This window comes from Centrocercus urophasianus, unplaced genomic scaffold (genome assembly GCF_019232065.1).
Source record: "Centrocercus urophasianus isolate 14NV4802_14NV808 unplaced genomic scaffold, USGS_Curo_1.0 seq_26, whole genome shotgun sequence".
NCBI lineage: Eukaryota > Metazoa > Chordata > Aves > Galliformes > Phasianidae > Centrocercus > Centrocercus urophasianus.
This window is the reverse complement of record NW_024884822.1, coordinates 6,323,656-6,393,681: the sequence shown is the minus strand read 5'-3', so window position 1 is coordinate 6,393,681 and position 70,026 is coordinate 6,323,656. Positions and strand designations below refer to the sequence as shown.

The 70,026-nt window shown below is 50.1% G+C and overlaps 3 protein-coding genes across 6 annotated transcripts in view; 1 reads left to right on the top strand and 2 right to left on the bottom strand.

Moving 5' to 3' along the window:
• PCYOX1L (prenylcysteine oxidase 1 like) overlaps window positions 1–1,996 on the top strand; it is a 2,784-nt gene extending 788 nt beyond the window's left edge. The window contains exons 3-6 of the mRNA XM_042826413.1: window positions 1–85; window positions 163–374; window positions 462–602; window positions 1,203–1,996. The exon at window positions 1–85 is cut by the window's left edge and continues 90 nt beyond it. Of these exons, the coding sequence (XP_042682347.1) occupies window positions 1–85; window positions 163–374; window positions 462–602; window positions 1,203–1,861 (1,097 nt within the window). The 3' untranslated portion in view covers window positions 1,862–1,996. The remainder of the gene's footprint in view (window positions 86–162; window positions 375–461; window positions 603–1,202) is intronic.
• Window positions 1,997–2,619: 623 nt separating this feature from the next.
• IL17B (interleukin 17B) lies at window positions 2,620–4,262 on the bottom strand. Its single transcript, XM_042826561.1, is given in 4 exon segments — window positions 2,620–2,905; window positions 2,998–3,069; window positions 3,142–3,428; window positions 4,242–4,262. Coding segments are annotated over 4 exon segments (639 nt in total). The 3' UTR covers window positions 2,620–2,646.
• Window positions 4,263–28,056: 23,794 nt separating this feature from the next.
• CSNK1A1 (casein kinase 1 alpha 1) lies at window positions 28,057–60,885 on the bottom strand. 4 transcript variants are annotated; one of them, XM_042826125.1, is made up of 11 exons: window positions 60,589–60,885; window positions 59,790–59,896; window positions 49,612–49,738; window positions 48,178–48,276; window positions 45,721–45,804; window positions 42,289–42,428; window positions 39,465–39,543; window positions 38,387–38,461; window positions 37,144–37,250; window positions 36,150–36,298; window positions 28,057–30,713 (listed from the first exon to the last, which is right to left on the bottom strand). In XM_042826125.1, exons 1-11 carry the CDS (start codon window positions 60,709–60,711, stop codon window positions 30,706–30,708), a joined length of 1,098 nt encoding a protein of 365 aa, XP_042682059.1. In that variant the 5' UTR covers window positions 60,712–60,885; the 3' UTR covers window positions 28,057–30,705. The 4 variants fall into 4 exon arrangements, with proteins under 4 accessions (XP_042682059.1, XP_042682061.1, XP_042682062.1 ...); XM_042826127.1 differs by having other exon boundaries at window positions 36,186–36,298; XM_042826128.1 differs by lacking the exon at window positions 45,721–45,804 and having other exon boundaries at window positions 60,589–60,882.
• Window positions 60,886–70,026: the final 9,141 nt, after the last annotated feature.

The following is a 70,026-nucleotide window of genomic DNA, read 5'->3' as shown; positions in this document are numbered from 1 at the left end:
ACCTCTTCCGGCTCTGGTGGCACTACGGGATCAGCTTCCTGCGCCTGCAGATGTGGGTGGAGGAGGTGATGGAGAAGTTCATGAGGTAGGGCTGTGGCTGGGTGGGGAGGGGGCTTCTCCCCTGCGCCGGGGCCTCACCCCGTGCTGCCATCCCCCCCCCAGGATCTACAAGTACCAGGCGCACGGCTACGCCTTCTCCAGCCTGGAGGAGCTGCTGCGCTCACTGGGGGGTGAGGCCTTCGTCAACATGACGCAGCGCTCGGTGGCCGAGGCTCTGCTGGAGGTGGGCGTCACGCAGCGCTTCGTGGATGACGTCATTGCAGCCGTGCTGCGCTCCAGCTATGGCCAGTCGGTGCTGGTGCCCGCCTTCGCGGGTGAGGATCCGTTGCCCTCTTGTGAGCGTCCTCGCCGGGGTTCCTCCCCGAGCGGGGCCTTGAGCACCTTCCCCTTCCTCTCCCCAGGAGCCATGTCGCTGGCGGGGGCCCAGGGCAGCACGTGGGCGGTGGAAGGAGGCAACAAATTGGTGTGCTCGGGCCTGCTGAAGCTGACCAAAGCCAACGTCATCCACGGCAGGGTGACGGGTGTCTCTCTGCACAGCTCGGGTGAGCCCGACCGCGGGTTTTGCTCTGGCCCTGTGCACCCATGGGTGCTGCTGGCGTTGGGGTTGTGGGTCTGCACCTGGAGAGAGAGGGCTTGCTGGGGATGGGTTGATGGTTGGACCTGATGATCTTAGCTCTTCTCCAACCATAATGGTTTTGTGATTCTGTGAGGCGGGTGGTGGTGGCTGTGGGGATACTGGGGGCTCTGGGAGGCTTTTAGTCTTTCTGAGAGGCTGTTTGTCTGTCTGAGAGGCTTGGCCCTGCCCTGCAGATCTTCGTGTCCCTTAGGTCCCTTCTTTGGGCCAGGTTCCCACTGGCACTATCCGTGCTCCAGCACAGCAGAAGGTCGGACAGCTGTGCTTTGTGAAGAGTAGGTTTGACCCTCTCCTCCTTTTCTCACCAGAATGAACTTCTCTAGAAGCTTTCTCTCACAGGCTCCATAAAATGCTTTCTGTTGCCCTAAAGCATTAGCAACTCATCCAGACCCACCAGATTCTATGGTCCAGCACTGGAAAACCAGGGGCTGGAGGCAGTGCTAAAAAAAAGCGGGGACCATACAGCTTGGGGCCAGTGCTATAGCCACTATCTGCCATCTCTCTTCAGAGGGGAGAGCCCTGTACCAGGTGCACTACACGAGCAGCGAAGGCCAGGGCTCGGCGTTCTACGACATGGTGGTGGTGAGCACTGCCCTACACCCCAGCAGGAGCAACTTCAGCTTCCAGAACTTTGAGCCGCCCATTGACAACTTCCCTGGCACCTTCCAGCCCTCCGTCACCTCCGTGGTGCACGGCTACCTCAACTCCTCCTACTTTGGCTTCCCTGACCCCAAGCTCTTCCCCTTTGCCAGCATCCTCACCACCGACACTCCCACCCTCTTCTTCAATGCCATGGACAACATCTGTCCTGTCAACGTCTCAGCAGCGTTCCGTCGCAAGCAGCCCCAGGAGGCGGCGGTGTGGAGGGTCCTTTCTGAGCAGCCGCTGGACAAGCAGCAGCTGAAGACCCTCTTCAGGTCCTACTACTCGGTGCAGGTGACGGAGTGGCAGTCACACCCCCGCTACGACTCGGCCAAGTCGCTGCCGCCCATTGTGCTCCATGAAAACCTCTTCTACCTCAGCGGCGTGGAGTGGGTGGCCAGCTCCATGGAGATGATTGCCGTGGCGGCCAAAAATGTGGCCCTCCTAGCGTACAACCGCTGGTACCAGGACCTGGAGAAGATAGACCAGAAGGACTTGATGCACAAGGTGAAGACTGAGCTGTGACGCTTTGGGTGGTGGTGGGCCCGGAGCTGCTGTCTGCAGTGGGCAGGGGTGTATTTATTTCCTTGGGATCACCACGGGGCTTGGGGCAGGGGGCGAGGGACAGGCTGTGTGCAGATGACTTAAACATGTTTTTCCTTCAGGAATATAGCCCCTGTTGCTTGTCTGTGCCATGCGCTGGGGATTTCTCCCTTTTCCTCCTTGGGTGGCACTGGGATGCGCTGTGAGGAAGGGTCATCTTGCTTTGGAAGGGACCACGTAGGGCTTCAAAGCCAAGGCCATGTGGGTAGCAGGACCCTGCTCCTGCTGCTCCTCCCTGCTGGGCAGAGCCCCTCCAGCCCAGGCAGCACCACGGGCTGAGGCATGGAGCAGGTCAGACGGGGGCCAGCAATGCACTTTATTATTTAGGGCCTCAAAAGCTGCCTCAGCTTCCCCCGGACATCAACTGCTCCCCACCCCCTGCCTCTACGCCAGGCCCTGGGCTCCAGTTTACACGTGGGGCTGGGGGTGGTGGGTGAGGACCTTCCCCCTCCATTCTCCTTGGCCTTTCACTGGGGGTTCAAAAGCTCTTGGTGAGGCCAGAGGCAGGATGATGTGCTGGGCTGCTTGCAGGGCTGCCCCAGCACTGGGTGTCCTCAGCCCGGGTTGAGCCTGGTGGAATTTGCAGGGGGATTTCAGGGAGCCCTTGGAGGCACTCCTTGCCCCAGTGTTGAGCCTGGCAATGTTTGATAAGCAAGAGCAAGCTGCTTAGATGCCTGTAGATGACTTTGGGCGTTCATTATGCAGCCTCAGAAGATGCAAGTGCAGCCCACAGCGATGGTCTCCATGACCATCTGGTACTTCTTGTGACACTTCTTCCTCCCGGAGGCCTTGTGCCCCACCTCGCCTGGCGCCTGGCAGAGCAGCCTCCGGACAGGCAGCCGACTGTAGATGGGGATGCTGGCCATGGTGCGGTCCTCCTGCATGGTGAAGGGGTTGATGCAGCCAGTGCAGAGGCACCGGGCCTCAGGGATGTCTGCTGGGATCCGCGTGGCATCGTGGTTGATGCTGGAGGATAAGGAAAGCAGTGGGAGGTTAGGGGGATGGTGAGACTGGCAGGTGGGATGGGGACAATGGGCTGGGGATGGGCAGGGCAGTACCACTGCAGGGTGATATGGGGAGCACTGCATCATGGTTGCTTTGAGATGCTGGAGCTGTGGTCACCGCTGCATCTGCTAACTTGGGATGAGTGTGCGCGGCCCTGCCAGAGCTCCCCGGCCCTGAGGACCCTGCCCCGCACTTACCTGTAGGCCCAGGGGGACAGGCTCCTGCGGTTGGACCTCCAGAGACGCAGATTGACCTGGCACTTGGTGTCGCCTGGCTCGGAGCCATTCCTCAGCTGGTGCACCATGTCCTGGATGCTGCGCTCGTAGTCCTCCATTGGAGTGTAAGGGTCGTCCGGGGCCCTGGCCAGGGCGGGAGCGGCCATGGGGAGCCGTGAAGGGCCCCTTCTCCTCCCCTTGGCTGCTCTGCTTTCATCCTTGGCTTCTGGCACCAGAACCATGGCAAAGGTGAAGATGCAGAGGAGAAGCTGAAGAGAAAGGAGTGCAGTGCTAGGCTGCCCTAGGCTGCAGGGCTTGTGCAAAAGGATGCATCCCTGCTTAGGGGATGGACGCTTGGCCCAATTTCCTGGCATTGGGGTGGCACCGTGCATGCTGGGTGGTGAGCACATGGTCGGGGGAAGCCCCAGGATATAACCCGTGGTTGCAGAGCCCCTTGTCCAGGGAGCCGAGCCCAAAGGGCCCTGTGCCTGCCTGAGCATCCCCAGGTGGCCCCATGCCCCAAGCACGCACACACACCAAGCTCAGGGTGTACCTGGGGCTCCTTTCATTTACAAGGAGCCTTAGAGATGAGACATGCAAGAATGAGATCTTTATCCAAATCCTCCTCTCCCTCTGTGCTCTGAGGACAGAGAAAGAAAGGTGCCTTTTCCTCTCCTTCTCCCTCTGGCCTTGCAGGGCCGAGCTCCGTGTGCCGGCTGCCGGCATGCTGCCCAGTGCCGAACAAAGTTGCTTTCTGTAGCGCTGCTCTCCGTGTGGCTGCAGCCGGCCGAGGCAGCCCCACGCCCTGCCCCTGGTCCCGCTGTGACACCGTCCTGATTGCGTGCAGGGTCCAGGCGGAGAGCTGCGCTCCTGGGCTGTGCCGCGCTTCCCTCAGGCTGCTGCAGGTTCGCTCCCCGCTTTGTCCCCTCCGTGCCATGCAGCGGGGTGACGGGCCCAGCAGGGCCGGGATGAGCATCTCCAAAGCAAACGGAGCCAGGTAGCCGCCCGCAAACACGCTTGTACATAATGGCATTAAAGAAGGGAAGCGAACAGGCAGCCCCGCGCCGCGGCACGCTACCTACCAGGTTGGGAGCCCGCTCCATGGCGGCGGAGGGCCGGACGGCTGCCCGCAGTGCAGCTGGCACAGCCGAGCCCCGCAGCTAAATAGGGAAAGCCCCAGCCCTGCGGCGCTTCCCCGGAGGTGTGTCTGCCGCGTCCCCGAGGTGTCAGCAGCTCAGGGCCAGGGCCAGCGTGGTCTGGGACTCGGCCACCGCCTCCTCCCCGGTGCTGGCTGCAGCAACCCTGGCCGTCCTTCCTGGAGCAGGCAACGCAGAGAGGTTCAGGGGCAGAACCTGTCTCAGAGAAAGGTCTGGGGTTCTGCTGGCAGTGACAGCATGGTGACAGCCCCCATGGCTGGGGGGCACTGCTGGAGCAGGCGCTGGCAGGAGGACAATGGGTTGTGTGCAGTGCTGGTGGCACAGTGTGCAGGTAGCCTGGAGCTTCTGTGGAAACAACTGAGGGTCCCCAGTGATGTGTGTGCCACCAGCAGCTCCGCTGTGCCCATGAACTCCCATGACTCACACCATCAGTGAGGCAATGGCAGCACTGCATCCTGCACCCTGGCTATCTGTCACCAGACCCTTCCCTGCTGCTGTCTGCAGCCTGATGGCTGTGACTGGGGCTGTGCCCTGATCTGCAGGCTGTGGGTGTCCTAGGGGTGTGCTGGGGATGCTGCCCCAGTGCTGTGCTGCATCCACAGGCCGAGCCTGGGGGTGCTGCAGTGAAGGAAACTGAGGCACGGGAGGTGCTGACCCCGGGGCTGGGGACTGCGGGCGCCTATAAGGGAGGTGTAGAGAGCAGGGGGAGGGATGCAGTCCCTGTCCCTGAAGCCAGGAGGATGCTGTACCGCACGGTGGTGCTGTCCTCCACCCAACCGCAGTGCAATGCCCTTCCTCCATCCCTTCTCCATCCCTCCCTCTGTCCCCTCCCAAATCCCCCAGCTTCGCTCACTGCAGAGGTGCCTGGTGCTGTTCCCTGCTCCTCGGGGGCACCTTTTAAGCTTTGAAGTCTGCTGCCCCACGTCTGGGACTGCCACTGGAGCAGTGCCCTCTGCTTGCTCCACATCCCCCCATCCACAGGCTGGAAGGCCTTTGTGCTTCATAGGGCAATGGGAAATTTCCACTTTCTTTTCCCAGTCCAGGAATTGGGCCTCAACCCAGAAAACGGGGTGAAAGTCATCCCCTCCTCCTACTGTGTCTCCCCTCCTTTTGGCTACCACAACCCAGAGCTGCCGCAGGAAACACGCTGACATCCCCAGGGGCATTCAGCAGCACAGTGCTTCAGGGCTGTGGCATCTCACAGTCAATGAGCAGTGTCACCTCTGTCACCTGGTGGGGGCCTGGTGGCTCTGCAGCCACCTGCACCCACATTATTGCATTATTGCCTGGGACCCAACGCTGGCTGTGTGCTCCCCAGGGCAGCGCAGGGCAGAACGCAGCCCCTGGCCATGCCCAGAGGGTGCCGGGCTGCGCGGCCGCCTGCGTTGTGTCAGCGCTCGGCAATGCTGTTTACACATGAGAGAGGCTCAGAGGCATCCACAATGGGAGCCAATTACCCAGTTTTGATCTTTTTTGGTGAAAAGGAAACCAGGGCTTTTCAGACATGGCCAAATTTGATAAGCTGGGGGAGGTGGCTTTTCTCTACCAGCCTTACGCCAGGGATGGAGCCGGGGTGCGTGGCTGGGAGTGCACTGCACTGGGGTGGCTGCGAGATGTGCCCAGCCCAGAGCAGGGTGTGCAGGGTCTGCCGTGTGCCCCTGTGATGGAAAGAAGGGCTGGAAACTCTCCAGGGCTCCCCTCTATGTGGACACCATAGGGGAGAGGGCTATGATTTGGGTTCTGCTGTCCATGCTTCTCTCTGTTGCCTCCCTGCTTTGTTCCTGCCTGCCTGCTGCTATGGGCACCGTGATGGAAGTTGGAGCCTGAAGACTGGGAGCCGGTGCCCAGACAAGGTGCATCTGATCTGCCAGCCAAAGGAGACCAGGGCGTGTATTTTGTAACCATCCATCATGAGATCCACTGTCCTGCCCTCAGCTGAGCCAGAGCTCAGCCATCTCCAGCCGTGTGGCTGCTCCCTGCAAAGCAGAGCTGTCACCCTCAGTCTGGGTGGGAGCCTGCCACTGCGCAGTGCCACACAGAGCACCTGTACGTGTGCCCAGATGCGGCCGGAGCCAGCAGTACTGCGACTGCAGCATCTTCCTATCTCTCATGACCAACATTTTCCACTCATCAGATATGAGCGTGCCGCAACGAGCCGGCCTGGCCGGAGCCAGGAGGAGAGCTGGGGTTGGTGGTGCTGGTGTTGGGCCCCCACGTCCCCGTGGCCCTGCAGGTAGCACCCGCCCGCAGCACGGCGCTCACATCCATATTTGCACAAACGCTGTGCTGGTGTGCGAGCGGCTCCGGAGCCACCCAGACCAGAAGGGCTTATTTTAAGCTCGCTGGAAAAAAAACGTTGGTTGGTGGGAATTAAAACTCTCCGTTCTCAAAAAAGGGAAAAACAAAAAGATCTGTGTTCTGCCTGCTCCTTCGGTTGCATAAACACGAAGACACATCTGGAAGGGGCAGCCAGGACATCGCCGCTTCGTGCGGGGTCAGTTGCCCTCTGCAGCCACCCTTCAGTGGGACGGCACCCTGCTGGCAGCCCTGAGCAGGCAGTGCCCACGGCCCTCCCGTGTGCTGCAGAGGACAGCCAGGGCTTGGTGTTGGGACACAGCTCCGCGTGTGCTCGGCCCTGGGGGACCCCGCATCTCCCGACAGCACATCCCGGCCCAGAGGCAGCTGAAAGCAGCGCCAGGCGGGCGGGAGGGAGTGCACATCCTGCACAGCCCCAGCAGCATCCATCAGCGTTTACAGCACGTCGCCCGTTACACGATCCAGACGCACAGGTTCCTCCTGTCCTGCTTCTCTCCCGCCTTTTGTTTTCTTTTACTTTCTGCTCTTGGAGACAGAGCACCTGATGGAAAAAGACTGTGTGTGCTCTGGTTCCTAGAAGCACGCTGCTTCCTTCCGCTCCCCGCTGCCTCTCTGCCGCCCTGGGCTGGGGGGGACAGCGGGGCCACGGCAGGGGAAAACTCTCATCCCAGCAAAGCCCTCTGGGCATTCTGTGTCAGGCAGCAGAGGTCACTGCAGAATGGACAAAGCAGCTCTGAGGGAGAGAGATGGCAAAGCACTGCAGTGCCCACTGTCCCTGCAAGGATGTGGGGAGCACCCAAGGCCATGTTTCCAGGACAGCAACGCCCTTATTTTTAGGGCTTTGGTGGCTTTAGCTTGCAGGCAGACATCCAAGCTCTCGGTTTCCCAGGGCTGAAGTAAATGGAAAGTTGAGCAGTGACACTGACGTCTGCCCCAGCTCTGCAACTCCTCCCCGCAGAGCTGGGGACGGGGCCACGCACGTGCAGGGACCCGCAGCGCCGGGAGCTGTCACCACTGGGAACCCAGCAGGGATGTCCTACCCTGCTGCTGTCCCACACTTCCAGCTGGATGTGCTGAGCTCCAGTTGCTGCTGAAGGTCACCTCCTGAGCTGCTCCAGCCTGGGCTCACCCGCTGCCCATGTCCTGCCCGTGCCACCAGCACCCCCCTGTAGTGTCAGCAAGCAGAGGAGGCCGTAAATTCAGCACTTGGTTCTGAGCAGGGCTGGCGAAGAGGGAATTCTGCCATCATTCCTCTTTCTCTCGGGAGGGCCGGAGCCAGCTCGGCCCCAGGGGCTGCTCTTGTAGGGACCTGCAGCAGGACTGGGACTGCTGGGAGCGTGTAGACCTTCGTGCACAGCTGAAGGCAGGGAGTGCAGAAAAGCGGCTTTGCCAGGGGCACAGAAACAGAACCTGCTGCAGAGAGGACTCACTGGGCAGCATCCTACTGAAGGAGTAACAAAAACAAACCCGCGCCGTGGAATCCTGCTTTGCCGTAAATGTTTTTCTTATGGAGTTGTAATAAGACAAGAGCTGTAAAGATAGTAACCTCCTAAACATTACCTTATTAAGGCTTCTTAGAAACCACAGGGCATGACCCCACTGGGTCATGGAACAAGAGAGCAGCATCCAGAGAACAAACAGAGGCTAACATTACATTTTTCACTTCATTTAGGAAACCTGGTTTCTAATTATAGGCGTTGTTTAATGGCAGCATTTATCCGTGCTTTACTCAAAGCCAGCCCACCGACAGCAGGGGCTGAACAGGAGACAGCAGCAAGATGCTGTGCTCCCAGTGTGTGTGGTGCTCAGCATGGCCCAGCCAGACCAGTACCAGTAGCCACTGCTGACAGTGTGGGGCTGAGTCCAGTACCAGCACAGGGTGTCCTGCACAAGGGCAGGTGCTGAGCATCGCTGGGGTCAGCATGGCTGTATGCTCCCCAGCCCCTCAACACGCGCTGACTCTGCTCTTCTTGCTTAGCCTCCCAGGGACCTTCCCAAGCTCTGCCTTGCAGGGGACAGGAAGACACCAAATGCTGACATGCTGTACAAAGCCTGGCACAAGGGCACAGAGACCTTGTTTCGAGATCTGGGACTGCCTGCAGCCCACAGGTGATGGGGATGGGCGTTCTCTCTGCAGACCCTGGGCCCTCGGAGGCTGGCAATGTGTGCCCTTCCCAGGAACCACCTGGGAATGGATGCTGAGCCAGGGCATCATCGGGGCTGGGGCCACACAGGGCACTGCTGCCAAGAGCAGAAGTGGCTGGGGCTGGTGGTGAGCCCACGGAGTGGCTGTGGGCACCGGGTGCTATCTGCAAAACTCAGGCGCTCATGGCCACGGCCGGCCCTGTGCGTGCGGGCGGCCCCGTGGCTGCCGGAACGCTGTTTTCCCAGGCCAGATGGAGCTCCTCAAAGTGATGGGAACCACAAGCCGGGCCAGGGAGCATCTCCGCTTCCTTCCCCCAGTGGGACAGCCGCCAGTATCAGCGCACTGCAGCCCCGCTCTGCCCCGCTGCCAGCCCCCAGACCCACGGAGCAGCATGGGCAGGGGCTGCGGGGATCCAGCATCTCTAGGCAGCTCTCTCCGAGGCGTCCCCGTCGTTCTCAGGCGCAGGGCTGGCTGCTCCCACCTCCTCCCCCCGCGCCCCGCACCCCTCCTTCCCGCGCTCCGCTCTCCCCCTCTCTCCTGCTCTCCCTCTCGGACTTAATGACTTCCACATGGGCCTCTGGCATCCTGAGCCAAGCCTCCCAGCATTGTCTGAAATCTCCAAATTTAGAAGAAATATGAAAATTGTCAAGCGGCCCTTCCTTAGGGGGTAAAACCAACACTCAGCTGAGCGGCGGCAGGTCAGGGCGCGGGGCCACGTGACGGCACCCCAGCCAATGGGTCCCCGCGGCGCCCCTGACAGATGCGCCCGCCGGAGCCTGGCCTCCTTCTCCAGCTCATATAAGGTAAAAAGAAAAAGGTTTTCCAGCTTCTGAGCCGCATGGAAGGAGTTTTCGCCCAGCACTCCCATGCCAGCTGCTTAAAAAACCCCAGCGGGCAGTGTGGGGCCGCAGTGCCGGTTATAATGGGACAGGAGGAGGTGGCAGTTGTGTGCCCGCGCCCCGCGGTGATGTGGGACAGGGTGGCAGGTAGGTGCCCGTGGGACGCGTGGGGGTGGGCATGGCGTGGGGCAGAGAGCAGCAGCAGGGGATGGCGTGGGGTGCCCTGGTTCAGTGCAGTACTGAGCGGAGGAGCCCCCGATGCGCCCTGGCGATGCTGCAGGGGGTGCGCGTGGGGTGAGCGGCATGTGGGGCAACCGTGTGGAGGCAGAAGTGATCCTGTGAGATGAGGGGAGGGATTGCTGTGCATGCACCTGGGATAGAAATGATGGCAGGGCAGTAAGAAGCCAGGATGGGGCCGGCTCTGCAAAGAACAAGGCCGCTCGCTGGGCACTGCTGCTGGGCAGGCAGCCGCCAGCTGGGGGGAAGCGGGCTGAGGTCACGGCACAGGAGCCATGCCTGGGGCTGCAGTGGGCACGGTGGCAGCAGTTGAGGCACTTCAGCGCCTCTGGGACACCACGGTGCCACAGTCTCAGGCTGTCCCTGTCCCACTGTGAGTCCCTGGGAAGCGGCACTGGGGTCATGGCGGGCAGTGAGGAGCGGCTCCGCTCTGCCTTGGCCCTGTCACTGTGCTCATTTTGCACTGTGTGCACTGGTGAAGGACGGCCCGGTGCACATCGCTCCCCAGGCTGCGTGCATGCAACGCTCGCGTTACTATTGGCTCCATTCGTACCAAAACTTGACATCGAAAGCCCATCAGGTGCTCCGACAGGCCGTGCCGGTGTTTCACTTTTGGACACGTCTCCTCCAGGAACCTGACCCATCACCTTCCCTCCACACAGCTCTTTCCCTGCCACACCGATGGGGAAACAGAGGCACAGAGAAGGCTGGGCTGTGAGGACCCCAGCCCCGTGGCTGCCATCCTGCAGCACCTGGCCTGGGAGCGCAGGGCACTCGGTGCCTTTGTGCTGTCCCCATCAAGGTGTCCATGTCCCCAGATACGGGACTCAATGCTGTTCCTGCCCAGCCGCGGCCCCAGCCCACAGCACTGGGCTGATGGAAGACAAGCTCATTTCCAACACACACACACACACAAGCCTCTGCCATAGATTTCCCAAGCAGTTATCAGCAGGAATTTGGGGAAGGCTGTGTCTAGACAGGCTGCAGCTCTGGGTGGCTCCTGGATGGAGTGGCATTTCCCTCCACGCTTGTCAAGAGGCAGTCTGGAGATGATTAAGGGCTTTTTGTTGTTTTTTTTTTCGTTTTCTTGGTCTCCCTTTCTATTCTAACAGAGGATCGGCCTTGTGCCTGATCAGGATTTTCCGAGGCTCATTCCCAGCAAAGCCTCTGCCCATCCCCATCCCCATGCATGGGTGGGTGGGAGGGTGACTTTGGGCATCACGTTGCCCCTGTGATGCTTAGTGGGAACTGGGGCTGTAATGCTCCATAAGACCCATGGCAGGAGAGGGGCTGCCAGCTGTGGGCATCTGCCTAGGCTGGTCACAGTGCGGTGCTGTGGGGTGCAGCTGCAGAGCTGAAACCGATGCGGGGGAGAAGCAGCACAAGCTGCTCATGTCTGTGGGAGCGCGCCGGAGTCGGATAGCAAACGATGAGGCAAGAGGCTGGAAATCTGAGCTCTGGAGCCGTTTCACCATCCTTTGACCTTGGCCAGCTACACACACACACTCACACGGAGGAGGAAAGAACAGACCCTGTGCGGGGGGAGGCTTTGCTGGGAACCAGAGTACGCTGCAGCCAGTGGTACTGGGCAGTGCTGCTCCCTCGCTCAGAGCCCTTTCTCCTAGCCGGCACCCCTGCACGGCACTGGGGCTGTGCTGGCTGCCTGCTCTGGGGAGTCCCCACAGCTCCCCGAGCACTTTGGCTCAGAGAGCACACAGCACGTGCCAGACTGGCATGACACTGCCATGGAGGCCAAGGGGAGAAGCCGAGGGCTGACCCTGTGCCAGGGATACGGTAGTGAGTTCCCATCTTGCAGCAGAGAGACCCCAGCCCAGACCCTGGGACGGGACAGGGACTTCTCCCAGCAGCAGCAGCCAAATCTCAGCTGCACACTCACCCCTGCATTCAGCAGCACACAGACCTGTATGCCAGCACAGGGCAGGGAAAGCCACAGCGCGGTGCAGAGCTTGCCCTGTGGGGCAGAGTAGTGCAGTGGGACCCAACCTGGTCTCCAGCACTATGGCTGAGGATGCTGAAGAAGGCATCTTCCCACTGCTGGGCACAGGTGAGGGATGGAGCTGCTCAGTGCTGGCTGGAGGAGTTGGGGATTGTCACGCTTTGATGGGGATGGGCACTTCTGGATTGCTGCAAAGCCCTGAATCAGTTCAGTGACCTCTGTGTGCGGGTGTGAGCTGCAAAGGGCATCACCATGAAAGCGGTCTATTGAGACCCTTTCCCTGTGGCTGCAGGACAGTGGGATATCCCAGCAGTTCTTGAGGCTCCCCATGGGACAGCAGGAGCTGTGGGTGCCAGCAATGAGCTGTGTGCCCTGACTCTAGGGAATGAGTGTGCCTGCCCCTACTCTGCAGGGCTGGTCCCCATTGTGGGGTCTGGGAGGTGCAGGGAGGTGAGTGAGCAGCATCCCTCAGGATGAGGGTCTGCAGCCCATGTGAGCCATGTGTGGGGGCTGGGACCCACTGTGCTTCATGCAGGTGCTCTGTGCTGGACACCTGGCCACGGTGGTGCTCTCTGCAGGACCAGCTCACTGCTGGCTGCTACCTGGGGACAAGTCTTCTCTCCAGCCAAGACTCCTCACCGGGGTTCCATCCGCATGCATTTTGCCTTCCTTTCCTTCTCCCTTTCACCCATAGCTGAGCTATGGTGAACTGTTCCGCTCACTGGACCTGCAGGGAAGGTGCTGGCCCTGCTGCTCTGCTGCAGCCAACAGTGTGAGGGCAGCTCATGCCCACATTTGTCTGTCCCACAGCAGTGAGCTGCTGCCAGCATGGCTCTGCCCTCTGCAGCCCCACAGGGGTGTCAACGGGAACACCAAGGAGGGATTCCCAAAATGAAAGGGAGCACCCAGATTGCTGCATCAGTTGCTGCGGACTCAACTGTCCCTTTGAGGCAGGCTCAGTAATGTTTTCACGCTCCTGCTTTACTGTGGTGACGGAACAGCACAGCCTCAGTATCTGGGGCCTGCGCAGGGCTCTGCCTCCTGTGGTGACTGTGGCACGTGTCCCCTAGGGTGCGCATGGGGCAGCCCAGCTCTTGGCAGGAAGATGGCAATCTGAGAGCCAGCGTGAGCTCAGCGCTGTGCTGGATCATCCTCTGTGCTTTGTCTCCTCACAGGGACCTGGCTAATTTGGGGGTATTTTCTTTCAGAGTGTGGTGTCTCATACAAACTGGGCTCAGCGTGATTGGGAGAGCCAAGCTGGGGCCATGTGCACATGCACAGCGCTCCCCCGCTCCTTTGCTGGAGCAGAGATAAGATGATAAAGCCCCGATAAGCAGCAAGGAGTGCTGACAGCCCCATGAGCTCCAGGCCATGCCTTTGTGGACAGAAACCTGGAGCTTGGCTGGTGGTGTTTTACTGTGCCCCAGGACCGGCAGCCTCATGGCCAGGGAGGGCGAGGAGCAGAGCCGGAGGCAGCAGGGAACACCGTGGATGCTGGAGAAGCCCTGCTTCTGCCAGAGCTGTGTGGGAGAAGTCTCACTGGGGAGCTTTGCTCTGCGCTCCTTTCCCCTCAGGGGTCTGGGGGTCGGTGACGTGAAGGCCCCCCCCGCAGGGACTTCACCCCTGCACCACTTCCTCTGGACCGGGAATGTGCCATGTAAACAGCACAGCAGGGCTGGCCTGGACTGCTCCCACGCTCCTGCTGCCCCGGGTGTCAGGGAGGCTCACCGTGCCCCATCCCCAGCTCACTGTCCTGCTGGGATGGGGAGGCTGGGGGAGATGGCGCTGAGTCCTGCCATGCATGGGGAGCGAGATAAGGACGGGGGTTTTGGTGGCTGGCTGGGAGGCAGCAGGAAGAAGTGAGGCCGTGGGAAAGGCGATGGATGGAAGCTGCAGAGGAGGTCAGGCTGCTGTGCAGCTCTGCTGTTCCTTGGCCATGTGTCTGCACAGATCCCATCGCTCATTCAGCCCTGCTGAGCTCCAGTGGTGCTGAGCAGCTTTTCTCCCCCTGCACAGCCAGCAGCACCTGTCCACCTGCACGGACAAAGCAAAGCCAGCCGTGCTGTAGTGGGGACAAGAAGGCATTTTCCCACTGGCAGAAACTGCCATGCCAGGAGCACAGGGACTATCCTGCTGTCCACTGTCACCAACAGGGAGGTGCCATTGGAGTTGACAGCCAGGAAGTGGCACTCTGAGACACTGCTCACCTGTCTGCTCTCTCCATGGTGTCACCACCCCGAGCCCTGCTGGGGATGCACAGACACCAGATGAGGCCATTTGGCTCCAAGAGGGGACTGTGTGCCCTGGAAGGAGCACAAACCAGGCGCATCCTTCCCTCTGCACCCATCCCCTGCTCCAAGACAGAGAAGCAGCCCCCCTAGACCTGCTCCTTTGTTCTTGGCATCATAATTTATCCCAGCAAAACCCACAGAGAAAGAGCAGCATCCCCCTGGGCCCCCTTGGCTCGCCCCCAGCATGGGAGATGTGGGCTGCACAGGCTCCAAATCTGCCTTTTTGACCATAAAAGGGCAGAAATTCTGCAGCCCCGGCAGGAGGATGGGAAAGGAAAGGCAGAGCTATTTATAGCTGAGCATCAGGACCGCAGCCTGAACTCGGGGTTAATCAGCCTGTGACCAGATTAGGATCTCCCTTGGCCCCATCATTTTCTCATAAACCTTTGATTTAATACCACATAGGCAAGGGAAGGAGGGAGGAGGCCATCGGGGCTGAGGGGATGGAGGTGCCAGTTGGGCCAGTGCTCTGCACAGCTCCATGGAAGGAGCTGCCTGGGCCAGCGGGTCTTGCATGCAGAGCCATAGAAGGCAGCATCCATTGGTTGGGACTGCTCTCATAGCTCAGTGGCTTCAGTCCCTGCAGAGATGAGTGAGCAAGAGCTGACCCCTCCACAGTTCTGGCCTCTGCTGTCAGCAACGGCACTGCGCATGGACCGCATGGTGCCCATGGGCAGCGCTCACCTCTCCGGCTGCCACACAGTGGGGGCTCAACCCGCTGGACGTGGCACCAGGGGTCACAGCTGGACCCCCAGGAGGGTGGCTCGGCTGGGGGGCACATGGTGTTGATGCCGCCTGAGCTCCTGTCCTCTCCTAGCACGGGACAGAGTCCTGCTGAGGTTTGAGGCTTCCACCTCAAGGCCCACGCTGAAGCAATACTTGGGACGGGGCCCTCGCCGCTGGAGAAAAAGGCCGGGGAATTTCAAGGAGGAAACAAATCCCAACTGTTATTAAAAAAGGACATTTCCTGCAGGAGCGGCCGCTGCAGAGAGGGGAAAGGGCGCAGTGTTGTAACTGTGGGGAGGGCTCTGACGCAGCCCAGCGCTGCCGGCTCGCCCAGCCAGGGAAGCGGCTCCGCGGAGCAGAGGCGGAGGTGAGCGCGGGTAGGAGCGCGGGGCAGCGCCCGTGGGGCTGGTGGGATGGGGTGGCATAGGGAGCAGCCTGCCTGGCCCTTCAAAGGGCACACGGTGGTGGCTGGCAGCGCCCTTCCCTGCAGCCACACAGCACATCCGCGCCCACGCGAGCGAGGGATGAGCAAACGGGCTGATGGCATTCATAAGTGCGTGGTCGCTGCAACAGGGAGCGGCGTGCGAGCGTGTCCGGGGGCTGTGGGAAGGCTGAGGTGCCGCTCTGAGCGCTCCCACAGCAGGGCTGGGGGCTGCAGCAATGCCTGGGGGCTGACCCCTCCTCATACACTGTGGTCCTGGGAGGGTTGAGCACTTGGCTCCGGCGATGTGTGCTGGAGGGGCAGAGCCCTCTGCCCGGCTGCAGCTGGGTGGCTGCGCTGCCCCCAGGCGCTGCGCTCGGCTGTTCTCGCAGGCAGCAATAGGAGTGTGGGGAGCAGGGGGTGGCAGCCTGCACAGCGGGGTGAGCCCTGCTTCCATGTGAAACTGGGAAACGAGCAGAAACAAGGGGACGGGTCAGGCCTCGCCATGTTGGTTTTTTTGCCCCTCTTGAGGAGGTGGAGACCACAACAGAGATCGGGGCACTTCCTTCTCCAAGACCCCCTCCAGGCAGAGCGAGCTCCCAGCAGATGTTTTCCTTCCCAGCCCGGTGGGATGCACAGCCTGGTGCATTCCTCCGCCTTCTGTGGCATTCCTTCCCCCCACCAACACCTCCCTGGGGACAGCAGCTGAGGTCCCCAGCCCCACACTGCAGGCAGGGAGGAGTCTCCATTCCAGTCTTTCCTACTGAACTGGCCAGGGCCTGTTGGGGTGGTGGCAGTGGGGAGGGGGCTGTTTCCAGGCCCACCATACAGGGCTGGGGCAAGGCACCTCTGATGGCTCTCTGGGGCTCAGGACGGTGCATGGAGCAGGGTGTACTGGGCTCGATCTGAACAGAGGCTCTGTCCCCAAATGTCAGCTGCCTGCTATGCCTCGCTTTGGGAGGGAGTTCACCAGCACTGCTGCAAGGGGGACAGCTGGCTGTGCTGGAGAAGGTCCCCATCTGAGAAAGGAAGTTCTGAATGCCGTGCTCATTGCAAAGCTTTGTGGGTGCACAGAGCTGCTGGTGTGGCTTGGGGTCCCTGTCATGCTGGCAGGGCCCAGTCACGGCTGGGCGATGTCTGGCCCCGGCTTCTGGGGAAGGGAGCACGAGGCCGGGTGGTGATGTGCAGGCAGTGGGAGGAGGGGGTGCTGGGTCAGGCAGGAGATGGGCTGTGCTTTCCCCTACAAGGGATGCATGGCACTCTCCAGGTGTCTGATTGCCCCCTGCTTCACATCAGACCTGAGTCCCCAGTTGTGCTGCAGCAGGAAACTGCCCGCAATGCCTTGGGTGTCGAGGGGCTACCTGCAGAGACCCCAGAGCTCACTGCCCACACAACTCCACACTGACTGCTGCCCTCTGTCTTTTACAGCCTTGACCATGGGAGTACCCAGGGACGCAGCCACCACTGGAGATGCTGGAGGTGCACAGAGACTGTACATTCCCGGACAGCGAGAGAAGGGCAGAGCTGGCATGCCAATGTACTACCCACACCAGATGCCCTTTGGGCACTGGCAGCAGCACACACAAACCCAGCAGCCCCCTGAACAGGGCTGGCTCCCAGGGCAGTGCTCAGCCTGGGACTGCTCCCTGCTAAAAGCAACCCAGCCCCTTCCCAGGGAGCTGCACGTAGGGAGTGCACGGGTCTGGGAGGCCGAGCTCTGACATGGGGCAGCAGGCTGTCAGAAGGGGCCCTGCGAGCAGTGCTGCCCCATGGCACTGAGCCCCGTGGCTGTTCCTACACTTGGCCGGTGCTCAGGGCTGGCCCGACCCAAGCTGGGAGCAGTGACGGCCTGCGCCAGCAAAGGCGGCTCCCAGACATCCCTCCTGGGTGACTCACACTGTGATCTGTGCATGGAGTTTGGGGCGCCGTGAGGCTCTTCCCTTTCTTTCTTCCCATTAAATCGGGGCTGTGGAGCTGGGGGATGGCGGCTGGGGGAGCGGGGGGCGAGCAGAGGCTGTGGGTGCCCGGTTCCCAGCTGGGTGCTCTCAGGGGGGCCGTGCCGGATGCAGGGCGTTGTGCTGGAGCTGCACCATCTGCTTCTCGTCAGGCTGCTGGGAGCACCGCCGCTCCGGGGCCGGCAGTGGGACATGGCTGTGATGGATGGTGTGTTTATCGTGCTCTAGCGTTACTCAGGATGTTAGTGTTCGTCTGCAAGAGATGTTTCTGTGCTTGGCTGCTCCCTCCATCCTCCCCTCCTCCTGCTCCCCCCAGACCCTTTCCCTTGGGCCCACACAGGGGTTGCAGGGGGTGTCCGTCCCACAGCCTCCAGCCCTGCCTGCAGCTGAGCTCCTGGGACCAGCACTGAAGCCTTCCCACAGGTACTGCCCAGCAGCAGGCTTCTCTCTGGAGAGGACAGGGATGGTGGCAGGGATAGGGCTCTGCAGGGCTTTCACATGCTCCTCGTCCTCCAGGGGACACAAAGGAACAGAGTGCAGGGAGAATGCATTGTGTGAGACCTGCATCCCACATCACCCCAGGGGTGTCCTGGCCCTGCTGAGTGACAGACCCATACTCTATAGCCACCCCAGCAGCCACATCCGTGTGGTTTGAGACCACAGGCAGTGACTCCCCACTGCTGGGCCAGGTTCCAGATCCTGCAGCCCTACAGACACACTGGGATGCGGTAGTGGCCAGTGTGTAGCCCTTCTCCAAGCACAGCAGTTTATCTGTGTGATGCCGCAGGCCGTCCCCACCGGCCCCCAGCCTCATCTATCCTGCAGCCGTGATGCCCAGCAGAACAGCCACACGCGGCCATGCGTGGCACAGCACACATCGAGCGCGGCCGGGGGCTCCTCCATGTCTCCCAGCCCAAGGTGCAGTGCTGCATCTCTGGTCAATTGGGAGTCTGAGATGAAGCACTGTAGCTCGGGAAGGGAGGAACTGTGCCCTGGGACCCCGACACCCCTCAGACTGCCGCCTGCTGGGAGCATTGATGTCAACGGAATGTGGGAACTGCGCAGTGAGATGGGAAGCACCGCTCATGACTGGATGTGGGGGTCTGCTCCACCCCCCTCTGCTGCCTCTGGGGCTGGGCCCCCAACCGTGGGAGCAGGGGCTCTCCCAGATGTGTTTTGGACACTGCCTCTGATGGAGAAGCATAGAGAACGGAGCCTGCAGACACACAACGTGTCCTCCAAAGATCCCATAGGGGCTGCCGACCCCCAGTCATGGGGCAGGGCTCAGCCCTCTGCTTTGTATCCCTGTGACTGAAGGGCAGAGGAGCGGAGGTTTGCTTTGAGGCAGAGGAACACCCCTGCACCCGGTCAGGATCCCCAGATCTCCCAGCTCTGTGTAGGGGTGGGCAGGGACAGCGGGGTCACACGGAGCGGCCAGAGGAGCAGCTGTGCAGGGCAGGGGCCGGTGGGAGCCGCGGTCGCCGTGCTCTCAGGGTCCAGTTTTCCCAGGAATCCCTTAGGCGCTACGTTGGGGATTCCTGGAAATACTGTTCTTGGGGCCACGGCTCTGCACCTGGAGACAGCCCGACCCCGAGCGGAGCCGCAGCCCCGCAGGAGCCAGGGACGAGGTACGGGGCCGCGGCTGCGAGCGGGAACCCCGGGCAGCCCCGATGTGGGGCGGTGGAGGGAGCGGCCCAGGAAATGTCCCCTCCCGCAGGGCCGGGGCAGACGGCCGGCGCCTCGGTCACAGCCCCTGCGGGCGGACACCGCCGGTGCCCTCCGCGGGGCTGCATGCGCGTCATCGAGCCGTACCAATAAAGGTCTCTACTGCAAGGAACTGTCGGAGCCATTTCTCTGGGGCGGGGAGCGGCGCGGGACGCTGCGGGCTGATGCCGGAACCGCCCGGCCGTGCAGCAAAGCCCCGCGGTGCCCCGCGCTCCGCTCCGCCCAGGGCAGGCTGCATCGTGCGGGAGGGAGGGGGGCCGGCAGCAGCAGGGACAGCGGGGACAGCAGGGACAGCAGCAGGGACAGCAGGTGGCAGTGCTGCCTTGGAGCAGGCAGTTCGTTTCGATTGCAGCTGGCGGAGGAGGGGTTAAATGCCATGCGGTTTTCTCTCTCTCACACACACACAAATTAAAAAAATACGGCACTTAGTGCAGGAAATGCCAACTCCGTTTTTTCTTTTATTTTTTATTTTTTTATTATTTTTTCTAATTGTTTCCTTTTTTTTTTTTTTTTTTTTTTCTTTTTTTTCCCAGCCAGAATATTTATCAAAGAGGGATTCTGTTTGGACCACATGGGCAATCCTTGGCCAAAAAGGGTCGTTTAAGGCCGAATTCCCGACCTGCCCCCCACATGCCGCACAACTGCTGCCCCAGCAGCTGCGTGGTCTCTGGGGCTCTGCTCTGCACTGCTGCACATCCACCAGCATCACAGCCCGGGGCAGCACGGTGGCTGGGGGTGAACCTCAGGCAGGGACACTCGGTGCTCAGTGATCCCCAAATGCTGTGCATAGGCTGCCTGCAGCTGTGGAGCACCGAGCCGTTTTTCCTGATAGGGAAACTGAGGCACAGACCCCTGCCTCACCCCAGCATCACACTGTAGTGTGGGACAGGGAGGGGACATTTTGGGATGGCGCATTTTAGGAAGGTTTGTCCTTCCCTTTGCGGAGCAGCAGGACTTGCAGAGCAGATGCAGGGCTGGGCCTTGCCCCTCCTGCCAGCATTGCACATCTCAGCCAGCGCACTCCAACGGTGGGTGGCTCTCCCTGGGACTATTCCTGGTTCACAGATATCACCAAAATGAGAATTCCCACCTTCCTCTCCCCAACATCGGTGTTCAGATACACAAAGCTCCCAAGTGGGGACCTGCTGCCCCATGCCAGCACAGTCCTCTCTGAGGCACCAAGAGGCTCCCAAGGCCTCTGTGGGTGGGCAGAATGGTGCTGTGTTGATGGCCATGAGGGCACTCACACCTGCCCTCCGCCAAACACAGCCCTGATGTTAGTCACTGGCGTTACTCCGTGCCTCAGTTTCCCCCTCTGGGCAGTGCTGGCACTGAGTCACACCCAGAGCAGGGACACAAGGGCTGGGCTGGGCTGGGTGCAGTGGCAGCAGGCGGGCACTGTGGCTTCTCCCTGCTCCTAGCAGGACGAACTCGCCTGCAGAGAGCAGCAGTGGCCCCAGGGACCTCCCAGCAGCTCTGGGAGGCAAGGCCAAGCTGCCACGCTCCCTTTTTTGGGCAGCTTTCTTATCCCTGCTCCCCCTCCAAGATTCCTACAAAGTCACTGTCACTGCAGTGCTCTGTAGTGCTAAATCATCCCGTGCTGTGGGGAAAATGCTCTCACTTTCCCCCCTCCCATCTCTCCAGAGCCACGTGTGCTGAACCACAGCTCCAATCCTCATAATACTGCTGGGGGTCACTGCCCACAACAGGGCATAGCCCCACTGCCATCCCTTGGAGAGGCTGAGGCCAGCAAGTCGGCAGCCCAGCTGTGCCCCCAGCCCCCCAGGGCGGCCATGCTCCCTCCACACCGCAAAGCATCCCAGCGTTTCCCCAACAGGCAGCAGCAATCAGCTTAAAGCTAATCCTTGCCCAGCGCTGGCCTCTGGGCACAGGACCCAGGGGGGGCATGGCAGAGCCCAGGCAGCATTCGCTGTGCTTTCATTCGCTGCCAGGCACTAAGGGGAAGCAGGAGGATCCAGTGAAGCTGCCCCAGAGCCAGCGCCGGGTGCCCCTGTGCTCCTTGGCAGCACCGCGTTGTGCCCTGCGGGGCTTTGAGCATCCGCTCACCTCGCCCTTTGCCGGGAAGGTCTCGCAGGATAAAGGCTTTTTGCACAGCAGATTTACAGAGATCAGCGTGGCTCGGGGGAGGAGGGCTGCGTGCAGACGCACACGTGTGCCTACGGGAGCAGGCAGGCCGCTGAGCCCATCTGCACCCTGGAAGCCTCTCCGCACACAGGAGGCACAGGGGGGCGAACCGTTCTGGGGGACGCTGCAGGGCCCCCCCGCCCCACTCCCAGCCCCGGCTCGCCGCCACCCGCCCGGCCCGCTGAGTCAGCGCCCACGCAGCACCGCCGCACCTCCTGGTCTGCCTGCTGCCGCGTGGCTGGGACAGGGAGCTGCTGGCTCAGCAGGACGGGGCCAGGATCACCTCACGGCGGCCGGGAGCCCAGCGGGCACAGCGTGGCCATCCTGACCCAGCCCCATTGGGATGGGGAGAATGGAACTTGCCGGTGCCCGTGGGCACCCGGGCAGCAGAACTGCTGGCACAGGAAGGCTGTGCCCAGCCCTGCCCTGCAGCGGGAGGCACGGCTGGGCACGTTCAATCCGACGCAACGCCCGAAAGCCCCTCGTCAGCAGCTCCCGGCTGTCCCCGCCCCGGCCAACAGGCCCAGCAGCTCCCAACCTGCTCAGCAGGCCCTGCCGAGCTCCCAGCCTGGGAAAGCAGCACACACCCCACCAGGGAAGAGGCAGCCACCAGCAGGCTGCGAGTTCCCACCACCCTGCCTGCACTGCCGGGCCCGGGGCGGCTGGGGCCGGCTTTGATCCTCCCCATGCAGCCCTGCCCCAGCACAACCCGTCATGGCTCCTGCCGGGCTGCAGCACAAGCCTTGAGGGCCTCACAGCTGTTGTGAGGCATCAGTGATCCAAGCACACCTGCGTGGCACAGCACTGCCCCCACTACCTCCCCCTCCCACCCCATTCCCACTCTGGACTTTGGAATCAGCTCAGGCATCGCTGGAGCTGGCAAGGAGGGCTGAATGCAGGGCCTGGCACGTGCGGCAGGCAGAGCTCCAGCCCGGGGCCCCCCCCCCCCCCCTTGTTTGCATGGTGACAAGGGAGAAACTAAACACAAGCATGGCAGGCAGCTGCCGGGACACAGCCGGGCCGCTCAGGCATCCCCTTACTGCTGGGGCACCTCTGGGGGTGCTGCAGTGACAGTGTGCCCCCAGGGAAGGTGACAGTTGTCCCCTGGCCCACACCCACAGCTGGCACAGCACTGCATACACAGGGCCGCCATGAGGCACTTCCTGCAGGCCCTGGCTGGGCAGGAGGGAGGGAGCAGGCAGAATTAGCACAGGAATACACAAAGCACATTTTCCCCTCTGCACTGCAACCCCATGCAAATAGAGGGGTGTTGGCTGAGGGAAGGGCCTGTGCCTGCAGTCTGTGCCTGTTTCTTGCAGTGAGCTGCTCAGCCTTGCACAGCTGGTGAGAGCCAGGCCAGCCCTTCCCAGCTTCACACAGCACAGAGCTGGAGCCACGACCAGCAGTAGGGCTGCACCAGGCCCCCCTCCCACCCCTGGTCCTGCAGCTCCCAGCAGGGCCAGCAGGGCCAGGAGGAACACAGCAGCTCCATACCTGCCCTCAATTAACAAGTGACCTACTTAGAAATCTGGGCTAAGTGGGATGAAGGGAGCTGGCTGCTGGGAGGCATGGCGTAGAGCAGGAGTGTCAGTTTGGTACAGGACAGTGAAACTCATTCCCATTCTGAGTATTTCAAGAAATCCCCTACAAGTTTTTATAACTGGGGAAGAGAAACCCAGTCTGGGAACCTCCTGTGCGTTTCTGCTCTCACAAAGAAGCAGTACAGGAACGAATTTGGTTCACGTCCCACATTAAGACAAGCGCTAGGCTGAGGAGCAGCCCGTGTTCACAGCCAGCCAGCAGAGCTCAGCCCTTTGTTCACGCTGCAGGGATGGGCCCATGGCTTCTCACAGTGCTTGCAGTGCGCTGCTCCTAGCTGGCTTTGGGCCACACTCTGCCTTCCCCATCATGCTCCCACATGGGAGAGGCTCCACTGGAAGAAGCCAGCACCTCCACTGCTCACCCTCCCAGCCCTGCTCTGTTCCCCGGGCCTCAGGGGCCAACCCTCTGCCCCCTTCCCCCCCCCCGGAACGGGAGGGAGCCAGGCAATACATAGGAAGGGGCTGCAGGGCTGGGGGCTCCCAGCTCCTCTTGTGAGAGGCCCAGCTGAAAGCCGGCACCTGCCTGGGGCCACTCATTTCCCTGGGGCAGAGGAGATGGCATGGGCATTCACCTGATGAAATCCTGCCAACAGCAGGAGCAGTGAGTGAGTGTTTCAGCTTGCAGAGTTGGGTGCTGGTCCTCCCCAGCAAGCACTCGTTCAACAGGACACAGGAGTCAGACATGCAAAGCTGCAGCAGGCACTGCCTCCATGCCCTGGGCTCCTTCCTGCACAGAACCAAGCACCACGGCCCTGCCCAGGGACAGTGCAGCCATGGCAGCTCACACCTTTCAGCCACAGCACTGCTCTCACCTTTCTCCCAGCAGCACTTCCAGCTACCAGGCAGCACTGGAGGGAATGCTAGGACTACCCTGCTCCTCCTGATGCAAGCTGAGGCAACGTGCAGCTTACTCTGCTCAGTTCCACCTGAAAGGAAAGCTGTGCTATTTCCTTGCCCCGTGCTGCAGGGACCCTGGAAAGGAGAAGGCTGCTTTGAGTGGGCAGCAGGACCGAGCTGCATTAGGTAGCAGAGAGAAAATGGTCTCTTAAAGACCTCATTCTGATGCTGTGTGTGAAGCACCATACATGTGGTTGTGCAGCCGGCAGAGAGCATGCAGCCCCCAGCTCTGCCCATGTCCTGTGTGATCTGTGGTTGCAGTGAGCTCCTGCAGCGGGGCTGCACCATGCCTGCTTCACCAAACCTGGCAGCTCCCAGCAGCAGGGGAAGGAGGAGCACACAGCCCAACATTCAGAGCTGGCTCCAGAGCAGACATACAGGTCTCCAGATCAGGACAACACCCTGAAGACGCCAACCATAAGCTGCAAGACAGCTGACGTGGCACTGGTTCAGCCTTCGACTCTGAGCAGAGGCTGAGATGCAGACGTCAGCCCTGTTTCCCGATTACTGCAGCAAGAATGAAGGCAGCCATGATCTGTAGGGCAGGCTGCCCTGCCCTCTTAGACAGGGGATTTGGGTGCAAACATTTATTTCCTGGAAAGTGCTCCGTGGGGCTTAGATTCCTTCCTATCCCACAAAACCCCTCTTCCAACACAGTTCTCAAGCACCTCACATTCCCCCAAGGACCACAGCTCATCACCATTAACAAGCACCAGCAGCTGGCAAGCTATTTAGAGGAGCAGGACTGCTCGTAGCCATTAACCACATACACAGTGCCTTCCTCACCTTGCTGCCCTGCCAGCACCAGAGCTCAGCCCCCTGCAGCACAGGGTATGCTCTCTCCTGCTGCGTACTCCACAGAAAGCGGCACCTTGTGCTTGAGAAAAACTAAGCTCATCTGTACTCCACTTGCTCCTTGCATTTCACCTTCCTGCAGGTTTCAGTGGGCAGGGAAGCTGCTGCAGATGGGGCATCAGATAGCACCACAGCCCTAGGGGATGGGTGGGGAGCAGGCAGCTGCCAAGCCCTGAACCAGGAAAGGTTTTCTCTCACCAGGAAAGGCTGAGCACAGCACGGCTTGGATCCTGCGAGCTGTTTGCATGTCGGGAAGCAAAAAACAAGCCACTTCCAATCAACATCATGTTGCCAAGCCTGAGCTCTGCCCTCTGGGAACCAGCTGCCAGGCTCCAACAGAGCTGCCATTTGTGGCACTGACGCAAGCCCCAGCCTGCGGGGAGCCGCCCTGCTACCAGGTACCGGGAAGGTCAAGGGACGCAATAGAGAGAACTGTCACTAAGGAGAAAGGTCGTTTAGCAGAGTGACTTACAGCCATAATCAGTTTAAAGGATTTGTTAACAGCTTCAGGCGAGCCAGTCAGGAACTTGCTACAACCGTGTCAGGCAGCCTTAGCACAACAGCACCTTCCCACGCCTGGGGTGCAACGCAAACAGGGAAGGCCTTACTGACGGCCCTAGGCTGGCCATTGTAGCACGAGCCCACCTAAGAAAAGCAATCAATTAATACATCCTGTGCAACCTGAGAGAAGAATAGTCCCAGCTGGTGTACTCTGCTTTCCTCCTCAGAAGAAAAGGGTCTCAGGGAGGAAGGAGAGTGCTTCCAGGATGTGAGTCAGTGAGAATTCCTGGCCATGCCTACTCTCCTAACAACCCTGCACCAGGAGCTTCCTGACCTTCCATTTGCACAATGCGAGTACCAGCCCTGAGGGCACATGAACATACCCTCATTGTGCAAACACTTGCCAAGCCGTTAGCAGGGCTCACCCCACCAGGTGATCCCAGCTCAGACACACCCGCTGCAAACAGTCCTGGCAGCACCAGCTGCCGCCATAGAGAAAGAACAGCTCAGCACAGGGCAGAGCAGTGCTGATCTATCTGCTGCCTTGAGGGACTTTGTTAGCTCAGAGGACCCACCTGATCTCTATGCTGCCTTCCCACTGCCAGCCCAGTACCTGCATGGAGAGCTTGCTCCTCTGTGCTCAGCCTGGGCAAAGACCAGCTACAGATATGGCAAGTGCCCTGCCTCTACCATTGCAGAAGCCAGCTGGCGTGGTCCAGCTGCAGGCAGGCAATGGCCAACTGCTTCTGAATACAGGAGCCAACTACCTGGCCCCAAGTTGGTCGAGGTCAGAGCACTGCACTTGTGGACATCAGGATCTGTGAAACATCACTCCTTGCAGTTGCATAACGATGAGCTCTGGTGTCTGCACTACTGAAAAGCAGTGACCTGTTGGTGTACAAACAGCACCAGAAGGCCACAGAGCAGCGAGAGCCAGTTAAGCAGCAGAGTAGGCTTTGCAGAAACCAACCTCACACCCTGCAGGGCTCCCAGCTGAGCACACCGGATTGCCCACCTCGTTCTAACAGGTTCCACTGCACTTCCTTTTGGCACCGGTATCGGCCAGAGCCACACACCAGTGACTCATTTATGGCACGAGGAAGGGAAAAGCAAGGGCTGTTCCTTGTGCCCTTGGCCTGGCAGACCACAAGGCCCCGCAACGCACTGCTGAGTCACACAGAACCGCTGCCCCACCTCAGCAGGGACACTGAATTGCATGTAATGAAGCATATGCTCTGTACTTACAGGAGCATAAAACAATAAGGCCCTTATTTATCATAAAACATGGACTTTGGCAGCAAGGGAAGCTCAAAGCCAGCCTACGCCGTGTGATAATCTGCAATCCTTGAAGGTCTTCTGACCTCAAATTGTTTCCATTCAAAAAAATGCCCAAGTCTGCAAAGCTGCTCAAAGCTTGCTATCATTTCATGGCTGGGAGGAGAGCTGGGAGCAGCGAATGAAGCCAGGAGCCGACTCTCTGGACACAGCTCATGGACACTCTAGTTCTGATAGCACTTCTGCAAGCTACTGCTAGTGCTTCTGTGCTGTCCTTCAAACTCAGAAGGAAACGAAGTAAAGCCGGCTGCTCACAAAGTCAAATTATAGCCTTAAAGGGATTTGCACCTTTAGTATCGAGCTCTGCAAAGCAGCTGAGCTCACTGCAGATCCTTTAGGAACAAGTATTCCTTTTGGCCACAGCCTTCCACTAACATACGACCTTTCCTTTGTGGCAGAGGAAAAACAGCCCCAGCCTGTTTTGAAGTTTCATTGGAACATCCCCATACCCTGGCACAACAGTCCGTCATTCTCTATTCTTTGTATGCAGACCTTGCACAACCCCCCCTCCCCACCCCCTTCCTGTTTAGCCCTAGATAATAAGGATTACATTAAAGAGCAATTTCCACATTAGAACACACCATGAATGCAGTTGTTCCACTCAGGCCCAATTAGGAGGGTGGGCACTTCCTCTGCGTCGTCCCTTGCCTCATGCTTCCAGAGACATTAGTGCTCAGAGCAGACAGCTCTTCCTCCCAGCCCCCTTTTCCCTTTTGTCTGGAGCCTGCAGTGATCATAAACTTGCGTTATGACATCAAGTTGATATGAAATCATTATGATTTCACTGTGACTAAGTAAGGAGCAGATGGGCTGACGAAGCTGGCCAAGCAACAAATCTTCTAAATTGAAGAATGCTGTCAGGAGAAATTAAAGCCTCATGTAAAAAACCGGCCCAGGATCACAGAGATTCCCAGTTGGAAGGGACTGCAGGAAGGTCTCTACTCCAACTCCTGCCCAAAGTAGCAGCAGCTGCCTTAGGCACCTTCAGCTCTTCTGCATCCCTTGTAGGAAAAGCACAGCACACAAAGCCACATCCGAGCTGCTGGAAGCAGCACACCTGAACCAGCCCACTGGGAACAGCACAATGCGCTGGCAGAACAAACCAACATGGAAGCTTGAGAAACAAAGACCACAAACTCTGCAAGTGAAATTCAACAGAAACCAGCAAAAGGTTAAAAACCCAGGATCACACACACAGAACAGGTTTAGCAAAGCTAGCAAAAACATCGATAGCTTTTCCAGGCTGACACAGTATCACACATGCCTGTGTGTGAGAAGAGTTTGATTTCGCCACTATCACCAACACCCAACACTGCACAGAACAAGAGGCAATGGGGGACACTGCTCATCCAGATGAGACCTGAAGCACTCTTCTGAGTGCCTTTTACGTGGGAGAAAAGGAATAGGCTCTTAATTGCTTGCAACAAGGAATGGTTTAAATGGGTTAAACAATTATGAATCAGCACACCACGCAAACACTCCATCCTCCCACTTAAGCAAGCCTTTTAAATGTGGCCTTAAAATGCCTCGGTTGCCATAAAGAAGTTAATTGCTTTAAAACGCTGTATGTAGCTTAGGAAGATGGTTGAGAACCTGCTGGTCACAGACTAGTTTTGTTCTCCAAACTCCAGCACCTTCCAGGGAGCACGAGGTTGTAGTTCCTGTACTTTATGGCCATCTTTGTAAATAAGTACTTGTAAAGGGCCCGAGTTTGCTTGCAGATATTTCACTTTGCATCAGGATAGCAGATAAACCTCTCAACACAAAACCTTTGCAAAGCTGCAACCAGAAAGTCAAGATCCACATAGTTTTTAATGCTTTGTTTTAAATCTTCCTTACAAACCAAATAGATCATACAGCAAACGAGTGTTCAATATCATCACAGCATCTCTTTGAGAAGGGTTGCCATCTTGGTCAGCATGTCTGGCGAAGGCTGGCTTTCTGCAACGAAGCACAACAGGGCTGACAGTTTCAGCTCACACCTCTGTGTAGAAGTAAACTCTATTAACATAGCAAGTTTGAAAGACTAACTGGACTCCGCACTCTTCTGTATTGCAAGACTTGCAGTAGCAAGAACTACAAACCAACGCATTCTGACACACCAAGCACTACAGGCTGTTCTTGCTTATTCAAGGACAGTTCTGTTTTTCAACTTTGATAACCCTCTTAGAAGTTTGAGTAAGTTTAATGAACAGAGGAAATTTCTTCTCCCGAAACCAAATTATTTCCTCTTATTTTTGAGCATTGTACATCAAAGCAAGAGAAGAGGTACCAAACAAATCCAAACAGCCACTCTGAAACCAGCTGCCAAGGAGGTGTTTCATTGATGTCTTCCACCCATGCCAATGCATGCTGTCAGATGTATTGCCTAGACATCTGAAATCTTAAAGAATTAGCATAGTCTTCTAGACACCAGTTTTTAGAAAAGATACCAGTCTTCATTTGAGGCATGGCTTTAAAGCATCCATTAGTGGATGGGGCAATGATCAGAACTTTAAAAATACCCTAGCCAAGAGAGAGAGCTACATTTCCTTCACCTCCCAGGTAACAAAGAATGCTCTTAAACAGCAGACAGGTTTCCAAAGCTGCACGGGTATCTCTGAAGCCTGGCAGACTTTCAGCTCCCTGCACTCCAGGTTAATCTATCCAGCATTCATGAGCGCACAGTGCTCTCCAGCTCAAGTTTAACATCTCCTCAGAGCAGATCCTTCTTGTACAGGGAGCATGCATAGCGACCGCGCGAGTGAGCAGCCTTGATCCAGATTACAACTCTAAGATGACAGAGTGCACAGTGTGGTTGTTATGACCTTGAAGAGACAGTTTTCAAAACAAAAGATTTTTCCAAACGGTAGAAATATGAATTGTGACCAGAAACTGTTACATGCATGGAAACTGGCTAAAAAGCTAACATACAAACAACATTTACACAATAGGCATCTGGCAGCATTTTCAGACTTTTTTTTTTTAATTTATTCTGACATGCTATAAAGGAATAAATTACACTGTTAAAGAATTATCAGCAATAAAATTATTTCTGTCTTTCAGCTGGGCTAGAATAAAAGTGAGAAGGAAGACAGCCCGGGGCAGTAACCAATGTGAACTCTGCATGGCGTGAGGCTGCCTGAGAACAAGAGTAAATCCGCTCATACCCACTTCACAGGAACTTAAAAGAAAACGCCTCGGTTTAAAACCATCCAAAAACTCCGTCTGAATTGTCCAAAAAGGAGGCAATCACAAGGCAGTCCAGCCGAGGCATGACGTGGCAACGCTCGTGAGGCTGCCAACGCTGGGCCTGCAAAGATGCCGTTTTGAAAAGAAGCCAATGTCAGCAGAGGGATGGGTCTCAAACAGCAGGTTATCAAAATGCTGGACTGCCCCTTCCCCCTCGAGAAAAAAATACAAAATTCATTTAAAAACAAAACGAGGAAGAGTTACAACGCTAAGTCTAAAATGATTTAGAAAGAAATACGACTTCTTTCGCTTAACAAATGGCCTTGAAGCCTGGTTTAAAAAACAGGGTAATGCAGATTTCTCTTGAACTGGATTAACAAGGCAAATTAAAAAAAAAAATTTCCTTACAGAAACGGTTTTTAGTTTTTAATGAACTTGTAAACAAAAAAGCTCCCGCTTCAAAATAAAAACAAAATCCCAGATCATATAGATGTTTACAGTGATTACATTTATCTAAGCAACTTACATACAGGTTCAGTTGAAAGATGTTAACTAAATTTCGTGACAAATATGCTGTTTTTCCTTTTATACCAAGAACATTATAGAGTTAATGCAGAGTCCTAAAGATTATCTAGTAGTCGCTAAGTTTCTCTTAAGTCTTCACTTTAGATGCTGTTATTTCTAGCACAGGTAAGCAGGCAGAGTCTTTCATACGCTTAAAAACTGGAATCTTTGGTTACTACCATGTCAGCTGGCTTGGTATGTTGCACATAGAAGCCAACAACTTTAAGAATGTTTAAGTGTACAACTTTCAAAACCCAGGGAGGAATAACCAGAAAAGAGTGCACAATTGTGAGCATTTACAATTATCACAACTGTTGCCGAAGACTGTTCATGCCATTCTTCCAAAACAATGAGATCTCATAAGCAGTGTAGTTCAAAGTAAAAAGGTAACAAAAATTGGCATATGCACAATTTTCTCCACTTGTGTGTCAACCATTAGTTAACTTTTCCACTTGAAAAAAATGCAATAGAAAACTGGACACCATGTTTCACTATCTCAGTAATATTCACAATTACAGCTGCTACAACTCAAAGTGCAGCATCATTGACACTGCCCAGAGCCAGTTTATACTGATATTAAGTTCTTTACACCAAGTAAATGGTTGCCCACAGCCACTGGCAAGTGTACGTATGAACTAAATTTCTAGGATTTGGGGAGTGACAAGTCCTGCTCCAATCTGCTCTGCTTTGTCCCATCCTCTCCATGCTCAGAAACCTGCAAGACAAACACAAGGGCAACTTACTGATACAGGATGGAAGTGAGCAATAGCCTTCACGGTAAGAAAATCAAACATCAGTTATGGTCACAGGGGAAAGTGCTGTTCCACCTCCGAATTTTGCAAAGTTCTTGTGCTCTTCAAAGTTTAACCAGTATTTGCCATCATCCTTTAACTCAAACATGTGGCTCTCACTCACACCTACTGCTGCACTGGAGAAAGGGTTCAGGCACCAGCTGGATGCCACATTACTCAAGCAGGAATTCAGACCAACAGTTTGAAGGATGGATTAGTGCCTCTAGGAAGCAGGATGTAATTTCATAGGATTGTTTTCTACTTGTCTGCCATGCCTCACATTCATATCCTTGAAAGTCAAACTGTCATCTGATTGCAGCGGTGCTCTTCAGAGACACAGCACAGCAGTACACACAGACAGAAGGAAAAGAAACAACTTACCTTCCAACAACTGGTGCTCACTACATGCTCAGATGTACGATGCTCTGGGCAACCACAACAGAAGCTTTACATTAGCTAGAAACCCAGAATACCTTCTGTTCTCGGAAGGACGAGTCTAACTGATATGTGACCCAGAGGGGGGCACAGAGAACAACTGTTTAAGAGTTCAAAACTGCAAGTGACAAGTTTAATGTGCTGTGGGAAGGGGAAATAAAAGGAACACACACAGATCTCAAAGAACCAGTTACTGCAAACTAAGCTGGTCTTATCTTCATGAGACTGCTTACGTACTCATTTCTGATGACTCAGGTAGCAGCCTGTGCTGTAAAAGAAATCTCAACTGAAGACTACTGAGCGAGTTTCACTGTGAATGGCCTCCAAACAGCACTGCATTCTCTGAACATGTTAATTCCTTTAAGCAACAGCTCTTTTTTTCCCCCTCAAACAGAATCATCTCCAGAATGAACTCCAAAGCTGACCTCAGCAACAGCCTGTGCTGTCATCCGGAGCAAAGCAAATGTAAACAAGCCTTAAACATCGCCTGACATTCTATCACAAATATATCTGGGTAACAGCCAGAAAATAGCTTTACCTCTTCCAGGATAAGTTACAGGTAATTCAGAAGAGATTCAATGGCTTTGTCTGAATCCAGTCTTAAAATAACAGACTTCCCCTTATGCAACACTAGCAATTGTTGAAAAAAAAAAGTCCTGCAGCAGCATCAAAGCAATCATTCCTACTGCAGTGCAAAATTCTCACAGAAGCCCCAGTGATCCCTTGGTTCCACTGGGATAAAGCTGCTCACAGCCCTTCCTTGATTCACACAGCTGACATTTACACTGTTTTTCCATGTAATGTGTTCATCTGTGAACACAGATTCATCACTTGAACCACTTTCTCCACCTAAGCAGCCAAAACCAACTTAAGAATGGAGTCCGTTCCCCATATGGAAACAAACAGACTGACTCACTGCTCAGGAGCCTGGACATTTCAAAAAAGGGATCTTGAACCTGAGGACAAAGGATATACTAACAAATGATGTGCTGCTGTTTGCTTTGGAGTAATAGTCTTTACTGTACAAAAGTCTGGAAAATTGAGCCACTTTTGAAGGGCAGAATATAGTGCTCCAGATTCCAATCTGACAACTGATACACAAAAAACCATGCAGATAATGCAATACAGCTATCTTTGGCAGGGCTTCTCCATATCAGACAAGCATCTAAGCTCTACATACACAGGTTATAAGTCATTTGGATCATGCTTTTGTTCAACTCAGATCCATTTCAGCTACCTCAAGAAGTCAGATTTGTATGGGCCGAAGTAAGGACACTCAGAACCAGAGCAGGCATGCTGCTCGCCTTTTCACAATAGATCTCTCAGATTCTCAATTGCAAACATTCAGCACCAGTTCCTTCGAGCTGCAGGGATCACCTTTCTTTGAATCAAAAATAAGAAACCAGAAGTTTGTCATCCCCATGTATCAGATTATTAGTTGAATAGCTGTTCTTCATGGTCAACACTTAGAAATAAGCCATTTCAAAATCCAGTCTGACTGAGCAGCACAGCAGTATGCACAGTGCTGTTAAGAGCACTCACCTTTCATCCTGCTGATCATGGCTCCTCTCTCCACTTTCCTAAGCTATTTTATCCAAAGCTTGGAAGGCAATAGTGACACAGTCACTCAAAGGCAAGTTGCTTCTAGCTGGAAAACCTCAAATTTAAGGTACTTGGCAACATAATGCCCAACTTTGCAAATATCAGTAAGGAACTGCATTCAACCCATAAAGGTCCTTGCAGGTCCTATTACCACTGTGTAGATATGTTCACCATATATAGGGCCAGTTCAGATCTCTGTCTATTTCTATCCGGGCGTTACCCCAAACTTTCATGTCCACAACAGTATAAAATGGATGCTCAAACTGTTTCAATATTCCTGTAGCTACAGCATTATTTGGTTCCTGCAGAAACAAGCAGTGAGAATTGCTTAGTTGTCAACTGGCTAAACCTCACAAAATGAGCAGTGTGTTCTGAGAAACACTGCCATGACCAAAGGTATCCAGTGAATGTTAGTGGGACTGCTTGACAGACTATACAGCTCTACATCAAAGTGAATTAATGGAAATTGATGTCAAATGGAATGACAATGTGTTCTGGATAATGACTGTTTCAATCAGTTTTATATCTGAGGGAAGCTGACTGTAAGCATTGTTACAAATCACACCTGAACTACTGCACTGTCAGTCAAGAGATTGAGCTGAACTTCCCAGAATCAGCAGGAAGCACTGTTCAGTTCACCTCTCCCAGGATCAAAACCAGTTCATCTTGCTGTTACAAAAGACATTGCAGAGTTCCAGAAGACAGGGACAGGAGAAAAAATACTAAAGGCCAGTGAAGGGACTACCCTGGAGGCAAGCAGAATATTCAGCCTGAATAACCTGTGAAATGGTTTAACATGAAACACAGTTAAGGACAGCCTAGAAATGAACGTGCTGTCAGAAGAAGTGATGAATGTCATTTAAAGGTTGATTTTTTGCCCCCAAGATGCACACCTCCAATAGCAATGCTATATTGCATAAAAATTGCATTAAAAATGCTAGTTCCAGTACTCCTGTTACACTGGATGTGTTTATAATTTGGTATGGTAAAGATCTTTAAGCCAGTTCAGGACAGCCTTTACTACAGCAACTGTGGGAGAATGTAACTGAACACTAGAGAAAAATAACCATGCATTATTTCATTAACCTTCAATGTGACACCAACCTATGAGAGTCATGCAACCTCCTGCTTGAGTTTAGCTGGCTCCAGATCTTTATTAACAGGCAATGTTCCCCACAGAAATGCATGTATGATTTTTGTAAGCTGACATCTTTGCTTTGATGAAGTGATTAAGCTATCCATTTTAAGAAGCTGGAAAACCTTCAGATGTTTCACACGCATGACTTTGGTGCTTTACCAACATTACAGCTTGATCAATCTGCACATCACGGATCTTCTCTTCACAATGGGAGAGGAAGGAATCATTCCACTGAGAGGCTGCCACGCCAAGAGCCATGGAAATTCTCCCAGGAACACACTCCTTCCAGAGGCTCAGGGCCCAAGGATCGTGCACAAGGGGAAGGTCCACCAAGGGACAGAAATGGTCCTGGGTTCAGCCATACGGCTGCTTGTTATTCGCGCTCATCACCCAGCTGCAGCTTTTATTCTGCCACTAACTCATTATTAGGAAGTGGAAGCAGATAATGATGACAGCCTTTACTGACGGTGGAGCAGCTGACCAGATAACTCCTGAGCCAGCCAATCAGCACATGAAATGTTAGAATACTTCACCATCAAATCAGCATTTCAAATGCATATAAAACTTGATTTTCAAGACTGCATTGGTTTACAGATCGCCACAACCTGCAAAACCTTCACTTTAAAGAACAGTTGCTGGGAAGAATATTTTCACCCGGATTCCTTCTTCCTGCTGTAATAACCAACCTTTCCACACACTGAATAGGACTGGCTCCTGCACTGGGTTCTAAACTTCAACCACAACGTCCTGTTTCAGGAAATAATCTATGCCTGCTTAGTTATCACCAAGTCTGCTGTGCACCACAGTTTCAATCAAGGAAACTGGTTCACAGCTTTCAATGTTGTAACACCTGTCTGCTCCAACAAACCAAGAAATCCTATTGAGTTTTTTTTTCCTTCAGGAAACTTCCAGACTGAGTCTTGGAAAGATCAGCAGGTGTTTTACTTCACTCAGAAAGGTGAAAACATACACCTTTGGATAGTTATTTTGACTCAGGCTACCTGGTAAGGTTTGAATGCTGCCACAATACGTAAAAAACAGTATTTTGAGAAGCTCTCTGCGAACACTTCTGCTTTTATTTGCCACCTAAATCTACCATGTTAGACTGCTAACTACATATGTAAAAATACATAATAGAAGTTAGTCAAGACAAGAATGTACTGGAGAGCAGCAAGCAGTAGCAACATCTCAGTACATAACTTGAACCTGGTCTCTCTATTTGATCAACCCCACAACTTCAATCTTATCCAAACCTCTTCCTGAAGAGTCAATTTCATGCTAAAACTGGCTGTAATAGCTATAGCAGTGCTTCATTCTAGTGGCTTCCTAGACTAACACTGGAGAGGAACTTAAAAAAATTAAAGCCTATAATATGTCAAAAAAATTCTTAAGTGCCTCTTCAGAACTTAATTTTCTAGCTTTTACATAACTGTATGAACATTATGCAACATTTCCCCTTGAAACCATAACCTAGAAACATTAAAAATAGTCAAGAAACCTGAAAACCCACCCAAGCCATCTATGTACTTCAGAAAATTGTGACGTGGCAGTCCACAGCAGTTCAGGGTTACTCAATTTAGGCAAGACATTTTGAGCTCACTAGTGCCTTCCTTTGACTGTGGATCAAATGTCTCTGTGTAAACCCACTGGAGGAAGCCAGACCATCCACAATTTTCTGTTTGCGATGTCTGAGGCATACAGAACAGCAACAAACCCACAGCACTACAACAGCTGGAACAGAGTAGAACCCAAAGTCTCTAGATCCTTGCCTAGTTGATGAGAATTATCCTTTAAGAAGTGTTAGGTCTAGGATTTTGGATTGTATTATATATTTATACATATACAAATATATGTATATATATATATAAATAAAAATAAATAAAAATGTCCCATTCCCAACACCAGGTCAGTTCCTTGTTTTTGGAAAGTGGTTAATGCAGGAGCAAAAGATGCAGTGGTTAAAATGACCCAACATCCCCAGAAGAAATGATATGAAGAACAAGGACATTTTGGTATAAAGTTAGTAGTCAAATTCTCCAAGGACGTCTTTTTGTTTTTGCTTTTTCAATTAACAGCCAAATATATGTTTTTAACCACCTCCTTGATCTAACACTTGAATTGCCAACATCGTCCAAATTAGTGTAATTTTTTTTCCTGTAACGTCACTTGGTTCTTGGCTACTAACCTTTCATGTTACTCTTGGATTTGTCAGTTTGCTTGCCTGTGGGGGTTTGGGCCTGCTGCCCCTGCCCACTGGAAGAGGCGGCCTGCTGTGCTGCTTTCTGCTTTAACATTGTCCAGTCGAATGTGTAGTCATATTGGTGGTTCAAGGTCCTAGAAAAGAGCGAAATACTTTACTACAATATCATAACTACCTCACTGGTAAAGCAGTCTTTGCTGGAAATCCAGAACTAGAGATTAACTCTTTCTGTAAGCTGCTTTGGAGATTATGAATGATACACAAATGCTGAGAACTGCTAACTTGAATGGATTCTTGAAGTAAGCCCAAATATCATCAAGCAGAGTTTTCTTCTTTCTTTATGCAAGAGTCTACATTTGTCTCAGCAGCAACCCAGATTACTGCTTTGTCTTAACCCTGACTCTCAGCCTTTTAAAGTATATGTAGTTCCATAAGGAACTGCAGTATCATAAATTCCAAATTTAGCCAAATACAACTTCTTTGGATTCTAGAAGCTTGGAGACTCTTAAAACATCAGCATAGCTCCTCTTTTTGCAGACACTACTCACTCTGCAAGGTTGGGTTTATGTTCTAGATTCTCTAGCAAACTTAAGGAAACAGCTCTATGCCCCTCCTCTGAAATCAGTCTCCTGGATACTGCTGCTATTCTCATCACTGTCTGCCAAACAGGAGAAGCTTCAGACAGTTCCACGCAGGGGCCAGCTCCTCAATCCATTTGCAACAGATTTTGAAGCATAGGCTCAACTCTCTAGCATTCGTGGTAACATCACAGAACTCTTAAGCAACAGAATCTTTTCCTTCATACATAAATATCATGCAGTATTTTTTCAGGGTCTTTTGGAAGCAACTATAATCACTTTTCCAACTCTGAAAGAAAAAAGACCCGGAGCTCCAACACCAGGCACCGCAGCTTTCTGAAGTGCAAGTTCCAGAGCAGTTACTGGCTGTACAAATTCCTCTACTGCACTTTGAGACTGACCTGAAAAGAATACGGAATAATTGCCTCAGATACATGTAATCTGGTGCCTCTTCAAAACGCAGGCCACGACAGTAGTTCAGATACATGGCAAATTCTGCAGGGAATCCCTGTAAATCAACAGTGTTAATCAAGCCATGATTTGGAACAAAGGGCTTCATACACTCCTAAGGCAAAAAGCTGAGTCTATAACAGAAAAAGAAAGCTGGCTGAAGATTCAAATCCCTAAATTCCACCTTGCCTCTGTTATTCCCTTACCCTGTATTTTAGAAAGCAGATTTGATAGCAAGTTACCAGGTACATGTTTTTTTTCCCTCCTGAATCATTACTTGATGCATTATTTACAATCATAAATACAAAAACCTTCAACATACAACATTTAAGCAATTAACTAATCCTACTTCTTATTAATTAGGCCTCTGAAATACATAATCCTAGTTATTGATCTTAAGAGATTACACTCATTTTCTTGATAACCTGATTGAACATACCAATGGACATTTACCACCAGTAAGCATGAAGACTTAAATCATGAAGACCTCAACCTCTTTCAAAGACTCTGGGCTCTGTGTTATGTACTTCTCAATTTAGAATGTGTTCAAGCACGCACTTGAGTAGGTAACTGTAAATACATAATGCTATACTACAAGAAAGAAAAGAATGAGCAACAGCTCAATAGTTTGCAAGACTGTTGGTGCCATTTTGATGTGCAAAACTATGCGTTCTCAAGGACCTTTGTTAACCAGCACGTGGCTGTACAGCCCAGGAGAACTCTGAAGAGAGAAATAAAAGTCACTGCTCTGTGACATACCTCTGAAGATCACTGACATCCAATTCTACTACAGGACGCACTTGAGATACAGAGGACATCTAAACAGGTAAAGGCGGCCTATATACATCTGCCTTGGTTTTATTTATGCAAGAGGGTAAATGTCAAATATTTGCTGTAGAAGTTTAAAAAAATGGATAACCCTCTGCAGAGAGAGAGAAAGCTTGCACAGCCCACAGTCTCCAACAACTGGAATTGTGGTGGCATGAGCTATCCCAAGAAACAGCAGTGAATGCCTGCCCTGTTCTACCACTCCACGCTCTTGCTGGGTGGCCGAACACAAGGCATTTATTGACTGCCAGAGAAGTATAACTGAGCAGCAAATGCTATGTGAGATTAATACAGTGGCTCTAATTTTAAAAACAAGAAAGAAAAGAACTTCCAACTCACGGCATGACATCATTTGGAAACTCTTACCTTACACAAAACCTCAACAGGAGTGGACATTTTCTTTTCACTAATCTTTTCATACTTTTGCTTCTTTGTTGCAGCCTGTGGAACATGTAGGTCACAATATAAGAGATATTGCGCAACACTGGATTAAACAAGAACAGTAGCAAAAAAAATGACAAAAAACCCTTTGGTCAGCTTTAAGTATTTTATGTGAAATCTCCAAGTCCCACACACTCACTGCAAAGAGAATGAAGGTCAATCTGGTATTAAGATTTGGACACAGTTTAATACCATTTGTTGCAGTCTAATGCTTCCCTCACATGGCATAGCTCGTGTAGTTCTAGCTACTGCTTTTGTGCACTGAACAGACCAGACCAGCATATCTATTTGGTAAAGTTACATCAATTCCCACTCAGTGCCCCATTCAAGTTCTGCCTGCTTCAGTACACAGTCATTACACTCATTAGCAGCTGAAGCATTCCTGTGTTTCATTTCTAAAGCTTGCCTTTAGAAAGCTAACATCTGCAGCTGCAACACTACTTGAGTTACACAACTCTCACATAGAGAAAAAAACGATTAAAACATGGATACAAGTCACTGAAGTGTATATAACAGAAACAAGACATATCTGCCACGCTTGCACTTGGCTACTACCACATGTAATAATATTTGAAACAAGTACATTTCAGCTGGCAATCGTGCCATAAACTAAACTGAAGATAGCAAAGCTTAACCTGGTAGGCAAGAGATTATTTCCATGCTCTCTACGGCAATTCAGAAAGCCACTAAAAATGTTATTTTCTACTTCCCAAACAGGGCCTCAGCCTCGGACAGGACAATAATAATTTGCAAAGCTGACGTAAGCTATTGTTTAGCATAATTTTTAGGAGTCAAACAATACACGTTGCCTGCTGCACAAGGAGGAGGCAGAACCTTTTTCTTCTGTATTCTATAAATACCATGCCTCAGGAAAAGCTATTTTGCTGAACTGGAACTGAACATTATATACAGCAACCTGTCCAGACCAGGAGGCAAAACCATGGATCCCAAATAGGCAAAAGAAAAGTGCAGAAGGCTCGAGAGGGAAAGCAACATTACCTACCTTTAACCCTTGCCAAGGCAGACTGGTTCTGTTAAAGTACATCAATACGTAGCCTAGAGACTCCATGTCATCTCGGCGACTGTAGAAAGGGAAAGAACACCCTGAATCACACATTTCAGCATTTCAACTTTGTTCCAAGCAGTGAAATCATTGCAAAATTAAAAAAAAAAAGAAGTCAAGGAACCAGCAGTTGCACCAGTCTGGGACCAATAATGAACACCTGTGCACAGAGCAATGTATTTACAAAGGGCACAACTCCTGCCTTTTCTTTGCATTCTCCCTCCTTCAGTACAGTTAAAGAACTCTCAAGTTAACCATCCATAGACTTCACTGACAATTAGCATGCAAACTTTCATGTAAAAGGCCTCAAATGTTCTCTGTACTGCATATACTCCAGATCTTCAGCCACATGAACACCATCATAGTTTGCTACACAGCTTTCATGATTACTAAGCCTAAGTACAGCTCAGCGAAGTGGAAAAAACACTCCATGATTTTTTCCTCTTGGCAAAAGTGGATCTGACTGCTACAGTCTCTTCCCAGCTGTAGCAGTCAGATTTTTCCTGTGACTGCATCTCTGCAGCTGACATCTACCTGAAGAGAAGAAACAAACAAAAAAGAACCCTAACAAAACCCTTATTTTTTTCCTAGTTCCCTTCTAAACAGAAGCTGATGGGTATAGCTGCTGCAAGAAAAGCATTTAAATGGTAACAGGGAAGACTACACACCTCCTGTCCTCACAATGGAGTAAAAGGCTTAGAGAGTGGGAGTGCTAACAAGATTATACATATGGATGAGGTAGCAGAGCTTCCTTAAAGTGAGAAAAATCTGCAAGAACCTTGACAGTTCTACCTCCAGCTCTTGGTATCAGAGGAAAGAAGCTATAGGTAAAGCTTCATGTTAAGGCCAAGCTGATATAACCACCAGTTATACCCAGAGCAGCCTACCACGCCATGCTTGTTCCACCTCTTTGACCCCTTGGGGAATTACTGCAGGAAGTTACTGCAGAAGAGAATCAGTTTGTGTCTTCCTAATCCACTGCACTACAAAGGGCACTAGCTGTGGGAGGGCTGAAGGCTGGAAGACTGGTTCCCTCCTCTTGACAGGAGCTAGCTCTCAAGTCATCTCAGCTGTAACAGGAAACCAAAGCCAAGGTCAGAGGGATGAGAACTGATACAAAGACCACAATCCCCACCTGTGAGGCTTCAGTTCTACTGGATTTGTCTTTTAATCATCAGCAGAACCCAGTGAAACTGGTGTAAGGCCATGACACAAGACTAAATTCTCTGAGGAGCAGTGGCAGATTCATGACCTGTCAAGAGATTAATGGCTTCTTTCTCTCACCTAGTTCATTCTTCAATGCTCAATTTCATGATTTTGTAGTAGGAAACATTTATGAGATCTTCAGTGGAAATATTACATTTGGATGTACTGTAATAAAAATTATTTTCAGGATTTGGAAAACAAGATGATACTCTCCATTACTGTAACAAGAAACAGAACACTACAAACAGCTCCTTAGGAACAGTTGTCACTACATATAGGAAAACATGCTCTGTAACTACAGCACTAACAGTTGGAGCATTCTGCCATATGTTTCAGACCTGGTCCCTCCTGATTACAGTAATGTGTTATCTGTCTGCTTCACTGCTAGCTTGAGAGAGGCAATTTCACAAACTGGCATGGACCAAACCACGTTTCTAATTATACTAGAATTTCCAATACCAGCAGAGAATGGTACAAGACCTCTAAACAAATTCAACAGCAGTAATCCTCTGCAGTTCTCTCCCTTCACTGTGAAGGCTAGCATGGCTTCTCTCACAAGAATAGCTAAAGTTCTGCAAAATTGATTTAATTCTGAAATAACACCTGTCATTTACACTGCCAGACCCACAGGTCAGGTAAGCTTAAACAGTGATACTGACAGACAATAAAATATTCTTAAGAAATACTAGTGAAAGCAAAGATGAAATTTTTTTTTGGACTTTTTTTTAAAGGAAACAAATATTTTTAAGTTGCATTTTCTACCAGTGCTACCACTAGAAACTGTCATTGCCATCTTGATTAAACTCAAAATCATAGGCACCGACACCCATGAAATTTCTGAGTAGGAGTCCTCAGCATCACGTGGTAAAGCCGTGGTATTACACTGCTGTGTGACACCTAGGCACACAAGAACAGAGCTGAGTTGTTCTTTCATACCTAACAAGAGCCTTCCAAAGAACCTGAAGTGCGACCTGCACCAGCACACTGCCAGAACTCTGTAGCAATACTTTCTCATCCAGACACTAAAAATGCAGTGCTAAAGTAAAGATAAAATGTGTCTGTACACACATACACACAGTGCTGCAACTACTGCTACACAGGGCAGAACGCAGCAGAAACTGAAACGCAGCACGTGTGGAGTAGCAGCGCGATCATAAAGTCTTGCTTGCAGGCAAAAGAACAAACAGTAGCTTGATAATTAATAGGAAGTCAGAGAACATCAGCTTCAGACAAGTCCTTCTGGTAACAGAAGTGCCCATCTCAAGGCAGTCACCAGTGGCACTGACAGATCCGCAATCACAAAAATGCAGTTCTATCTGTGAAGAGACAACAGTATAGATTGCCCTAAAAACAAAAAGCACACAGACCACCCACCTCATGCTAGCAAGAGAGCATCTCTCCAACAAGCAAATTAGGTGCTTTGGTTTCCTATCCTTGCACAAGGAGCAAAGGGATACATACATTGCCTCACAGAAAATCGGTTTAGGCATTTCAGAAGCTTACAAATAAGATCATGTTACTGCTGTGCTCTTCAGGGCTGCCACCTCTTTGAACTCACCTCTGCTCAATGCCAAGATGTGCGTTGATGCTGGCGTATCGAGCTGTGCCAGTGAGGTTTTTGTCTTCTCTGTACGGTATGTGTTGCCTTGTCCTGTTGTCCCGGTACTTTTTGGCCAAACCAAAGTCAATAAGGAATAACTTAGAAAAGAAAAATGAAAACACATTATACTTATACACACGGAATCCCCAGCCAATTTCATTAGGCATTAGCTACACTTTAGGACATCCACACAACATAACAGCCTACAGTTACAAGGAAGCAAAGTAACAGTGCAGTCACAACTAGCTTTAACTAACAAGTTCAAAAACTTAACAGTGAATTAGTTCAAGCCTTTTTTCAATCCAGTGGAATAGATTAGACTGCGCTACTCAGCATCTCTAGTTTAGCTCTACATTTATTTTGTTACTATTATAGTTTGTATCAAATTAGCTCAATAACTACAGTGCACAATGTAGAAGAACTGTGTCAGTGTACACCAGGAAAACCCACTCTCACAGAGCATTTTACACGTACAGATAGTTAATGGCAGCTCAGCAGCTTAATGCAAATGATGCACATCCTGTTCTCTTTTCTATGTATTGTGAAGAGCACTGGCCATTTTGCAGAGCAGAAGGCCAAAGCCTCCAGCAGCAAACAAGATATCTTGCCTTCGACAACATGCCCTTTGCAAGGCTACTAGAAGACATGAAACAGCAGCATGAAACTCTTGTTGATGAAATTAATACAGCCAGGAAGCTAGAGCCTAATGCATAGAATCCAATTTAGATTTCTAATGATCAAGCTTGCTCAATGACTTGGTATTTAGCAACAACTGAGTGCGTGCTAATTAGTGTGCTAACAGCCAGTCTATCCACATGTTCATACAGACAGTAACTCCCTGCGACAAGATTTCAGGACTAGGCAAATAAACTGAGGCAGAAATACACAAGGAACATTTCAAACTCTAGCAGTTGGTCTTCAAGCTATTCATCATCTGGCTGAGCAGATTTCAATGCTGGATTAACGACAGGGGATCAGGGACTACAACCCCTGCAAATTAGTGAATGCTGCAGAAGCAAGCAGGGGGAGGAAGATGATGGGAGAAGAGACACGGATTGAGAAGTTCTCAGTAAAAACCTGTTCAGCATCACCTTAAAGATAAAGAAGATACTGCTTTTCATGCAAACAAGTACAGGGATTCACATGCAGTTGTATCTGCATTCAAGAATGAAACAGGTCACTGTAGTACACTGGCACTGGAATGTGCTATAAAAAGAAACACTCAGCATGGAAGATTGCAAGGCAATGAAAAGAGTTTCTGAATGGCACAGCAGACACCTTTCAAAATACTGGCTGAAGATTTTTCTATCTGTAGTAGTCTAGACAAGACAAAAAAAAGCTAAAAGCCTCTTTAAATGGCTGATGTTAGAGCAGAAATTCTTGAGCTGAAGTTGCAACATGATTTATGCACAACGTTCCTGTTCATCTGCTTTTTACAAACAGTTCTATGGAAAAGTCACCCTGAAGGCCCCGAACACTGCCAGCAAGAGGAGTTAAAATAGACTTTAAAAATGAATCCCATCAGTCGGACAACAGCTTGGGAAAGGTGAGGGCCTTTTCTTTGTTGCACCCACTATGCTAAGCAGGCATGAAGATGGTCCCTAGCTACAGGAGAACGAGAAATGTGCATACTAAACTTCCAAGCATGGAGCACAAAGCTCATATGTGATTACTCTGGTGCAAATGCAACTTTCTCAGAAGCAAAGCTTGATCTCAGAGGCTATCGCGCATTTTCTGATGAAAGGTCTGTGATTTCATGACAGTGTCTGATGTACAGTTTGCAACAGCTACTTTGCAAGGCCTTTGCCAATTAGCTTAAGTAAAGCACTATGCCTAGAAAAGGAAGGAAACTGAAGACTTCACCCACAGAATCTTTTCAGTACAAATTTAATTACAAACAAAGCGATTCAAAGCCTTTACATTCTTTCTGGAATCCTGGGGTTCTTGACATTAATTAACGCCAGGAAGGGACAAAGTCACAGCTTGTGAATGAATATAGGGAACATTGAAAGCACACCTCTAACATGCAAAGATTTGGTGTCTCGTTCTTTGTTTAACAGACTACTTAAGATTACTTCCCTCAAGGGGCAGAGAAGTAAACTAAGTGATGTTGTCTCTTGCACAGCTGCTACAAGCTCTGAATATTAGCCCTGAACAAGGCAATTATACATTCTCTTAAGCAGTATGGGGAGCCCTCTTTAAAGACGTACACATATAAAATAGAATCAGTTTTGTAATACAGTTCTGCTTTACACATTAGTCAGGTTATTAGATATTATTTGACAACACTGGCCTCTCTGTGCAAGATTTTTCTATTCCCTAGCTCAGGCTCATGCTGTATGCTCTATTCTAGATGGATAGAAGTCAAGGGTGTTAAGTTAATCTCAAAAGGAGGGACACTGGAAGATACAGCCTTATTTGGATGAATATAGAACACATCGATGCCAGTCAGCAAAGAAGTTTTTCCATAGATAACCTCATGCCACCTTAGCTCTGCTTACTGCATGATCAGTAGGAAACTAGAAAAGTAGGGCAAGATTTCTGCCAAGAGCAACGACAAAAGCAGATCAGAGTCTCTGCTTCAACCGATAAGTGAGTTTCAGAAGCAGACAACAGAAGTCTAAGCCTGCATACAGCAGCTAGCTGGCTGGGATTTAGTGCTTGAAGACTTATTGGGGAAACTATGGGCTGCTGTTCAGCCAAACTCCTCAGCTATGATACATATTCAGCAATTTCCAGCTGTTCTGCTAGAAAGAGGCATATGTCTTGATGTGCTTCCAATTCATCTTTCTTTAAGAGTCAAGAGTACTACATTTAGCACTAGACACTTCTCCAAGACACTGGAGTAATTTTATAAGCACAAAAGATAAAAATATGAGAGCCCTTATCACACATTTGAGAAGATTTTGAAGAAAAATGGTATGGGAAAAAGTCTGGTTGACACGACAGCAGAACTTGTTCATGTGTGTGAAGATGCTGCAGGAACCCTATGGGAAGGCAAGCAGCCACCTGTGCAGGTGTCCGTGTAGAAGCCCTGCTACTTCACTTGGGTGGCAGGTCTGTTCTTTAACATATCCAAGACCTCGCCTTTCAGTTATAAAGGACAGAAATAAAATCTGCTTCTGCATCTGAAATCAAGCACATACATTTAGCCCTTTTTAAAACCAAGTTTAGAAATAATCTCACAATTTAAACAAGCGCCACAGGGAAACATCTTAGTAATGTTACATGTTTGCCAAGTATGTCTGAATAATGCCAACATAAGAGGTGCTTTTGCAAGATCTACATTCTCCAGATTAAAAAAAAAAAAAACAAAAACAAAACGAAAACAAAACAAAAAATAAAGCACATGAATTTGGGGTTGAGGTTGGAATAGGAGACAGTTCAGACCTGGTTTAATCCTGAGAAAGATGGGTCCTGAGAAGTACTAACAGTCATGCTTCTTTTCCTCTTCCCCACTGGAGATTCTAAACACTGAACAAACAATAGAGGGTGGCAGTGCATCAAACAGTATTGCTTACATTGCAACAATGGCCGGCGCAGACAGGCAACACCGAGGCGTTTGAGAAAGAACAGGGTAGCCAAATGCCATCCTTCTTCCACCAAGCTCTGTAGCTTTCCAATAGCTATGTTGGTTTGGTTTTTTAATTTGTTTTTGTAAGGAGAAAATTTAAAAGATATGGCAGGGTAAATTTCAACTGCGAGCCGCTCCAAAATGGCACTGCCTTGGCCAGGGATAACAGTGGTGACATTTGGCTCTATTAAAAAAGGAAATTGAAGTTTTGCTTACAAAAGCATCCTTCGGTTCCATAAACTGCCCTTCCCCCGAAAGACATTTAGAAAAAGTAAATCTTCAGTAAGGAAGAGGTAGAAGGCATTTAGTCACCTTAAAGTTTACTTTCATAAGCATGCAGGGCTTATTTCTAGCAGAGCTGAAAATTCACCTTTTAAGGGGGAGCACAATTTCTCCCAAACACCAAATTAAAATTTGAATACGTTCATGTTTTTAATAGAACTGACAGGAAGCTACTGGAACAAGATTACCATGCTGTTCTAGCATTTGTGGCTGACTTTGATTCAGGTAGTGTACAGTTGTCTTTCCAAAAACCCTCAACTATCCTTTACTACAAAAAGGAGCAAACGCTGTGTGGTGGCAACTGTCCCTAGACAGAACACCTAAGTGCTAAACTTACCCAACCCCTTTCTCATTTTGCTCATGTAAACCTGCCAATTTGCACTTCTCTCAAGAAGTGCCTCTCTGATCTCCAAAACCCTGCATCAGTAGCGAAGCCCATACCCACAGCTCACAGGAAGTATTTAGCACCATAAGGCTGCATGGCTCTCTAACTAGGATACTAATGGGAAAAGAAGAAAAATAATGGTTTACTGGCATTTTTTTTCCCCAGTTGATGCAAATCTAATGTGTCTTTCCACTAAAATAAGCACAGCAGTATCTTCTAGGCCATTAATCCAATGAAGATGAAACAAAGCACAGCAATGCTAAGCTAGCATAACTGCAAAAGCACGGATAAATGGCCCAAAAAGAACAACTGGAAATCAGAAACTAAAACTAGAAAAAAAGCTGTTTTTACTCCAAGTTTGGTTAGAAAATTAAGGAGCCTAACTGCTTGACACAGCAGAGAAAAATAGAGCTCTACAGAGTGAAAGTATGAAACTTGGGAATGAGCAAAGTTTAATAGCAAAAGAATTACATAAAGACTGCCTTTCAATTAGGCTTACAAGCTTTTCCAACAACGGTTGCATCTAAACATTCAGTGCACTGCACCTCTTCAGACAAGAGCTGTTACCTGATGTTAATACATTCCCCCTTCTAGTGTTCGTGGCTCTGAAGTTGGCATTCATACAGGCAAACAAAGGTAAACATTTTAAACACTGGTAGTGCCTAAAGAGATTAGACATTCTCTAATGGCATATATAGAAAATAAGTGGGAATCTTGCTTCCAATAAACAGCTTGATCGGGTACATTTGTCCTGAAGTTAATTTCTATTAAGTAGCATGCTTAATGCATTGCCAATGCTGCCTGTCTGCCCGAGCTCAACATACAAATTGCAGGATTAAGCATATTTTACTTAAGACTAAAAATAAAATAAAACCTCATGTAGAAGAAAACTCCCCCCCCTCCCCCCCCCATCTGGAAACATGCACTTCTGAGTCTTTTTAACCATCCAAACAGTGCACTGCAGCCCGCTTCCCACCCCACCCCTCTTTTCTTCACAAACTAAAAGAAGTTTTTTGTTGTACAATATATTCAGGTTCTCTATAAAGTTTTTCATTCACATTTTAGCATAAAGTCATTTATTCATAGAGACAATTGATCTACACGTTGACTAGCAGTCATATCCACAGTTCTGATGGCTGAAGAGTCCTCTTTACCAGTCTGTCACTGCAAGTCTTACTGCCCTGATGACTGGTAGGCCAGGAGCTCCCACGATGGCACAAATACTTTTCGTCCCAGGAAGTCAGCCCAAAAGTCAAAGATTTGACTTCATTATTAAGAAAAAATGCCATTACAACAGTCATCTCAACAGTGAAACTCCATCACCGATGAAAATCACAAAGTATTCTCTATGGTTCGTTTAGAACCTTGTTGCAAGACTTGAACTCATCTTGCAATCAAGTCCATCTCAGCGTGGGTCTGAGACACACACACGTGCCACTGCATTTAGCAGTGGATACTGAGAAAGCCAAATTAGCCAAGTTCTCACAAAGATTTATGGTTTAGCATCCAATACATCAGCTTCAGCAATGAGTAAAAAGGCTGTGCAGCTTGAATTAAGTAACATAGCCATTCTCTTTGAATCTTTTAAATACAGCATTAGACTAACCTTATTACAGTGACGCCCAATACCCATTAGGAAGTTATCTGGTTTAATGTCTCTGTGTATAAAGTTCTTTGTGTGCACATATTCAATTCTACTGATCATCTGTAAAACAGAAAACATCAAGAAAGAGATTCATTGAGAGCAACACAATTCACTTACGCCTACAATTAAGCATGACTTCTTAGTGCTACTTTCCACTGCAATTTAAAATGTATAATTTGCTCAGCAAAAACCAAGCCTTTCTCATATACTTTTTAAAGAAATTCCTTTTATGTGTTAAAATTCCATACTGGCTGTGAGCTGGAAGATTAAATATATGAAATTATTTCCCAGACATTCAAATTCATCATGTAACTACAGTGTCCAACTGAAGAGAAATTTATTTTTGCAGTGTAGCTTTTCAATACCTACCACGAGACAACTTTAAAGCTTGTCTCTTCACGCAGCACCCATCTCAGTTATTCATTCAGACAGCTATTCACTTATCACTAAGTACTGCTTTTCCAGTTACTTTTTTAGAGCAAGTAACAACTTGATGGTGGCCCATCCTACCCTGACGACCACAATCCAAGAATGGCAGTGAGCAAAGATGCAGGGAAGTTCTGGCACATCTTAGCATCACAAATGGTCGTGCAATTTCCCGTGCGTGAGAAAAGAGCACGAGTTCATATGGAACAGCTTTTCAGCTGCACTTCACACAGCCTTTAGTGAGCTAAGTATGTTACAACATCATATCCTTGACAGCTGTTCTACTTTATTATGTCCTAAAACCCAGTTCTGTATGCTGACCTCATACATCTCCCTTCTTTTCCCAGATGACAAAAAGTTGGTATTCCATACAAAGGAATATTGCACAAGAACTGCACAGGTTCCTCAGAAACACTGTAACAGCCTGACTCTAGTTAAGTGAGCATGTAAATGCTTTGTTCTAGAGCAAGCATACCAGCCATTTAGAGCAGCAGAGATAGGGGACAGCTGATCTTGTCTCTATACAAGCTCCCTGAGCTTCCCTGGCCATACGCCTGGGATTCTACGAGCTCTGGCTAAATGACAACTGGGTACTAACACTGATTATGTAATATTAGATTAAATTTAAATTGCCATTGAAAATTCAACTCACAAACCCCCTACTGCCTTCCAAATAACTGAGAACAGTACAAGCAAGCTATTTACTAAACAGCAAGTGGCTACTTCAAAAGCTGTACTCTCAGAACCAAGTTGAAGAACTGTCAATTGCGAGAAAAAAGACTAAACAGACAGGCACTCCTGAGGCCTCAGTTAACAGACTGCAAGGCCTTGATTAAGTTTGAAGCAGTACAGCATCTCAACTAACACAGAAGGCTGTTTAGCACATTATTTAACCCACTTAAAGAGAACCATGCTACACGAAATAACATTCAGGTTTTCTGACACCCTGACATTTATGCTTGTACGTACCTGGTCTGCTAGCATAAGTACTGTTTTCATCGTAAACCTGCGAGAACAGAAGTTGAAGAGGTCTTCAAGGCTGGGACCAAGAAGATCCATAACTAGAACATTGTAATCCTTTTCTTGACCATACCACCTGCAACAAAGAAACGCGCTCAGCATTAGCAAGAATCATACAAGTTTGAGCCTTAGCCATCAGTAAACAGGAGTGAGCCAAGCAGCTCCATTACTGTCAGTAACGTAGCAGTTATGCTCCTGAACGTACAGAAGTGATCATTCTCAAAATGCATTTTTGGAAACCAATGGACGCTTTTAGAACATTCAACATTTCCAAACCCTAGAAGCCCTCTGCTGGACTCTCTCCAGTCCTCCCACATCTCCACTGTCCCCAGAAGTCCAGAGCTGAACACACCACTCCAGGTGCAGCCTCAGTAGAGGGAGTGGACCATCCTCCTGTACCTGCTGGCACCACTCCTGATGCACTCCAGGATGCCACCAAACCTCTTCAGTGCAAAGGAACATTGCTGGCTTATGTTCAATCTAGAGAGTTAACTAAAAACCAGGGTTATTAGTCACTCTTACTTTCCTGGAAGAAAACCCTGAAGGCAAAACTGAAACTGACAACAGTGCATGGCATGTTTAAGTTTCCTTGAAGTAGCAACATTAAGTTTCAGCAGCAACTGAAACACCAAACACAAGAATTAACACAATCAAAGCAGAAGTCATTACAAGCCAACGTACTGAGGTTTTGGTACATATCTCAAGAACTGAACTGAAATCTCAACTGAAATTCATCAGCAGGACACTTTACAGTTCTATCTTTATTTTCTGCATTATTTAATTTCACAGAAGCATTGTTAATTGCTTTAGGCTTTGTTTCATGTAAGGCATCTCTGCAATGCAAAGAATTCATGCAGTTAACTCATACTATCTTCTCATTTATTCACTCAAGTTTTGCAAATATCAATCAAGTACTGCTGTACTACCAAGTAAATGACAAGAACTCTTCACTAGATTTTTAACACGATACAGGGAAAGGCAGTTGAGTGCCACAGAGGCAGAAATAGTTGTTGCAACACACACACTTTCAATCACAGCCAAGCAGGCAGTAGGATCAACCCTTAAGTGTCTGATGTGTCAATCTGGGACAAAAAAAAAAGAATATTTGCTTCAGGAATTACTCAATATGACATCTTGGTTCCTATCAAAGTCACCTTTGCAAACTGCTGAGTAGTTATGACGAGGGTCTATAAACAACTCTGCAGTTCACAGTTCAAAATGAAACACTGCAGTCAACCAAAGCGATGAAAACTGGATTGGATGATCTGCTAGATATTCTGCCATGAAATTTAGCTGCTCTATGAAAAATAAACCGAATCCAAGCACCCTAAGACCTGCCATTCTAAAGAGTAAATCCAGACTCGGGTAAACTATGCTTTGCTTTAAGAAGTGAAAACTATTTCAGATGCTGATTGTAATTGTTCATTACAGTACTGGCTCAATAGCCAATAGCACAGTCCAAGGGAAAACACAGGCACAAGAACTTTTTTTAATCTGCTGATCACTTAATGTTTCTGAAAAGCAGACTCAACTTTGCAAGACAACAGGACTTCTATACGCCCAGTTTTCATGCTTACAGGCCTATAATTCCTCAAGTAGTAGAGCACCCCATTTATTCATTGCACTGACAGCAAGTGAAACTTCTGCTAGAATACCAGAGTCACCCGTGCTTTATTTACTTTGCTAACGCTCAGTTTTCATTTCCCTTGGAACATTTCCAGGGAAAATGAGATTAAGAAGTAAGGCTACATCAGGTCCATTCACAGCGTGTCCAGTAGCTGCTACTGCTGGCAGCACAAGAAAAAACATTACAAATGTTGGCTCTTCTGAGGAATCCTTGGAAATGATGATGCTCAAGAGCTTGGCAAGTACTCGTTGATCCCACAGTCACTGTAAGATGACATATGATCACACCTTTTGGACACGTGCTTTGCCATGCAAGTTTTAATGCTGCAGGGAACGCCACAGCACCAAACGGAGCACACCTCTGGAAAAAGGCTGGTCGTCTCCAGAGATCTCCAGTGGTCCAAGCCCTACTGCTGCTGCAGTGTCAGAAGCAAACTACCAGTAGGAAAAAATGACTGTACAAAGCCCTGGTTAACTATCAGATGCTACAAGAACCTCAGAACACATCTTCTACTTGTCAGTTAGACATTTTCTTCTAAACACGCCCAGAAAGTGAATTTCTCTCTCTCACTGAGGAGCAGAGAACAGCAGCAACATTTTTTAAGCAAGGAGAGCTCTAGAAAGCAGGAAGGAGATATTTAACAACTTACCAGTTCACTCTGGTTACACAATAACCCTGTGCATTAGTTACATACCACATATGTTCAAAAGAAATATAGAATCCCTGGACTAGGAAAAAATCATTGTCACTATTCTAACTCACTTGCACAGTGCCCATGTCCTATTAGGACATACTACACAATTAGACAACTTCAGTTCTGCTGCACAGGTCCACCTGTACCTACTCGTGAGAACATATATATATAGCTTATAGCAAAATCAGCTTTCCCAAACATTTGTAGAAAACCTTACTGGAAGGCTTCACTAATTATTAGCAGGACAGTGCAATACTGTAAGACCAGGAGTTATCTCTGAACACCGCACGCAGCACAGCAAGCCCTGACGCAGCCGCTAAGAGGCACAGCCCATGCTGAAGCTGCGGGCTGAGCCTAAGCTGTGTGTGCGTAGAAATGCTTCGTCACTCTCCCATGTCTCATTTGTTCAAGGCCACTGATCAGTTAGAGCATAGTTCATAAAAACAAAGCAAAAAACCCAAACAACTCTTTCTGAAGCTTTTGTGGTTAGAACATCATCAAATTCGAACTGTGGCCTTCATTTGGCTTCAGCAGCTCATCTCACTCCGCAGACCAAGACTCACCATGTCGACAAGTTTCCAAATCATGTGGTTTAGCAGCCTGCTACACAGCTCCCATATACTCACACACAAAACTCCTTGTAACATCCTGAACGGTTTGCAGCTCTACGCTAAACAACTAAGTCACATGACACAGTAGTTTCGAACTATTTGGTTTCCAAATCCCACCCAGTGAAGTATGAAGCCAGATCATATGACAAATGAACGCTTACTCAAATGTTTTTTCACCCCCTTAACTAACCTTGAGACAAGCAAGCGAAGTACTGATGCACATCTAGCACTCAGTGGCAAAGACCGTAGGTCAACTTGACCCAAGCTTAAATCCTTTTCTGTTTCCAGAGATGCACCTTTAGAAATCATACCATCTCTATTTCATAACCACATGGTTCCTAAACAATGCCAATAGTAAAAAAAAGCCCTTGAGAAAACATGTCTAAAAAGAACTTTAAGAAAACGAAATATTTGGTTATTGCCCTATTCACATTTTGTATTTCTTTCCTTCGAAGAGTCAAACTGAAGTAAACCAGTAATAAAGAAGTCAGCAAAGAGCTAGCAAAACTCAGAAACAGGCTGAGAAACTGCAGGCCCAGCTGCAGCCTCCTGTGCCACTTCTGCACCCTTGATGGACAATGTTTTACACATTACATTGATAACTGTGCTGGTACTGCTACCTTGTTGTAATTACCACCACCAAAACTGTGCGAGCTGTTCAAGGGATAAATAAAAGCATTCAGGAAATTCATGTTTACAAAGTGGGAAATGTAAACAGCAGTGAATGAAGCAGCTCACTGGACAGCTGTTGGTCACCAGCAAAGAAAACCCAAACCCCAGGTGCTCCGAAACTACCAAGGCATGAGCATAAGGCAGCATCACTTCACCTACAGGTTACTGTATGCGTAAAACCAGAACATCAGCTCACTGTCACAACAATGCATCCCTACTACCAACTATAACAAGACTGTCTTGTTTCAGATCAATAAAAGCTCTCCTCAGACCCGTTTTGCCCAGCGTCTGCTCTTCTGCTACAGGCTTCTGTGAATTTGACTGCCACCACTGACTATTCCTGTACCACCAGGAACTGCAGAAGGTCACGCTCGTGTCCTACCACAAAAAAGCATCCTAGTGCCTCAGTGCAAAGAAGTGCAATGCTGCTGTGAGAAAGCTTAGACCCCAACCTTTAGATTCTGGAATTCAAGCAAAAATATAATATTGATGAAAAGGCATCCAGAAACAATTATATCTTCATTCAATAAAAAAGGTCAATTTGCACTTCAACATTCTACTACCTTCTGCTAATTTCATCATTTGTACTATGTCACCCTACCATTACTCTGTCTAGTTCTATGCAATTAGTTTCCCAGCGTTTTGGCTTTCAAATGTCAGACAGAAGAACTCATATGACAAAAAAGTGGAGACTGTCGAATGAAAGTGGATTGAGAAACACTACTAGAACAAAAACAAGCCACAGTGAACAAGCAAGCTGGAAAGAACTACTGGGATTACCTGAGATAACCTTATCAGTAAGTTTGACGAGTCAGTGTGCACATGAGGGTGAATACACAAGTCTGGAAGACCTGGTGAGCACAAAGGACTCAATGTCCGAAATAAAACCGAATGACAGTGAGGGAATGAATGCACTGAACTATTCCACTTCTGCGATCACTAACGCACTGACACAGAACTCTCCTAACCGGGCGTAACGTAACGAAAGGGAAAACACAGGCCTCCCTATAATCATATGCTTCCACAGGCAGCACTGAAAAAAATCAGCAATCCTAACCAATGCAAACACAGGTATTCAACAGAAACTGGGCAGGAGGTGGTGCCAATGCTTATAGCACTGCTGTCCCTTCATGCAGCAATCCAAACACGCACGGGTCAGATATCCCGGAGAGGCAATGTAAAGCAGAACAGGGACAGAGGACTTCAACATGGATGGAAAGGTGGTGATCCTAGCAACCGTGTTCACACAGCTCAGCAAGCCAGTCATGAAGTTATGCAACTGCTCATACAGGATGACTGTAAGAGGGAGGCAGCCATTAAAGAAATCAAGGAAGTAGTAAATGGGCACCGACCGCCTACGGGTACAAGCACTCATCTTCAGGCTCTTTCCAACCACAGAGCAATGAGCGCTGGCCTAAGAAGTCAGCACTGTGCCAGAATCACAGGAAGAACTGCACATTAACCAAAACAAGCAGGAACAGGACCAAAAGTAATCTCTTCTGGACTTCTCAGGCCAAACTCCTGAGAAATAAAGATGTTACAGACAAACCACTGAATATATTCTGCCTGTAGAAGTACACTAATTTGAGTCTTAACAGATATGGAAGCAACACACATGAGGAAGGCAATCTACCACTCAGATTCTGATTCACATCTACATTGCCACATATCCTGCACTCCCTGAAGCTGGAAAAGCACTTCAACTGCTAGCCAGCTTGGAATCAGTAACATAAATGAACCTAACGTAACATGGCATGACTGAAATACTGAAATGGAATATTTAACAGATGTCATCTAACATTAGTTGCCATGGTGAGTATGAATTAGGCCACTCAAGTACTAAATAAAGAAATAGCAAAGAACACCCTATGTTATCAAGTTAGGTAGGATATAAATAAAATTTTGTACCACTTTTTGTACAGTTATGAGAAAAATATGAATACATGAAGCATGCCAATGCAATTCATCCATTAGGCACAAGGGAAATTTCATCTGCCTGGTCTTATGTTGCATACATACTTCTATGATCTGCTGCTTTGCTAGTTGTTTTATGAAGTAAACTAACAGCTGGTAGGAAGCGAGGGGAACATAAGTCACATTTCTTCCATAGAAGTCAAAAGGCTCAGTTCAGATGAGAAGGTAAGCCATTAATCTACAGCATGTACTGCAAACACTGGAGGAAAACAGACCCTTTCTGTAGGACTTCTGCTGATCATCTGTGCCAAATGGAGTTAACACTGAACTGCAAGTGCACACTTCTGCAGCTGTTTCTGCAAAGGACGAACTAAGGCAAGAGAAAAAAAACAATAAAAAGCAGGGTCTCTCTCAGCTGCTTTTAAGTAGTCCACGAGCACCAATTAAAACAGAAGTTTAGATTGTTATAAAACATGAAATTTTGTTTAAAGACATTCACTCCTAGCAGTAAAAGTTCAGGGATTCATTTCAGTTTCACACTGAGCTATCAGAACAGGAGTGTTGCTCATATCTACCACAGTGGGTCTGTCCCTCAGTAAAAAGGTGCTTGAAAGAAATTTACCAACTTTTAAGAATAGAATTTAAAATGCTCAGGGAAAATTCCATTGTGAGAACCACCTCAAAATTACTGAACTTGACCACGGTTTTCCACTGCGTGTACTATTTAGTGAAGATAAATATGGAGAGAGGCTTATTAACAGATTATCCACCAGCATGGCACTAAGTAACGAGAGCCCCGATGTCTGAGATGCTTTGACTTTTCTGACAGCAGCTTTATAACATGCCACACGATAGGACATCATGTAGCAATACCTAAGTGACAATATTTAATTTCTCAACCTCACAATATTTTGCAAGAACTTACTGCATTGTCAAGTTAGAAATGTAGGATTTTACTTGTTCAACCTGCAAAAACAAAAAAGTCAATAGCATTTGTATTTAAACTTCGCAGTGACTGAACTCAAATATTCCCCTGATAAGCCTCAGATGCAACTGAATACTGCACCTCTCCAGCTCTGCTCACAGAACACAAGCATCTTCTGTTTTACAGTCAACCCTGGTTTTTGTGCAACACTTTCATACCTTGCCAACAGCTGCAGCTAGATCCAGCACAACACCCCTTCCTAGAGGGAAGCAGGTAACAAGTTGCACCGAGGTGTTGTCAGGAGAAAAAAAAATCTTAAGTTTGCTTTTCTTTTAGAAGTACATTTGCAAGATATCTAAAGAATCTTCATAAAGGATATCAACTCTTGTTCCTAATCACCATAAATGGCAAAAACCAAGAGCGGCAACCACAGGCGGTTCAAACAATTCTCTCGTCAGGAGCGCTTCAACAGATTCACACCATAAACAAAACAACGAAACCTCAAAGCTTCACTTCTCTGAATCAAGATGAAGAATGTGGGAATCAAAGCAGATATTCCAAACTATTAGGATCAACACCCAGTTAACGAGACGATCACAGCTAAAAATGCTTTGCTACTAAAGAGAAAGAAAGAGCTGATGACCGAGAACAACCAGAATAAACCTACCAGAATATTGCAGACTTGGCACTGTGTCCCAAGGCAGACCAGGTCATCAGATGTTAAGCTTGGTTCCAAAGCCCGTTGTCAAAAATGAAGACAGTATAGCCAAAATTTGTGCATACCACAGACTGCAGTGGTATCCACAGGTTTTGTGACATTTCAGAGAGCAGTTCAGAATCCTCCCTGCTCTTCCAGAAAGCAGCAGCTTGCAGCAAAGTTGAAGAGCCTCGTGTGAATTTAAAGTTGTGCAGATATTCAGACAACAGACGAGCTAATCTCAATTTTTGCTATTTCATGTGGAAGTGATATGTTCTGTTACAGTGCAAGCAGCAAGTCCTCTCTCCACAAGTGAAAGCTCACAGTTAATCCCACAGAAGCAGCAGGACAGAAACGCCATTGAGCCCAGCTTATACAGCACAGAAAGTGGAAAAGCTTGGAACCAGATACTTCATTTCTGTTGTTGCTGCTTAAAGGTACCACTTCACAGAAAATTTAACCAACTTACTGCTAGAATTTCCTCAACCTGATTCATCCTTCTCAATACAGTGAGCCAAGAACAGCTCATTCCAACTGGACAGCAAACCATTACAAAACAAAAGCAGAATGCGTATTATCAATTACACACGCACAGACCTAAGTACAAAGTCATACACTCTCTCAGCTTTGCTGCTGCCAAAAACTCATGTCAGAAAACTTGAGCTGTCTGGAACAACATGTGCAGTAATCTGACGTTGCTCCTAGGCTTGGTTAAGCACCTCAGTGATGCACCTGATTGTGTAAGACAAGTCCCCTCCTTCAGATTCCAAGCACCACGAATTGGGATTCTAATGACACAATGTTTCAATGCTTATCAAGCAAACTGTGAGCTGAACAGCCCCTCTGATTCCTCTTCTAGAATACAAACAGAAGTACTGGTTTTTATTTTTTCAAGCATCACTGCATTTCATATCACAAGACAACAAGAAAAGCACAAAGAACCAGTCAAGCAACATCTAATATGTACATACTTAAAATTTACAATAAAAGACACTTCCCAAGTTTTTCAGAAAAGCTTTTCTAAAAAAAGTCATCCTAAGATTAACAATGCTGGAACCTGAAGGTAGAAATCTTCAAGACCCCCTGACATAATCAAATAGTATCTCAAGTACAGCAGAAGCCATCTCTGTTGTTTTGAGTGCTGCCCCAGTTGTCAATTCTTACCCAGATTCTTGTAATCTGGTACTACTTTGCAGAGGCCAGATGTCAAAGAAAGTTCTTAGTTCCTCTGTGGTGATGGAACTTTAAACAAGAGTCATAGGGAAAGCGAGGTCAGATAAAAGTATGTCAAATACAAAGGAAAGAAAGCTTACAAGATTACTGCTTTATTTGAAGCTGGAAACAAGTTTCTCAACATGTAAGATGACTTCCAGCATCTCGGCTTTAAATAAAAAGCTCGTATGAGGCATTTAAATCAAACCCAAGAACTTACTTCAAATAGTATTTCACTTCTGTTACATGGTAAGTTCGAAAAACATGAAACTTAAGTCTCATTATAGCACTAAAGATTTTCAGAAGAAAGCACAAGCTTAAGAAAGCATGCTTTTCCAGTTTTGTGATGAAACACCAGATACCCGCACGCTTTGGCTGCTCTCCCAGTTACCCTTGTTTCAGCACGAAGCTGTACCCTGATGGCTTTCCAATATGCAACTTCTATTTCTCGGCTGTGAAACAAATGTATTCATACAAAGAAAAGAGAAACTTGTCTAAAATAAAAATTAAATCTGGTTACACCCAAGCAACTGCTGTAACTGTAGCTGTTCTGTTTCATACAGGTATGTTTGTTCTATTCCTGTAGAAGGCTGCCACAAACAGAGAGGACAGATGGGTGAAACAAGGCTGCATAACTCCAGCATACAATCAGGTCTACAATCAGTTGTGTTTACAGAGCAGGGCGAAAAGCTAGCAACTTCTAGGTTTTGTTAGAATATACAATCTGAAATACACGAATGTCCCTCCAGTTTGTACAGACCACTAGTCTATACACGTGCAACAAAGTGAGTTAAGAGCAAAAGGACTAATTAGAATTTGCAGTTTGACTCATTAGCCCTAACGAAGTTGTTCCTGCAGCACAAGACACCAATTCCTTTTATAATACTGCATAAACACCACAAATACTAACTTTAAAAACAATTATTTAAAATACTCTTGGCCAAAGTGTTTCTGGAAAAGAAAGAAGTTTCACTTAGGCTACTCTGATGTGGATTCAGCAGACAGAACTACACAGGATAACACCTCAATAATCAGAGAAATGACTCCTCCTAGAGTCTGCTGCACCAGAACAGCAGCAACTTACTTCTGGATCAGGAAATTATTGAAAACTCTGAAAGTTTCAGGCAGAATAAGAAACAAGGAAACTGCCTAACAAGCAACTGGGAGGGATTAACCCTGGCACTTTAACTGTACGGAAATCCTAGTGACGCATCTGTTGCGGGTAACAGAAAGGGGCTGCCGTTTCATTCTTGGTCGAGGTTCTCAGCAGTCTCAAGCCTTGCTGCACATAACTATGAAAGGAAAAGATACATGCCTGAGCACGTCCCTTGTCCCAACAGGAGAAGGGGGAGGGTTAATCACGTCTATCCGCCATTTTCTGAGCGGAGGAGGAAGACATGTTGGAACAAAAAAAAAAAAAAAAAAAAAACAACAAAAGAAAGCAGCCATTTCCAGTACCAGCTCCAAACTCTCAGCTCATCAAGAACACTGGCTCACACAGAAACAATCTCATGCTTTATTCTGATCGCTTTAAGAATTTCTCATAGCTCACAAACTGCTGAAGATCTCACTTCCAACACACAGTATGTAAGCTTAAGAACAAAGTCTGGAGCAGGGAGAGGAAGCTACAAGGATACCCAGGTAGTTGTTAAGCTTAGAAAGGAGTATTTTTCCCAGCAGTCCAACTCCTTCAAGAATGAGTCTCTTATGGTTGTGTCCCACCTGGGAACATTAAAGAAAAGTTGCCATACTCGGCATCTACAACTGAATCCTACCGTATATGTGGGATGCCAACTCCTCCTTGCAGAATTTTGTAGAGTTTGCTCTCATACAGCAGCTGGGGATGTCTGGCCTTCTGAGACTCCAACTTCACAGCAACTTCCTGCAGTGAGAGGGAACAAGGAATCAGAGCAGAGCGTCCACCGAGCACTGCCTTGCCACTTTAGTATTCCCCACACTCTGAGCTACAATTTTTTACACTTCTGCCAATCAACATCCTGCAATTTGTTGCCTCTTCAAATAAAATCCATAGCATGATGATTTGTACTCGAATATCCATCCCAGGTCATGAAATTGAGCTGGAGATGTTATATCTTCAGATTCACACAAGCAAGGAAGAACGTACGTGGGTGTTTCTTCTTTACAGCTCAGAGAAGTGAGGGGGAGAAAGAATAAAAAAAAATACGACAAAAAATAAAAAAGAACTGAAGAAACAGGGGATCTTCTTTGTTTCTACTGCGGTTGATGAACACGAGATAAATCGCTTCCCAGCAGAAAAAAGGGGCAGAGATGACTGCCAGAAAACAGACTTCTCCGGCCGCTGACAAGGCGCTCTCCTCTCCCTACCTCTCACAAAGCAAAGCGCCGGGCGGCGGCCAGCGGCTCCGTGGGAAGAAGCAGAACCGCTCCCAGCCAGAGGCCGTGAGCTGCGGGCCCAGGACCGGAACAAAACGCCCGGCTCCACGGCCGGCGCCCCGGGAAGGCGAACCCAGGGAGCCAAGCGCCGGGTTCAGGAGGGCACCGCAGCTCTCCGGGTGCGCCGAGCCGCCGGACGGGGGTGCGTGCCGCCCTTACCTCCCCGTTGGTGATGTTGATTGCCAGATAGATGTCCCCGAAGGAGCCCGAGCCGATCTTCCGCACCAGCTTGTATTTGCCCCCGACGATGAACTCGGCCTTGGAGCCGCTGCTACTCGCCATGGCGACAGGCGGCCGCGGGGCGCTCCCGGCGCTGCGGGGCTCGGGGGAAGGGAGAGGGGAGAGAGGGCTCTGCCGCCGCCCCGGGAAGGGGAGAGGGGCAGGGGAGGGAAGGAAGGCGCGTAGAGAACGAAGAACGGCGGTCCCCGCCGCTCAGCTCGGGCCGGGCCCCTCGGGCGGCCGCCCCGCTCCGCGGCTCTGCCCCGCTCCCCGGCCGGGAGCCCCTCGGCTTCCCGCGCCCTCAGGAAAGGTGAGAGGCGGCCGCTGAGGTGCTGCGAGGGAGCGGGAGGGGAGAGGGGAAGGGAAGCGCGAGGCCCGCTGGCTCCGCCGGGTCCCGGCAGCAGCCGGTCCCTACTCGGCCGCCGCCGCCATCTTGTCTCTCAACCACTGCTATCGCGGACACAAAATGCCCCCAGCCTGCAGCCACCGCTTCTTCACCGCGCGGGGCACGCTGGGAGCGGGGCGGGGCGGCCCGGCGCACGCGCTGAGGCGAGGCCGCCTCCTGCCAGCAACGCGCCTGCGCGAGGGGCGGCGCGGGCGGGGACAAGGCGGAGAGACGGCCGCAGGAAGCCCTCCGCGCGTGCGCGCGCACCGCCCTCCCGTTGTGCCAATGAACGCCGTCGTTTTCCATCCGCCCCCAGCACTGCGTCGCGACGCGTTCTGGGTGTGCGCGTGCGCGTCACTGAAGCTCGAGGCCGGGCGGAAGGGGAGAGGCGTGCGTGCCCTCAGTGCTCCTTAAAGGGGCTGGAGCGCCGGGCTGCGGGCAGGGCGTGCGTGGGCCTCCGAGCCGTGGGGCTGGTGGTGGCTGGTGACACGGGCTGTTTTCAGACAGTCTGGTGGGCTCTGTCTGCACAGGGAAACGGCAGGCGGTGCTCTCACTGCCTGCACAGTGATGTGACACCTCTGCTGCTGGCTTTTCAGGGCCGTGTCAGGCGTGGAGCCTTGCTTGCTTGTTTCTGAATTGCCTGCATTTAAGCCATGAAGAGAATCTGCAGCAAGGTGCCCTGTGTCCTGCTGTGGTGCTGTAAGCACCAAACCCCCATTTTGTGGGGCTCAGCCCCACTACCTGAGGGGGTGTACAGGAAAGCTGGGGAGGGGATTTTTAAAAGGGCAAGTAGCAACAGGATGAGGGGGAATGGTTTTAAATTGGATGAGGGTAGGTTTAGACTAGATATCGGGACGAAATTCTTTACTGGGAGGGTGGTGAGATGCTGGAACAGGTTGCCAGTGAGGTTGTGAATGCTCCCTTGCTGGAAGCATTGAATGGAGGTGTGGAATTAAGGGTCCCTTCCAACCCAAACTATTCTATGATTCTCTGAATGCAGCTCTCCATGATGCTGTGAGCACACAATATCTGCCTCGTTACTCCTCCCTGCCCAGCCTGTGTTATCCATCCGACCTTCAGCCCTAGCCTGTCAGGAGGCAGCACGCAGGGCTGGCAATCCCAGCAGGCCTCACAATGCTGTGGGAGGTTTCTGGGGCAGAGGGAGGTGGGTTTGTGAGGAACACGAGGGACCCATAGTTTCCTGTGAAGCCCCTGCCAGGTCCTTGGCAGTGTCACCTGCTGTGATCACCTGGAGCCATGATGCCACTGCTTTTGCCTGGCAGCTTTACTCAGGCTCCAAGCACAAGAAGCTCCTGCTCCAGACCCTATTTCTTGCTGTCTTTCAAAAACAAGTTCTCCTCCCTTGTCCTCTAGCTCAGTGCTGTGAGTTTTTCCTTTGCAGGAACATAAAACTGTGAATTCCCAGTGACTCATTATCACTCCCTGTCAGAGCAGCGTCTTCTGCTGTGCAAGCCTACATTTGGGAAATGATTCAGTCCTCAGCAAAAAGAAAGCTCCTACAGTAATGTAGCTCATGTATATAGAAGGAACATCTACTCAGGTTATTTAATTTAATGGGGGCATGCAGAGGATCTGTTTTCCAGCTTGCCTGGCGTCCTTAAAGTAATGGGAATAACAAAAAAAGATAAATTATTTTAAGACTGGTCTATGCACAGATTGTTTTAAATAGCTAACACTGATAAAATTGAGATTAAGAGGTCCAGGTTAAGACATTATGGTATCAATAGGAGCATGTTCGTATGAAGGTAGAGGAGTCTTAGCATAGCAGCGTCTACACGATAAGGGAGGTTTTTATTGCACCCACCATATTGCTTTCTAACTTGGTAAAGTTACTGTGGTATGAATACTTTCTGTCTGCACAAGTGCAAAAAAGTCCTGGCTTGTGTCCATGTGGCTGTTGCCCAGTGAGGGAAGTCTGCGATTTGCTGTGTTTCTTCCTGTGGTGGACTCACTTAGCTACAGGATGACTCCATGGTGAGAGACCAGGAGGAACAGAGAGGGAAAATTGGCAGTCAGCAATGCTGTGAACTGCAAATATCAGTTCCAAATTTCCCTTATGTTTCAGGGACTTTAGACCCAAGGTTCTACTGCAGGTGCCTGTGCATTTCCAATAAAAATAAAATGCAGGAGACTCAAAATCAGATCAGACTGTACCCTATCTGACAGAATGAAAGAGATGCTGAGAGAGCAAGCGAGCCTCCGACTCATTCCTACCTCAATACTGTAAGGGAGCATTCGTAAGAGCAAGAATATCCACACTCTTCTCACTGAGAGGGAAGGTGGATTTTGTGCGGAGGAGCTCTGACACATCACACGGCACTTAAGGGGGCTGGAGCTTCAAGGGCAAACGAGGTGTATCTGAACATCACACTCGTTTCTAAATACAGAGCCTTTCTGTCCTCACTTGCCCTCATATTACTGTTAATCGTGATTTGCAAACAGATTAGGACTGATGTGCACTTAGAGGCCTTTGGGGTTTAGTCGTTTTTAATGATTGCTCTGGATGGGATTTGAGCAGTCTGTAAGCGTTCGAGTCACGTATCCTTGGAGGAGCAGGAAAAACAGGTCTGCAGGTCTCGGGCAGTACCCAGCCCGTCCGTGGGATGCAGGGGAACAGGCTCTGCTGGGCTGTGCAATGCTGCCACCTCCTGCCTGCCGGGGGACAGCTCTGCGGCCAGGGGATGCTGCCGCTCGGGGCCCCAGCGCTGCGTGAGGACCGGCCGAGCTGAGCCTGCTACAGAGATGCCCAGACACGCATCGTCTCCCAAAGGTCTGCAGTGCAAAAACAAACAAAAGCGATGATCAACAGTCAGGTTGGTTATGTTGTCTTTGTGTTGAGTCCCGCAACGATGTTAGGAATGGAGGGATTGGAAAGCAGACCTGTGTAGGTAATGTGGGAAGGGCTGCAAGAGGGCAGAGGTGGGAGAAGTCAGCCAGCATAAACTGGGACACATCACTGGGACACAGAAGACCTATCAGTGCAGCTGCAGGCTCCATCACTCCTGGCCAGCACACCGTCAGAACAATGAGCGTGGGGAAAACCTTGCCCCCATCGCCAGCTGTGGCAGCTCCAGGCAGCCTGCCTGCTCCTGATGTCTGTCGGACAGGTGAAGGAGCAGCAGAGCCCAGTGCCAGCATCCCACCGTGTGACATGGGATGACCTCAGCCCGCTTCCTGTTTGCTCTCTGCCTGTGGTTGCAGCCACGTTGGAGCCCACCGCTCAGGTTTATGTCTCGGCCACTCCAGTTCTCTACTTGTGTCTCTACAGAAACAAGGAGAGGTCTATTTGTTTGTGAGGAAGAGTGAAGGTGCATGTGTATTTCTGGGTAAGCAGGATTTAACCTAGGGAATGAATAGCTCTATTGAGAGAATGATGGTGGATGACACTGAGACTGAAGGACTGTAGATGTCCAAAGCCGGAGGCAGGTCTCATTTCACATCCGGACAGATCCGACATCCACCTGTTTAAGACCTTTTGCTCTTCTCTATTTTGGCCCATGAATCTGTCCTGTCTTTGTTCCACACATAGGAACGTTCCCCTCCCAGCCCCTCATGGTAAACCACATCCTGTGCTGCCACATGCGGGGTTTGCCTTGCTGAACAACAGAGATCCTGATGGTCTGAAAGCAGTGCTGGCATTGTAAAAAGCCTACACAGCCTGGGCTTGTGTCCTGACTCTTTGGAAAGCACAGACGTCAGTGAAGGCACACAGTAGATGTGCACAAACATAGAAGCCGTGGAGGTACCCATGGATTTAAATTGATACAACTTAAAAATCCTGTACCTGTAGGTTGGGAGGAGGAGTTCAGGCTGTGGTTTTGTAGCAGCTGACCCAATCTAAACCAACTTCTGCATTCTTCTCCCCTCCTGATCGCCCTGCTCCCAGTGCCTTGGTCAGAACCTCTGCAGATCACTTTGACCCCCTTTCAAAAATGGTCTGCATGTGATTCTTCATGTTTTCTTTCAGTTAATATTTTGCCAAACTGGAACAGTTCGAGGAGCTCCAGGGTGCCCCTGTGACAGTGCAAGAGTTGTCCCTTTCTGTCAGCCAGAACACAGATGGGAGTGGAGAAGTGTGGCCTTCTGTCAGGAAAGGTTCTCTGCAGACACCCAGGAAGAACACAACAGTTGTTGAATTCATTGCTAGTGAGGAAAACAGCAGTTTTAGCACTAAAAAAAGAGGGGGTAAATCTGGCTTCTGGTGCCTCGTGCAAGCTATTCTTCAGCTCCTGCTCATTACTATTTTTCACATCTTTCAGGGACATGGAGGAAATGAAAGCACTTTATAGCTGCATCACTTGATAAAGTGAAAAGAATTCTCTCTTCTCTTTCCAGAGGACAGGCCAGCAGTCCTTCTGCATGGCCCAGCCTCCAGCATTGCTCATCCTTCATTTGTGCCTGCTTTGCAACTGAGCATCTCCACACCTCTCAATTTGATCACAGCAAATGAAGGGAGTGTTTTCAGTGTAATAAACCAGCTGTTTGAAGCAGTGCTGATGGAGCAGCATCCTTTTTGCATGCTTGTAACTGTGTCAGCAAATACTTGCTGCTGTGTTGGGTCAGGAGGGAGCTGTTCATCCTCCTGGGCAGCAGGGATATCCCAGGCTTCTATAAAAAGGCTCAGGGGGAGGGAGTAACATTGAAATAACAAGCTAGACAAAGTCATATCTGAAAAAGTCAAAGGCCACATAATGCCTCTGCTCCAGAGCCATCAACTTGTGTTTGGTTTGGGTTGGAATTTCAGAGCTGTGAGGTGGATGTGCCACTTCCCAGGGCTCTGCTTGTGCTGCTGCAGGGGGGACCTGGGGGCACAGGGGATGCCCATCCTGAGTGCTTTTGCAGTGCAGACCACAAATGTACACTGCAGCTGAGCTGAACTGAGGGATCCCCTGCTGGCCTGTAGCTCTGCTCACTGCATGCAGTCTGGCCACTCGCTGAGCTGGTTCATCTTCCTCACTTGTGGGAGGGTGGGAGAGGACTCACTTGTTTCACAGGCACTTGTTTTTGCTGGGCTGGGGAATGAAACTGCCTCACAGCAGGACCAGTAAAGCTGGAGCTGACAGGAAGGAGAAAGAGGAGAGGGATCACCAGAATCCCAAATTCTTCAGAAGTAAAATGTATATGTTTTGCATTCTGTCTCCTCGGCCTTGCCACCCAGCATCAACCCCATTCCAGAGAGGCACATTTCCCCTATGTACCCTATATAGCCAAGAATGAGTTCCAGAGCTCCAGCACTTCTTCCTGAAGTGCTTATTGTCTCAGATAGAGACAGCCATGGTGGTTTTGCCTCAGTTTTCATGTAAGTGGCCAAAGTCTGGGTGCAGGTGTACAAACTGAGACACCGCCGATGGATTTCCCTGAGGCCTGGACAGCCAAAGTCATATCAGTATTTCTTTGCTCTTTGGCAGTAGGGACAAATGAGCTCCTGGCACTTCCCACGGCCGAGGGATCTGCGCTTTAAATTAGATCTGGGTTACAGGTTTGTAGACACAGCAGTTGCTTGTCTCAGGGCACCAGTTCTGCTCACACATCTCTCCGTGCTCCCCCTGCCCACGCAGCCCCCAGCAGCGTGCCTTTCACACCGGCTGTTTGCCCTCCCTCCCCTCCAGAGCCGTGGGCTATGGCTTGGCTCTGACCTTAGCTGACCCCACTATTTTTAGCAGGGCTTGTGGTGCTGGAGAACATGGCTGGAGAGGAGCTGCTCGTGCCAGGACGAGTCAAATCCAGCTTGTGCTGGTGATTCCAACAGAGGAGACTGGACTGTACCATCGTGGGCATAAGTGAAGTGATTTTGTCTCAAATTCAAGAAGTGGGGACCTGAAAGAGCCCTGGGTGTCTATGCTCAGTAATGCTACCTGAGTTTTAATTGCCCTCGGAAAAAATGAGACTGGTAAGAGGGACTGGGGCCCCACAGCTCTGGGGAGAAAATATCCATGAGCTGACAGCGCCATTGCCAAGCTGCGCAAGAAGTTGGATGGGAAATTGTGTGGCCTGGGATGTTCTTGGCTGCTTGGAGTGAGATTTTTTAAGCACAGCCGGAAAAGGGGGATTTTCAAATAATTTTGGTGATTCACAGGAAATGCCATTACTGCACAGCTGATGCTCTACCAATGCACTTGTTCCTGGAAGACTTTCCTGCAAAGTTTCCCTGGTGAGGTATTGCTGCCAGGAGTGGTGCCTGCAGGCTGCTTGGATTGCCTGGGCTCTGCTGCAGAGCTCTGAGAATCCACCCAGCCAGAAAGGTTTGGAGACATGAGAGCCCTGCATGTTTCTGCTTTCCTTTAGGTCTGCAGCCAGGAGGAGGAACAGCAGGTCCTTTTGTTTGGCACACTCCCCAGGGACAATTTGCTGAATGGCGGTGAAGCTGAGGTCGAACTTTTCCATGATGTCAGACTTGAAACCGCTTGGAATACGCTGCTGAATGCCTTGTGAGGTGAGGCGAGAGGCTCCCAGGAAGTTATGGGACAAAGGATGTAAATGGCAGCGAGGCTGATTCATGGCTTGTCATATCCGTGGGTACGTCAAGTCCTCGGCAGCAGCTTCTCTGGCACTGGTTAATTTATTACGCTGCTAGTGAGGAGTGCTGATATTTGGCTTCCACACCACACTTCCACTGCTGCAATCACTCAGCTTCAAATCATCGGGGTGAGTCTTCTCTAACGCAAAGTAACTCAGCTTGTGGACGGTGGCTGATACACATGGGGCTGCCATCAATCTTCCTGAGTATAATTGCTTGAACAATTTTAGGCAGCATGGATTTCACGCATGCCCTGTGCAGTGGTGCGGGATGCAGAGGGGGACGGGAGGAGCCGAACAGGCAATGCAGGATTTGGCCATACTTCATGGCTGCTGCTGCTCTCCAGTGGCAGGAGCCAGCCAAGCAGTCTGTCCCTCTGGGTTCACCATTCCCTTTCTGAAAGCTCTGGCTTTTCCTGGCACATTTTGGGAGGGAGGATCCTGAGCCGAGGACAGAGGTGAAGTACTATGCTGTCCCCAAGCCCCATGCAGCAGGGACCCTCCCACTGCCTCCCACCTCCTGGATGTCAGAGCGCTCACAAGCTGCTCTTGGAGCAGAAGCTAGCACTCGAGCAGATTGCAGATGAGGGACAAAATCAAGGCCTGCACATCACGTGATGCCTTTTATCAGCATCTCCTCAGGGGTCACGGAGCTGGTCCTGTGCAGCCAGGAAGGTACAGTTCTTTCCAGATTTTTGGAGCTAGTTGCTTCCTCCTATGATTAGGATAAAAAAAACCCTCCATGATTAAGAGCATCCCAGAGAGCATGGGGAGCAAGGCACAACAGAAAGGAGCCCCATCCCTACAGGGCCTTGGTGTCAATGTCTCTGATTTCTAGGCAGACTGTTTCCTAGGCCATCCAGATGTCTAGGTTCTGGGGGGATTCACAGCAGAGCAGCTTCTGCAAGGTGCCAAGTATGGGCCCATCTCCCAGTTGCCATGGCAAATGGACTCAGGCTGGCACTCCCAATTCCAGAGAAGTGGGCTGTCTGGGGCTGCAACCCCTTGTGCGAGTGTGTCCTCCCAGTTCAGCATCTGCTCACGTCTCATTCATTCCAGCAGTCACCTGCAGGCCTGAACACCTCTGCTCAATGGAGCAGCTTTTCATGCCATCCAAAAGCTAATTTCTATTGAGATCAGCAAAGCAGGGCCGAGAGATGCTGCTTGATAATGCTTGAATTTATTCTCTCCCCTCATCCAAAGATTATCACGAGCTCCAGTTCATTTGTGCTTGTAAAAAGCACAGGGTGGAAAGTGCCAGATAAGGGGAAAGGCTCATCACGTGTTGTTGCCACAGCGCAGGAAACATCGCTAACAAATCAATCAGTCCCTTGATGTGCACAGCCCAGCTCCGCATCTCTGGAGCAGCATTCATGCCGTGTGGGTCCCACTTTATCACAAGGGGCTGAGGGAGCAGATGACAAGCATGCAGGCTGTCCCGCTCTGATGCTTCAAAGAGCAAGCTCTTTCAAGGACTCCTTTACTGATGGCCCTTCAGCTAATTTTAGCACCAGTGAGCAGCAGCTTAGCACAGCTCAAAGGAGCAGGACTGAAAAAGCAGGAGCTCCAGGCACACGACACTGGCTCTGCGTGCCCTCACTGTGAGGTCTTCCTTACAACTGTGGGAACTCGAGATTCTGCTCTGAAATCTTGAAACTCATTTACCTTGCTGAATTCAGTAGCGCCGTGTGGGTATGCCAGCACTCAGATCAGACCCACCTGGCAGCAGGCAGGCAGAAAACACTGGAGTCAGTGGCCACGTCCAAGCTCCTGCCACATGTGAACTGACTCAAACTCTCATGAGCATTAAGTGGGGGCATGGAGACATGCAGGCTGGAGATGGAGGCTGGACTGAGTCCTAGCGAAAGAACACTTTTTTAATGATTTTTGTAACCTGAATAAATACTGTAACTTCCGTGAATTCCCATGCTCTTTCTCTCCACCCTATCTCAAAGACATCACACAGTTAGCAGCAGATTACTTGCTTTTGCCACATTGTATGTGTCCTGAAAAGGCAGTGGAGACAGAGCAGAGGGATGCTCCCTGCCATGAGGTGTTCCAAAAAGTGCTTCAAGAAAAATAATGGACTCCAGCTGATTATTATAACTGCTCTGTTAAAAGCAGACCTCACGATGGCCTGCATCCCACACTGTGGAGCAGCCTTCCTGCAGAGGCTGTGTCTTGGAGCAGCCAGGCTCATCATGCAGGAGAGGACCCCAGGTGTTCCCAGGAAGCTGCTGGCCTCACCACACTGCCCAGTGGGACACATCCAAGGCTGCATGACAGCTCACCCTGGCCAGGTGCTGGCAGAGGAGCAGTCAGGGTGCAGCAACAGTTGCCAGGTGCAGAGCCCAGCAGTCCTGCAACCTTCAGGAAGAGATGCTGGCTCTTTGTGTTTAATAACGCAGCAGATTTTTCTTCCATGAATTCATGCTGTTTAAATGCTTTACATCTGT

What these genes read in the sequence shown, in the direction of transcription:
- CSNK1A1 (XM_042826125.1), bottom strand. Translation starts at nt 60,711, where the DNA reads ATGGCGAGTAGCAGCGGCTCCAAGGCCGAGTTCATCGTCGGGGGCAAA. An exon ending in TCAACATCACCAACGGGGAG is followed by an intron (nt 59,897 to 60,588) that starts GTAAGGGCGGCA and finishes CTCTCACTGCAG; the next exon opens with GAAGTTGCTGTGAAGTTGGA. An exon ending in CTTTCTCAGGATTAAACCAG is followed by an intron (nt 42,429 to 45,720) that starts GTCTGAACTGTC and finishes TTCTTTTCTAAG; the next exon opens with TTATTCCTTATTGACTTTGG.